This window comes from Talpa occidentalis, unplaced genomic scaffold (genome assembly GCF_014898055.3).
Source record: "Talpa occidentalis isolate TD23 unplaced genomic scaffold, MPIMG_talOcc4v2.1 talOcc4.14, whole genome shotgun sequence".
Taxonomy (NCBI): domain Eukaryota; kingdom Metazoa; phylum Chordata; class Mammalia; order Eulipotyphla; family Talpidae; genus Talpa; species Talpa occidentalis.
This window is the reverse complement of record NW_023601433.1, coordinates 15539240-15611328: the sequence shown is the minus strand read 5'-3', so window position 1 is coordinate 15611328 and position 72089 is coordinate 15539240. Positions and strand designations below refer to the sequence as shown.

The 72089-nt window shown below is 39.7% G+C and overlaps 2 long non-coding RNA genes across 3 annotated transcripts in view; one reads left to right on the top strand and one right to left on the bottom strand.

The window, feature by feature from the left end:
* LOC119245199 (uncharacterized) overlaps positions 1-4565 on the bottom strand; it is an 18505-nt gene extending 13940 nt beyond the window's left edge. Inside the window, exon 1 of one of the 2 annotated variants that reach the window (XR_005125204.2) lies at positions 4407-4565. This is a non-coding gene — a long non-coding RNA (uncharacterized LOC119245199). Of the gene's footprint in view, positions 1-1092; positions 1171-4406 lie in introns of those variants that run through there. The other variant, XR_005125205.2, reaches the window with a different exon arrangement.
* An 18342-nt stretch (positions 4566-22907) lies between these two features.
* On the top strand, positions 22908-54586 carry LOC119245198 (uncharacterized). Its single transcript, XR_005125203.2, has 4 exons — positions 22908-22993; positions 37183-37239; positions 42980-43068; positions 54276-54586. It is a non-coding gene; the product is annotated as an uncharacterized LOC119245198 (long non-coding RNA).
* The last annotated feature ends 17503 nt before the right edge of the window (positions 54587-72089 follow it).

Sequence of the window (72089 nt, the reverse complement as noted above, 5' to 3'; positions counted from 1 at the left end):
CTGCTCATACTAATGACCCTCCTGATAGTCCTGTGGGGGAAAAAGTACCCCAAGCGTTTGGGTGCAGCTTACAGACTCTGTGTCTGCATCACTGCTCTGTACATCTGATATTTTATAAGCACCGTATTCGTGTTAGTTTTTAATTCCAGTTGCATACTATGAAATTGTTGTTTGATATTTACTGCAAAATGATTTCACTTTATTTTTGTTTGGGTCTAACAGTTATATTTTTTGTTGTCATTTGCGTATGTGGTTGATGTGCCAGAATATTGAGTAATTCATCTAGTTAAAAGGTCTAAACCTCATCCCAGGTAACTGGCTGAAGACAGAAAATGGAAGAGAGATGTGATATAAATAGTAATGATTCTTGAAGCCCTTGTTTCTCTTTTAGTTGATATCAGCACTTAACTATAAAGTTCTAATCTGTCAACACTGCATGACAGTGAACACTTCCTTTGTATGCATGTGTGTGTGTGTGTGTGTGTGCACATGTGGGTCACACATCACAATATCTACCAAAACAGTGAGTTTCTCCAATTGCAGTTGGATTAAGAAAGTTTTATGCCAACCATGTCAGATTCAGTTATTGCATTTCCTGTAAAAGCAAGGAGAAACAGCTAGCCAGACCTGAGATTTAGGGGTTAATAAGTCATTTTTTTCCCACAAGCTTTATAACTGTTTAAAAATAATAATAAAGAACCAGAAATAAAAAGAACCAGAAATAAATAAAAAGAACCAGAAATCTGTGTTCTGTTCTAAAAAACTCTTGATCAACTTGAAGTCAACAGATGAAATGTATTTTTTTTCATGCATTATACTGAAATTCAGTCACTTTTTATTTCATCTGTTTTCAAAAAAATGAAATATTCAACAAATATGAATATGTTTTATATGCCAATCAAAGCTTTGCTTCCTGGGAGGCCTTAACACAGTCCAAGAGATGGACAACTAGCGTGCAAGTACAGCTACAGAGAAATAGCTTGGATCCCAGAGGGAGACGGTTTTCACTCCTTTGGAGATTTGATTTCCCATGCAAGGCACTTTGGCACAGCAATTCTTGTCTACCTGAACCCAATTTCTGCAGCCACCCACCTGGATCATGGAATGGATCATGGAATTTAAACTTGTTCTTCGACAACCAGTTCAAATTTTACATTTTCTCTGCAACCTTCATTCATCTGCTTCCTTTAGCTGTGATAGTGAAGGCAAAGATAAACAGCTGGGACTACATTAAACTAAAGAGCTTCTGCACAGCAAAAGAGACAATAACCAAAACAAAGAGAAACCCCACCAACTGGGAGAACATTTTTGCACACAACACTAATGATAAAGGACTGATCACAAAAATCTACAAAGAGCTGACGAGACTCAACAAAAACAAAGAAAATAATCCAGTCAAAAAATGGGCAGAAGAGCTAAAAAGAAACCTCTCCAAAGAGGAAATGCAAATGGCCAACAGGCATATGAAAAAATGTTCAACATCACTTGTCATCAGGGAAATGCAAATCAAAACTACAAAGAGATACCATCTCACACCAGTGAGAATGGCACATATTAAAAAAACTAGCAACAACAAATGTTGGCAAGGGTGTGGAGAAAAAGGAACTCTTCTGCACTGTTGGTGGGAGTGCAAACTGGTCCAACCACTATGGAGAGCTGTGTGGAGATTCCTCAACCTACTAAAGATAGAGCTTCCATATGATCCAGCAATTCCACTCCTAGGTATTTACCCAAAGGACACAGAAACAGTAATTCCAAAGGGCACCTGCACCCCTATGTTTATCACAGCACTACTTACAATAGCTAAGCTTTGGAAACAGCCCAAATGCCCAAAAATAGATGACTGGATCAAGATGATGTGGTACATATACACCATGGAATATTACTCAACAATCAAAAAAGATAAACATATGCAGTTTTGCAGCAACATGAATGGAGCTGGAAGGGATTATGCTCAGCGAAATAAGCCAGAAAGAAAAAGAAAAATACCGGATGGTCTCACTCATAGCAGGAATCTAGAAAACCTAAATAAAGGACCAGGAAAAGGAATAGCTATAAGAAAGAAAAAATCAAAATGAACAATCAACTATGAACCAGAGACACACTATGGGGGGGCAGGGCGGGGAAAGAAGGGATTGGGGTCAAAATAAGGGGGTTGCAATTGTATGGGGAATAAAAAAAAATTAAAAAGAAAAAGAAAAAAATAACCGTTCCCTTCTCTGAGCTTCCAAACATTCAGAACATGCCTCTGTAGAGCAGCCCTCCCCCTACTTATTACACGTGTAGCTTAATGTTTGCTTCTCTGGTTAGATGAATGGAAGGAAGAGGTTGGCACGCTGTAGAGACATGGTCTGTCGCGGATGCTCAGAAGCCCATGCTGGATTACACTGATTCCAGCAGAGCAAGGCTGTGGTCCACAGTTGCTCGACCCCCTCTTTATCAGATCCAAACTACCTGCCTCCTTGTCTTTCTGAAGTGCCGCAGAAAGATCTTGAACAAGGAATAATAACAGGTAGCCCTCTTGTGGATGAGCATGAGATGAACCAGTTCTTGTTTTCATGAAAAATGCGTAAGGTTTCTGTGCAGACATGCATGGAGATGGGTTTGCCAAGATCGCTGGGACTGTCCCATCTCTATGTTTCAGTGCTGACCCCTCAGGGGAGCACTGGGGTGTCCCCTCAGGAGATCTGCTACACCAGTGTCTGAAATTCAGATAAATGGAATTTTTTGGCCACGGGATATATTACTGTGGTTTGGACAGGAAGCTCTCCCTGGCGATGACACTGGGAAAGCAGCGACTTTGGTGACAATAAAAGATTTTACTTTTTTATATTAATTTTTTAATTTTTTACATCATTGTTCATTTTTAAACAATATTTGCTTCCCCCCACCCCCTCAGGTGTAGTCCCCATAGAATTTCCTTCCCCAAGGCACCCGTGCACCATCACCTCAGTCCCCTGTGCTCCTCCCTCCCTCTGATCCCTCTCCTGCCTCCTCCCCTGCAGGATGTCTCTGATTTATAATTGTTTTTGCTTTGTTATGTTTTGTACTGTTATATTTTTACACTGATGTCTTATTTGGTTCCCCTGTATTCCTGCTATAAGTGAAACCATCTGATATTTTTTCTTTTTCCTTCTGGCTTATTTCACTGAGTGTAATTCCTGCTAACTCCATCCACGTTGCTGCGAATGGCATGAGTTTATCTTTTTTTTTGATTGCTGAATAATATTCCATTGTGTATATGTGCCACCTCTTCTTGATCCAGTCATCGATCTTGGGCATTTGGGTTGTTTTCAGGTTTTACCTATTGTAAATAGCACTGCAATAAACATAGGTGTACAGGTGTTCTTTTGAATCAATGTTTTTGTGTCCTTTGGGTAGATCCCTAGGAGTGGAATTGCTGGGTGGTATGGTAGTTCCATTTTTAGTAGACTGAGCAACCTCCAGACAGCTTTCCATAGTGATTGGACCAGTTTGCACTCCCACCAACAGTGCAGAAGAGTTCCTTTTTCTCCACATCCTCGCCAACATTTGTTGTTACTAGTTTTTTTTTAATATGTGCCATTCTCACTGGTGTAAGATGGTATCTCATGGTAGTTTTGATTTGCATTTCCCTGATTACAAGTGATGTTGAACATTTTTTCATATGCCTGTTGGCTATTTACATTTCCTCTTTGGAGAAATGTCTTTTAAGTTCTTCTGCCCATTTCTTGACTGGATTGTTTATTTTGTTTTTGTTGAGCTGTGTGCGTTCTTTGTATATCTTTGTGATCAGTCCCTTATCAGTTGACTGAAGTGCAAAGATTTTTTTCCCAATCAGTGGGGTGTCTCTCTGTTTTGGTTAATGTCTCTTTGGGTGTACAGAAGCTTTTCAGTTTAATGTAATCCCAGGTGTTTATCTTTTCCTTGACTTTCTTTGCCCTGGGTGATGAGTCTTTAAAGATGTTACTGTGATGTATGTCTTGTAGTGTTTTATCTATATTTTCTTCTAAGCATTTTATGGTTTCAGGTCTTATGTCCAGTTCTTTTATCCCTTTTGAGTTGATTTTTGTGCGTGGTGAAAGGTAGTGGTCTAGTTTCTTTTTTTTGCATGTTGTGGTCCAGTTTGCCCAGCACCCTTTATTGAACAAATTATCCATGTTCCAGACAATGAAAGATTTTAGTCTGCTCCTCTGTGCACCGTGTGAAGTCCCACATGATCTTAAACCCATTCCAACCAGAGCTGTGTTATAAATCATCTGAGATGAAATGGAAGCAAATACCAGATTTAAACAGAGAACTCAACTCACTGAACCAGACTCACCCTAAAACACAACACGAAGGCCTTCTATTACCTCACTTCAGGCTCATCATTTTCTGATTATTTATAATACAATTAAGAAAGAGCATGTTTTTTTTTTTCTTACCTTTTAAGCATTTCTTTCCCCTTTAGAATAGCTCATCATTTCACACCATGGGGGGAGAAATTATTAGAAAATATTAAATTTTATCTTACAAATTCTGGGCATGGCTCAGTGTGAAAAGAAAAATCATTTCCCATTGTGGGAAATAAAAGGAATCTGAAGTCTGCCACACGTGTAATCGTCTCCTAGGAGACCCAAGCGTAAATCATCACCATGGAGACCACTTTGGCCCTGCTGCTGGAAATCATTAGCATGGATAATCCACTGGGGTTTGTTCTGGGGTAAGAAAGACTATAAATACATGACCAAGCCTTACAAACTATGGCAGAAGTTGTGTCCTGAGGATGGCATGCAGGGACCCCAAACCCTGCTCTGGCATTGCAGGTGGACAGCTCCCAGGCTCTGCTCCCATCACCCTCTAGCACCTGAGGACATATGGAAATGTACCAGAAATGCACCAACACTGAGAAGAAATAGCACAAAGCAGCCATCTCAGGACGGACTTCTCGCTCCCAAAGGCAAGTCTAGGGAAGATACCTACCCAGAAACAGTCCCACCTATTAGCCTTGTCCTGCCTGGCTCTGCTCTGAGTGCTCCCAAAAAGGGTGGGGGTGCTGGAGGGAGGGGAGGGGCTCCCCACCTTGCAGCAACTGTGAACTTGGGCAACAAGAAGAAAAGAACACGTCATGTTCTGTTTCTCATTTAGTTTCCCTATAACTCATTTCTTAACACAGGTACTACAAAAATCACCATCCACACAATTCTAGTTAATTGCAATTGCCATTACTGACCCCACCCAGAGTATTGGTGCTCTAGATGTTCTGTCACCAGCCTGGGAGACTAGGAATGGGACCATGCTCCTTCACACCCTTTCACAGTCGGGTTGGTTTTAGAGATCTCAGGGTTTACACCCATACAGTTGCATGGAGAGAATGGCAACCACATCAAGGAAACAGTTTGTAGATTTCCTAGTGGGAGTAGGGAGGTATGCAGTGACAGTATTGTCTTCCAGCCACTCCCGGAACCCTTGGATCAAGGCTGGAGATGAAGAGGAAAGGGGAGAGGGGCTTGAAAAGATAAACATCAGAGTATTCATCATACTGCTGCAGGCAGGAACCTAAGTCCTCCTTAGATCTGGGGCATTCATACTGCAGTTTTACATATCAATGAGGAAACATGTTTTCTGATTGTCTGTTTGCACTAATGTGATTTGGGATGCTAGTGGTATTTAAATATCCTGTTTCTAACCTTTTATTGCTAACTCATTTAAGGAAGAGGTGATGGGTCCGCTGAGCACCCCAGATGTGAAAGGTAAGATTCCTGGAGCATGCAAATGCCACTTCTTCATCTGTGATCCCTTACGCATTTCAAAGCCAGCTGTGCCCACTGCGAGACAGGTGCTTTTATGGTGGGGGCTTACACCGATGGATCTGACTTGTCGTGGGTAACTGTGCCATAGCTATTCACCTTTGGATACCAACAATGTGTTCACATGCTAAGACATGCAGCACTCAGTGAAGGGTCTTTTCCTAATGTCCTTTCTCTCAGAATTTCTCAGACCATTTGGCCATAGAGTCAACTTATTTTAACATGTATTTCCATAGTATGCACATCAAGAAATGCCAGTGTAGATTTTCCCTGAGCATTTGAAATGGGCGGAGTGTATTTTAAGGAGCAGGACAGAGAAAGCTGGAGAGCAGAAACAGAATCACTGAAGAGAATGAAACAGCCAGAGTGATGCATCTATAAAACATGCAGAGTTGCAACAAGTGTGCCTTTCAAAGTGTGTTCATTCCTGATGCCTTTTGTTCTCACAATTTGGAGAGGTAGGCTGGGCTGGAATTACCACACACTACAGCCCAGCTAGGGAGGGGCTTGTACAATCCAGAAAAGGGTTTCTAGTAAGTAAAAATGGGCCTTGCATCTTGCTCCAAATTCAAAATTCTTCCACTACATCAGGCAACTTCCATAGGCTACTGAAATAGCAAGTTCTTAGGAAATTGCTGAACAGGTTCCTTGAAGGACCAGAAAAACAGATTCATCAATTAAGTGGTACCCTCCTGAGCACAGATCTGGAGTGCTGTCTGCTTAAAGAATGGTTCATCTGGGGTGGTGCTCACGCAAGGAGCCAAAGCATACATATTATTTGATTTAAACAATTAGAAATAATCATTATTGTCCATAAAGGTAACTAGAATGGGGATTTTCATCAGTAGCTTCTCAGCTTTTAGGAAGACCTGTCTCAACATTGAAGCTATCTGATCTGGTTCTCACACACACAAATATCACACATTTAACATGATCTTTGTGGTATCCCTGGCCACAAATGACTACTAAAGAATCGGTTAAGAGAACAGCTGGCAACCAGAAGTCATTTGCTATCTGTTTTTGGAACTGGACATCTACTTGTGAAATTTCACTGAGTTTTTGGCCAATGATGAAATCATCCAAAATCCACTATCTGGGCCTCTCCTGGTGGCGCAGCAGTTGAGCTCTGGGCTGCAAAGCTGCCCACAGCTTCTGCAGAGCCGGTTCAATCCCAGGCTGCCAGCGAGGGTCCCACATGGTGCGACAGACCTCTCCTGCTGAGCCCGCTGCTCCCCTCAGCAGTATATTTCGTCAGTCTGCCTGTTCTGTTCCTCTCTGTGGCTCTGGTGAATTCTCTCACCCTCCCGCGGGTTTCTGACTGTACCCAGTGCTTGCGTTAGGGGGAAAAGGATGTTCCAAAGCTAATTCCATACAGGCTTTGTGGACTCCACCCCCACCCCAGGCCAAAGCCAAAGACACTGGGAACTACAAATTTCATCACCACCAAAGGGAAGGTGGCTGGGACCTGAGGGTGGGGTTAAGCAGCCAGGTGGAGATAAAAGGCAGACACGTGGGTTTTGGGGATCCCCCATTTTTGGCTCTCGGCCAGCTCGCAGCGTCCGGCCAGCTCTGAGAGTGACTTTGGGTTTCCAGGTCATCAGATCGGGTAGGACGCATTAAAGACTTTATTTCCCTATTTTCTCCCTGAGTTGTACATTTTCCTTATTTCCTTTTCTCTTGTAAATAAACCTTTTATTTACAAAAAAAAAAATACAACTCAAGAAAAAAATAGGAAAATAAAGTCTTTAATGCGTCCTACCCAATCCTACGACCTAAAAACCCAAAGTCACTCTCAGAGCTGGCCGGACGCTGCGAGCTGGCCGAGAGCCAAAAATGGGGAATCCACAAAACCCAGGTGTCTGCCTTTTATCTCCACCTGGCTGCTTAACCCCACCCTCAGGTCCCAGCCACCTTCCCTTTGGTGGTGATGGGATTTGAAATTCCCAGTGTCTTTGGCTTTGGCCTGGGGTGGGGGTGGAGTCCACAAAGCCTGTATGAAATTAGCTTTGGGACATCCTTTTCCCCCTAACACTTGTAAATAAATAAATAAATAAATAAATAAATAAATAAATAAATAAATAAATAAATAAATCTTTAAAAACTAATCCACTATCTTTGAAATTCTTAGAGAGCTCAAGTTTGACAAAGAACTCACTAAACATTTAAATAAGTGGACTCAAGCTTTTTTGATGTTTGTGTTCTCAGATCTAAATGGAAATGCGTAAACAGAAAAAAAGATAACTTAATAAATGCAATAAAATCAATGTTCCCTTTAGCTCAAAGGATGAATATCATGTTTTTGAAGCCTAGGGCAAAAGATCTATATTTCAGGAGAAGCATTATGAGTATAGAAAATTATTTCCCAGGCAGAAATGACATGACCTTGATTTCAACCAACCGTATCCCACCTGCCTTGTTGAATGTTAAACTTTGCTCCTCTAAACATACTACTAATAAACATAGTTCACATTATCCTCTAAACTATTAATTTAATATTTCTCATCTCTTTTAATGTCTCATCAATATTAGAGACGTTTTAATGTGGAAGTCTCTTTATCAATTTACTGTTAATGACATTTTTTTTTACCTGCTTTGGAATAACATGTCTCATCCAGTTCTTATGCCCTGAACTCTTTCTGGTCATTCACATAATCCCTGCTGAAAATATCTTTATTCTAATTAGAATTTGATAGCTTGCATCTACAAAGCATCCTTCTTCCATAACATTTTTCCTCCAGCATTCGTAAGTAATCAAAACAACCCTACAGACATGTGTGACTTATCACATGTTTCCTAACCCTGACACTGGCCATTGGCAACAAAAGATGTCACTGTGTTAGAAATACATTAAGATGGGAAAATCCATTCATAAGACAAGGAAAGTCGTAGGGACATAAGCAGAGGATAAGAATGAAGTCCAGCTGGAAACAGTGGAATGCAATTTAAAAATGCAACAATTCCAAGCTTCCAGCTGCCCACCAAGGTACATAGACTCACTCAGTGTGCCGATGGGAAGCAGTGTGGTCTTGCTGTGCAAAAAATAAACGACCTTTGTCACATCCAGCCCCATCCTCAGTGATGGTGATAGAGGACAAGAATAGAAAAAAAACTGAAAAGGAGGTGCACCACTAGACCAGAAATCTGGCTCACAAGGAGGTGGGGGGAGAAAAAATTAGCATAGCCATTGATACAGCTATGGAAACTAGTATCCTTAGGCACAGATGCCTAGATTACAAAGCATAAGATCCAAGCAGGGATCAAACTGCTGTTGGGAGTGTTTGGAGCACAGGCCCAAGGGTAAAGATATGGAGATTGAGCCCAACTGACACCAAAGGTAAAGATATGGAGATTGAGCCCATTGTGGAATCTCTGGTCCCTTTCAGATTCTGCAGTTACCCAAAATTAGCAGCCAACTGACAGCTCACAAGGAGTGAGTCCCTCTCAAACAGAAGAGTAGGTCAGTGCAGTGTCTGCAGTGGCTGGGGGCAGCACTCCAACTGCCCCACCTGTGCCTAGGCAGGTGCCTCTTTTCACCAACTCTCTCCTGCAGGGCAGCAGCTCCCTGACTGCCCATGACCTGTTAAGGCCGCCCGCCTGCAACCATGCAGACCTCTCTCAGCAAACCTGTCCCTTCTGGGGCAGCTCTTCCTGCCTGCTTGAGTCTATGCAAGTGTCCTTCATTCTTCCATCCCTTTCCCTAATAAACCTGCCCTTTAAATATAACTAATGCCTCTGTATCATGGAGAAACTCGCCTGGAAATTTGCCGCGTGTCGCTGAAACAGGAGCTCTGGTGACACCTTTCCCAAAGTGAACCCAAGGGCCCAACACTCCGAACCCACAGACTCCAAAAACCACAACAATGGTAACTGGTTGCTGTGTGTTTACACATCCTGGCAGACATGGAAGAATAAACAGGGGAAGAACATGTGGTTGGAGACAGCACCTAGTACCCTCCCTCTGGGTGGCAGTGTAGGTGGCAAGTGACAGCATGGCAGCCAAGCTTTCCTTGTGGAGAAAAATCTCACACTCATTTAGTTTTTCCTGCTTCACCATTCCCTATAGTAGATTGTTTCTGCTGAATTTATCACTTATACACCAACCACAATTACCACAGAGACAATGAGCTAAAATTTCCTGCACTATAAAACCCACATAAAGGTCTTTGGACACCATGCATTTAGCAACTGCTTGAGAAATGACATAAATTGCCATTCAAAGGACAATCTCTCAGAATGTCATCAGAAAAGATAATGGTGGGCCTCCCTGGTAGCGCAAGGGGTTGAGCATCATACTTTGAACCAATCCTCAGCCTCTGCAGCATGAGTTTGATCCCCGACTGGCCCAGGAAGCTACCCACATGGTGCTGCAGACCTCTCCTGCCTCGCCTGCTGCTCCCCTCAGCAGTGCTTTTAGTCAATCTGCCTCTTCTGTTCCCCACTCTGTCTCTGGTGAATCCTCTTACTTCCCACACCTCTCTGGCCTGTACCCCAGCTTTTGTATGCATAAATAAATAAATCTTAAAAGAAAAGAAAGAAAAGATAATGGGTAGGGTCACAATAAAATTCTTGCATCAAATAGGGATCTCAAATAAAATAGAAAACATTCAGAGATACTCCTTTGTGCAACAAGAGTGCTAATAAGGGGTTAATTTAAATTTATTTATCAGATAATCAAATGGGATACCCACATCATTTACAAAAAGAATTTATACAAGTCACTTCCTTAATTATTTCAGCTCCCAGCTCTAGTGTTCATCTGGTGTATAAATCGTATCTCATTTATAGCTGTGGGTACCCCCGTGTGCCTTCCACACACATCTCCTACACGGCCATCACCATAGTAACTAATGTACTTTAATGATAGCAAAGCACAGGGAGACCAAAATGAAGTAATAAAAGTAAAAGGGATAAAGTATTATTAGGGTGAATGAATACCAAACTAAAAATATGCTTACGTGAAGTGCTATCGATTTTATTAATATAGATTTACAAAGATGCTCTGAACTCATGTTTTAGCTGCCTGTGAATAATGTCCATATTTAATTATCAAGCCGTCACTTGTATTTCTTCTTTAGGATTCAACCTTTCAAATTAATAACCATTTTTATTCATTGTTTTGAATGAAGCAGATACAAAGGAGGACCATTTCCTTCATTTGTTCCTCTTTGTTTTCCACACACAGGTTTAAAATGAAGTCAAACATAATTCTAACATCGTCATGTAATCAGATTTACCTACCTGACAGTGCTAGAGTTTGGGGGCAATTTTTAAATGAGGTCATAAAAATGGAAATAAAAATTATATTTAGCAGAGTAAAGAGTGGAAAAATGTAAAGGGAATCAGTATAAGACTCCCCTGAAAGGGAACCAAATAAGGACAAATAAAACAGAAGGAGAGGAAGACGTGAGAGGAGAGAGCAATGCAGAGAGTTCTCAAAATGCTTTCACTATGTTAAGAGCTTCAGCCGGCTCAGACGTCTGCCCACTGCGGGTTTGCTCCACGACCACCAGTTTCCAAATGCTCCCAAGAAGATGGCAAAGGCAGCTGACAGGTGCCCTGCATCCCACGAATACAAGGCCATGATGGAAAGATCAGGCAGGTGTGCAAGTTTCCTTGACATTATTAAACACTGTATTCAGTCTCGTGATGAGATTGTCAGTGTTTTTATTTCCAGAGTTGATGACAAAAGTCTCAGTTTTGAAATGATGAAGAAAGAACAAAGGAATAGCTTACTTCATTCTCCATGCCTCCTACTATCACCCCAGTGTTTCCAACTACAAAACATCCATAGCTATTACATAGTGAACGTTGAAAATGTGCCAGGAGCAAATACCAAGGTTTCATAAGCAATGTCTTATTTTATGTTCACAATGACTGTGTGAAGGAGACAAGACATGTTCCGTGTTGACGTGAGACGATCCAAGCCCCCCAGTCCATCTGGATTCTAACAGTGCCTCTCAAACACAGCCTGTCTCATCTCAGACTCCAGTGACCTCTATTCTGGAATAACATGGCACAGTGGGAAACATTCATGAGTGGAAAACCGATTGCTTTTTTTAACCCTGAAGATATCATTGAATGCCTCTGAGCTTATTTTTGCCTACAAGTGGGAGAAATCAATAACAGCTACCTAGTTTGAGTACATTCCAATAAAATTTCAATGAAATATTGTTCACAAAAGCACTGAAGGGGCCCTCAACATTGTCCCTTCCTTCTGTGTAGGGATGGGCTCCATTCTGCCACAGCAACTGCCCTGTGGTCACTGACTCCTGCCTTAAGTCCAATTACATACTCTGAAAATCCCTTTGCTAGTCACAGTCAACACTCACTAAACAGGTTTCCAAATCGACTCACTGCTTCTCATCTCAAGAGACTCCCCACAAACAGTGTGTGCCATGAGCTCTGCCCCCCTCTCTGGCTCAGAATGATCCCCAGATGCTTCTTTAGGTTTTGCTTCTATGTCATGGGCTTCCTCTCAAACTAAAATGTTCTCAGGTGTCCAGAATCGCCTGGAGTGTTAGTTCAAAAATGCATAGCTGGGAGACTGATCAATCCAGCTCTTTGGATGTAGGATCAGAATTTTAGTAAGATTCCCCAAATAATGTTATCCACACAAAATTGGATTTTTTGGGCCTCCCTGGTGGTGCAGGCAGTGAGCGCCACACTGTGAAGCTGTCCGCAGCCTCTGCAGCGTGGGTTCGATCCTGGCTGGCCGGTGAGAATCCCACAGGGCATGTCAGACCTCTCCTGTTGCGCCCACTGCTCCCCTCAGCAGTGTATTTCATCAGTTTGCCTGTTCTGTTCCCCGCTCTGTCTCTGTTCCCCGCAACTCTCACCCTCCTGTGCATCTGGCCTGTACCCCGGTTCTTGTATAAATAAATGAATCTTTAAAAAAAATTGGATTTTCAACATTCCTGTCTTTAGTTATTTCTTTTAACTCTGGATTATCAAAAAGTCAAACATATAAAAGAGTTAGAAGCAAATTACGATGAGTACCAATATACTCTTCATCTAGATTCAAGTCTTGTGAACCTTTTCCCTTAATTGCTTTATCACTAAACACATGTATATTTGTGTGTCCCAAAGCATTTCTATGTTGTGTGACAATGTTTAAGCTCCAAATATGACTTAGCGGGTAAGAGTAAAATAATTCTCTAAAATCATTTAATGTACATTTATATTCAAATTTCCCAAATTATATCAGAAATTTATTTTATAGGTTTTTTCCCCCTAATTTCCAGAAAATGTCCAGTCAAAGGTGATGCAATACATCAGACTGGTAAGTGTCAGCAGTTTTTTATCACCAAACATAAGCAGAAAACAAATACTGTATGATTCTACTTGCATGACAAACCTTGAGTCATCAGATTTATAGGGAAAGAAAACAGAAGGTGGGCCTCCCGGGTGGCGCAGCGGTTGAGCGCTGGGTTGCGAAGCTGCCCCCGGCCTCTGCAGCGCCGGTTCGATCCCCGGATGCTCCCGGCCACCAGAGGAGGATCCCACATGGCGCGCAGACCTCTCCTACCACCCACTGCTCCCCTCAGCAGTGTACTTCGGTCCTTCTGCCTGTTCTGTTCCCTGCTGTGGCTCTGGTGAATTCTTTCACCCTCCTGCACTTCTGACTGTACCCAGTGCTTGTATAAATAAATAAAAATAAATCTTTTAAAAAAAAAAGAAAACAGAATGGTGATTGTCAGGAGCTGGTGAGAGTGAGAAGTGGGGAGTTAGTGTTTAATGGATGCTGAGTTTTATAACTTGGTAAGGTGATGAGTTCAGTGATGGTTATGCAACATGATAAATGTATTTAATGCCAGTGAACTGTACACTTAAAAATGGCTATGATGACAAGTTTCACGTTATGGTTATTTTGCCATAATTTTTTAAAATGCTAATAAATAGAGGATCTAAAAGTAGAATGGCACGGGACAACATTTTGTTGTGCTTACGATTCTGTGGCTCAGGACTGTGAACAGAGCACCGCAGGAGTAATTTGTGTCTGCATGTCTCAGCTGGGACATGGGGGGAATGGGAGCTGGGATAGTGTAAAGGCTGCCTTACATCCTGCTTGCTGGTCCTGGCTAAGGGCTGGGGGCCTCAGTTCCTCCCCACATGGTCCCCTCCAGGTGCTTGTTTTGACTTCCTCACAGTAGAGTATCAAGTGCTAGTATTCTGAGGGAGACAGCGTTACATTTGTCATTCTCTCTGTGTTGGAGTTATCACAGACACCAATCTGGATTAAAGAGGGAGAAGCATAGACCTTGTGTCTCAGTAAAAGGACATTTAGTAAAAGCAAACAGCACATAGGAACACACTCACACAGACACAGGTGCACCATGTACACCCACAGCCATCGTGGAAAGTGCTCTTTGCCAACCACACAATGCTACTATCAATTGCAATCTCTTTGATGCTCAAATGGTGCCCAGTCCGGCAGGATGCCCACATCCTTTCGACGTCACTCTGAGTCTTTGTGTAGTACCTTGCTTTCTGGCTCAGGGTGATGATCTCAGACTCCTCCTGCCCCAACCTGGACTTAGCAGTTCTCAAAGGAGGGCTAGTTCATTTAATGTGAGAAATCTAGATAACATGCATGTTCATGATTGAGTTATCAATGCCTCTAAGTCCTTTCTGTGGACAGAGCTAGAAAATACTACTTTTATTAAAAAAACAAAAACAAAAAGCATGAAAAAGCATGAGTTTATGTTGGTGCTCCAAATAAAATTTAGTATTGTAAAGTTTTTTTCTCATCATCTTTATTCTTTTATAAAACATTTTCCATTAAAAGCTTGGTTCCTCATAATGCTGACATATTAATTAATTTGCTTTTTCTCTCACTACCTTTCTGAATCTTCAGGTCTTGTGCCAACAGATACTCCTCCGTTAGGTTTAATTTTCCCATCTTTGACCCTTTATAGCCTGTCTTGTCTCCCTGAAAGACTCCCTGTACCCTACCTTCTTACCTTTGTATGGATCAAAAGGCACTCGTGAGCAGATTTATCTCACAAATTCCTGTGTTTCGTAGAATAGATGATCAAATAAGACACAAAGTGAATGCTGAAGGTTGTCTCTAAAATGGCCTAAAAGGCAAGAAAACTCCTTTTCTGAACATCAAAGAACATAAAATGTATGAAAAAAGACACAAGATTCCTTATACCCTCCTAAAACTAGTCTAATCTGTGTGATAAACTGGAAGATACCAACGTGAAGAGAAAGCTCTACTCTTACTTCTGAAATCTATTTCACCATTTTATAATTGAAGAAACTTTAATGGAATGCCAAGACTTTTTCACTGAGAGAAAGTTGCTCTAATAGCCAAAGAAACAGAAAAGATAAATCCTGCTATATTTGTGTTTATCAGAAAGAAATCAGTTGGAATTAATGAATCATCAAAATACAGATTAGTTTAATGCAAAAACATCGGCCAGCAATCTCTGCTGCTGACTTACCATGGCCCTATCGAGGGCTTGAAGTTGGTTCTTCACAGTTCTCAGAGCATAGATGGGTGTGATTATCACATTACAGGTAATGTAACCGAGGGTCAAAGAGACTAAGTAACTTGTCTAAAATTACACAGTAAGTTGAGGAATCCGGATTCCAACCCAGGTCTGTCTCATTCTTTACCATTCCACTGTACTTTAAGAATAGACCTGTAATTAGTACAGAGTTAAAAGGATGCGGGAATTCCTTGGGGGAGTTACTCTAATGAGTAGGTGAGAGTGATTCGTAATTAGCATATCAAGGATCTCTAAGTAAATTAGTGCTTCCCTATACAGAGGGGGCTTAAAAATGAGTTAGGAAGGTAAGACTCTGCACTCAGCCTTCCCATAAGGAGATCTGAGCATCCTATAATTGTGCACCTTGCCATCTGAGTCATCACTCCACTGTTGTGGAGGTGAAATTAATTAGATTTGACTATGTGCATTTCATCAAACCAGAGGAATAAAAAGCATTAATCACCACCCTTTTTTCTATATTATCAATTTAATTAATTGGGGCTGGTTTCTTGATGAGTGGCGAAGCTTCGTGATGTTAGCCTCCCAGCCTCCACTCAGCTTGGAGGGGGCAGGGAGCCCGTCCTGACCTGTTTACAGCAGCAGGTGTCTCTCTTGCCTCCAGACGTAGAAGAAGTTCACTGGGGAGGCCACAGAGCACCTGCATTGGAAGCCAGATCCCACAACTCAGAAAGATGACTCATGCTGTGTCCATGGAAATTTTCCTGTCTGAAAAGCTAGAGTGATGAGTCCCTACTCCTTGGGGCTGCTAGCGAGGGGGAGGAAGTTAATATTTGCATTTTGCAGAGTCTCCGTAAATACTATCATCATTACTGCTGTTCATCATCACTGCTGAACAACCTGTGCAGATTGTTCAATAGATGTTTTGAAATTGGGGATTGCTGTAGAATGAATGTTTCTGTTCCCCCCCAATTTAAATGTTAACATCTTGATCCCCAAAGGGACCGTATTTAGAAACAGAGCCTTTGGGAGGTAATTAGGTCATGAAGGTGGAACTCTCCTGATGGAATTCATATTCTTAGAAGCTCAGAAAGAAAGAGCTTTACTGCTCTCTCTCTCTGCTCACTGCCATTTGAGGTAACAAAGGAAGATGACTGTCTGCCAACTGGGCAAGGGTCTTCACCAGACACTGGATCTGTGGGACCTTGGCCTTGGCCTTTCCAAACTCCAGAATTTTGAGAAATAGATGTTTGTTGTTTCAGCCATCTAGTCTATAGTATACTTGCTCTAGAGGCCCTGACTGACTGATACAGGGATTATATGTAGGAAGAGGAGAGAAGCAGGAAGGGAAATAGGGTAGAGGAGAGAAATAAAATAACAAGGCATCTAGAAATCATTTCTTTCTGGAAAGATTTTCATTTCACTCTGAAAACTATTCTGGAAAACTCAAATAGCTTATTCTGTTGGGTGTCCTAAGAGAATTCTTTTTTCCAGGACATGATCAGGATGGCATTACGTTTCCTAGGGCCGTGTTAAAGGGGAGATCTCTACAATGAGGTCAGCCCAGAAGCCACCAGAGAGATCTTGAAAACAGGCTCACACTGACCTCTAACCAGCTCTAAGACCGCCAGCACCACCCATGGATCATTAACAGGCTTCATGCTGGCACCAAAGCTGTGTAATCTGGGTAACAATAACATTAAGAAAAAAACCAACATCCTGGGGACAATGCCAGTGATCAGGGCACTGTAATTGCTATAATTAAAAGCAAATCAAACACTGCAGCAAAAATAGGTCAGTCATTGGCTTGGTGCAATCTTGAGAGTGAAAAGCAAATTAAAAAAAAAATTAAAGGTAAACAAGTTTCTATAATACTCGAACAAGACATCAGTTGGGACTCTGCATAGGAATGTCTCCACACACTGCTGGATATTAAAAGGCAACTTTATCAGTGCCATGTGGCTCCGACAATAATTGAGAACACGGAATCCCAGAGCATGGGAGACGTTTCCTTCTAGTTCTTACTGAACACAGACTTTGTTTAAGTAACAAACACATTGATCCAAAGACAAGCTCCCTTTTCCTAGTCTGGAGACAAGTCCCTTTCAATCCAGAGCTGGGAGATGAGGTTATCTTTTTTTCTCATTGTTCCATCTACAGGAAACTGTGTCCTGAGAGTCATATTTCTCTTATTTCTTCTGCGGGATCCGGTGCATGATAGGTGCTCACCAAAATCCTCATTGCGCAAGTAAGGGGTTTGTTTATACACAACTAATAAACCTTGGAACTCGAGTCAGGGCTGCCAGAAGGAACTGAGGAAATAAGCTTTTATTTAGAAACCCCTTCGATGACTTGTCTGTTAGGTGGACCATTTATAATTAAATTGGTTTGTGAATAGACGGAGTTAGATTTCCAACTCCATTGTTCTCCACATACCTGAACTTGGGCAAGTTCTTTAATTCCTGAAGTCCTCATTTCTCCTTCTATAAAATGAATATTATATTACATTACAATGATATACATAAAGCGATGGAAGCTTAGAGTAGAGAAATTTTGGATGGAAGATTCCACAAGGTCAAAACCCAGAGATGGGGGTAGGGATGATTAATGATTCTTAAATCAGCTATAGAAGTTTCCAGGAATCTGGGGCTTGGATCAGGGAGGATCAGTTACAGAAAACCAACCCAATCTGACCCCAAAGCAGTAAATTCTACATTAATTTCATCAAAGAACACTGTGTAAGATACCCCTTAATCTGGCAAAATGCAGATCTTTTCCTAAGACTTCCTGCCTGTGTCTATGCAGGCATCTTTTTTCCTAAATAAACCTGCCCCTTTCAAAACCTGCCCATCTCTCTCTACACAGGCATATCCTTATTTCTTCTCTTTTACTTAATAAACTTGTTGTGTGCTGCTGAATGGGAAAGTCTGCTAAATTCATTTTCAAAGGAACCCAAGAACCCCACTCTGAAACCCAACATAACGTACCTGGCACACTGTTAGCATCTGTAAAATGGTTCCCAGGGATGTTACCTTTCTTTAATTCTAATTTTCTACGATCTGTGCACACCCAGCTGAGCATGGGTTTCAGCAACTGGACAAGCTCACTTTGCTTGAGACAAGAAAAAGAAGAAAAAGCTAACCACAAAAACAAGTTTTAAAAGCAGCACCATTGCCAAGACATGTTGAATAAAAAGAAAGCCAGAACATGTTTTGTGCTCTCAGGGTACAAGAGAAATCATCCACTACCTCTCTGGATTCTTCCTGGATTGGATGAGTAATCAAAACAGCATCTAAAGGATTAGCAAAGGAAAAGCAATCCATTTAATAACATATGTACGTAGAATTTACATGGTTGTGAACTCTAAAGAATAATGAAGTGAATGAGGGATATTTATCCTGCATTTTGGGACTTGGGGCATGAAGGACAGAGAGGAGGAGGTGACCTCATCTTTACTCTGAGCATAAAGATGACATTTTTAGAGAAACATGTTTACTGACAAGTCTAGAACTAGCTGAGACCCCCCAAAATACATTCTTGTAGGTCATAAAAAGTAGAGCAATTAAGAAAAGGACAGAAGCTTAGGATAGGATGATCTCTTCTTCCAGTAGGGGAGGGCAAAGGACTTAGGCAAGAACTGATGCTTTGCCACCTAAGGGCCCTCCCTGCTCTCAACCCAGAACAATCTGCATTTTTTAAGTCATGGTAATAGACCTCTCCAAACTCACATGATTTTAACTGACCTCTAGTTTCATACCAAGATAATAAGAAGTCTCCTCCAGGACTCTTGAGAAAAGTGTTCCTGAATCTTATGGGGAGAGTGTCCCTGTATTTTTATGCCAGCAGATAGCACACATGTCCTTCTTGCACCCATACCCTCCAATGGTTCAGCATAGCCCTGTGTAGGGTAAATGAAGATGCTCAGGCTTTTGTGTCATTGGCCTCTGTGGCTATAATCTGTGACTTTAAATGCAGGTAAGCTCTTGGGAGCATGAGCTCCGGGTACTCATGCCTGATGGTGGACACCTGGAGGATGGTGTGGGCATGGGTGAGTGGGCACACCTGAGCCAAGAGACTGAGTAGCTAAGGGCAGCATCACAGAGGACCCTGCAGCAGAGAGCGGCGTACAGCAGCAGAATGGCGTAGATGACAGGAAGGTTCAATGCAGACATGTATGGAGCCCTTTGAAGCCAGGGGAGGTGTTGTGGGGTGGCTGGCCATGAGCAGATGGTACTCAGTGGCCAGCCTACTCTCTCAGTGGGCACCTCTCCATGAATGGCCAGAGGTAGATGGATCCCTGTTGCAGTTGGAACAGGGATGATGCCAAGGCTCCAAGGTTCCTTTAAGCTGCCTGAACTGACCACGAACCTACCTGCGTGGGGTGGTTGCAGAACACCATGGTAATGCTAAATTACTTGGCCTTCACCTGCTTGTTTGGCTTCAAGGCAAATCCTCCTGGAGGAGCGAGTTGACTTTCAGTGACTGTCAAATACCCATCTTTCCTCATAGGTCCAGTACAGCTTCTTTGCTTTGCTTTTGTAACTCATCCTCATCTTTTACAATGAAGGGAATTTTCCTAGTGGTGGCGGGGAGGTGGTACAGTTGTGAGAGACAGATTGTTGAGAGTTTCCTGGAGCCCATTCAATAATGAGAAGGGAGAACACAAACAAAAAAAATGTTAAAATATTCCACAAGGAGCTGACTTTACAAAGGTATTACTAGACGGGGATCTTTGGTATTTCACTGAGTCTTCATCTGCCAAGTTCTGGTTACATACTCCAAGTTTTGAGATGCACATATTTAGGGGTCCTGCAAGAAGAGGCCAGGTTCCCCCAATAATAGCCTCCATTGTCTCTGTCTGGACAATCTGTGAATAAGATCTTGTTAAGGACAAAAGTTAAGCTCTGCTTCTCAACCAACTATGTGTTTAAGACTCCTTTGTGACTCTTCTGTTGAATATAATACTTGCACAATTGACAAGACCCATTTATAGACAACACCATTGGATTCTCAGACTGTCTACTCTAAGCCTTGTCTACTAATATCAAACAATAACTTGAGGAAAGAATTTCCAGAGTTTGCATCTATTTAAGTAACATTTCTTACCATAGGAACCAATTCCTCAGGACTAAATAATCGCTCATTTTTTTTATTGCAAGATTATCTCTGGCAGGGTTCAGCCATGATAGTCATGATAGTAATGATAGCCATGTTCCAACCATTTATTTGAAAATTTTCCCACAGGAAACCTGTAAGGAAGTGGGGGAGGCACAAAGGACAGATGCAAAGATGCAACCAACAAAGATGCAAATTCAGACAGAGTCTCAGACTGAGCCTGACCCTAGAAATCTCTGGGGCATGAGTTCCACACCAAACTTGTCTCCATGTGAGGCAAGAGAATTGAGTCAGTGTGTTCCCTGAATCAGTGAGTAATTGCTAAATTCCCAAGCACTGTAACTGTCTACACTTGAGGGCAAAGGGCCTTCAGCAATCCTCTAGCCTTTTTCTGAGGAGCTACAGGTGCTAGTTCTAGAAGCAAAAGAGCAATGAGCCTGGAAGAGGGATGGATTGAAACCACGGTTACCAGATTGAGGAAGTACAATTATAGAACAAATATTCATGGGAGATGAATGACAGATGGAAGTTTGGATGGAAGACTGGATGGAAGGTTGGATGGAAGGTTGGATGGAAGGTTGGATGGATGCATAAAAGACAAAAAATTATTTCTATTGATCAAAGTGTCAAATATAACTGCCTCCTTTATTAAGCCTAATGGAAAGAGTCCAGGGGGTCTGACTCTGTGAGAGCCCTGACAATGAGTTCAATGCCAAGCTGAACATCTAGAACTATGCCACTAAGGGGGTTGTGCTGCAACTTTGGTCAGGCTCTCCCCCAGGGCACATCCTTCTGACCATTGTCTTAACAAAACACCCCTCTCTTGCTCAAGCCTGCCTCGTGAAAGGGCACTGAACACTTCAGGCAACCTGTTAATGAATAATTACTTCCCACTTTTCTTGGTTCTGTTTGGAAAGACAATTGTAACCCACTGTCAATACAGCCTTCTTGATTATTTGTGGCTGCTATCTTTTTTTCTGCTTTGGGCTAGAAACCCTGAATTCCAGCCAACATGGTTGCATTATCTTCTCAAAGGTTCTAGGCAGCAACCCTGGTGTGAGCATTGCAATGGTCCATTAGGACAGGAATCTGACCTCCTTTAGTCACCCATGCATCCCATTTGAGATTAGTGAGTAGGTGCTAAGCAAATATTTTCTGGAGGGTGAAAGCAGAGTCCCCCTTCATTAATGCTCCCGCAACAGTCCTTGTTTGGAAACAAAATTTGTATTGAATTACATTGAATGAATAATTAAAGAAAGGGAAAGCATGATCACTTTTTATTGAATTGAGTAGAGTTTTGTTATAAAAGTGTTCCCCTAGGCTTCCTGTCTTTGTTCCTGATCTCTTTCCCATTTCAATGTTTTCACTCATAAACATAGAACAGTTCCTTTGGATCTTCTATTTAAAAAGGAACTTACCTAGTTCTAAATGACAGACCTTCCAAATGTACAATTCAAGGATACTGCAGCAGAAGCAAAAAATCAGCAACTGTTTGTTCTAATCGCCTTTCCGCTAACATGGAATCCAGTCAATGCACAGCAAAGTGACAGCAACACACTCAGATGAAAAGGGGAAAATATCCTATAGTGGCCTTCTTCATTTAACTTTTCATTTTAAAATAATGAGTCACAGGAAGTTGCCAAAATAACAAAGAGATATCTTTCTCCATCCCTCTTCCTCCTATTTTACATAACAATCGAACAGTGTCAGCACTGGAGGTCAGAGTATCTCTTTGCTCCTGGCGATGCCTTAGAGGCGGGGAGCTTACACTAGTGTTTGGCTGGAGCTTTTGATTTAAACTCTCAATCTATAACAGTTGCCCCTTCCCTGCCCAGTAACTACAGTGAGAAGGCTTTATGGGGCTTTTCTTATCTCCACTCACTGGTGTTACTGGGTTACTGGCTTCTCCAGAAGGCAGTTCAGTGTCAATGAGAGAAAAAAAAAAAAACAGAGGAACTCAAAGATCTGACCATCCACAGTCCTCCCATCCCTGGTAGGCTGTCAGTGCCCCCCCCCAACCTTCTGAGTTTTGGTTTGTTATATCTATAATGTCTGGGCTGGGATTTCAGCTGTCTTTAGCAGGACACAAAGGGAAAAGGCAGTCAATTCCATCCTGTGGTTAAAACAGAAGTCTCTTAGACAGACATTATCTACAGTTGATGTTTCCTTTCTCCAGGAAGTTACATCTTTTCTCTCCTTTCATATATGTCCTCCAATAACAGAGAATAATAACAAATGAAGTTGTTAGAATAACACTTTTAAAATATGAAGGCATTAGCTATTATAGCAAACAATAACCTTAGTATATTTAAATAAAAAAGAGAAAAGGTGATGAGGCTAACCCTAGAGAAACACAAGGTTCACAGACTACATCTTGATACCCCACCCCTCTTGTGGCTCCCCTGACATTTATATTTAATTTGATTATAATAAACATCAAGGATATTTCTCTCAATGGAGCTGGGAGTGTAAGCATAGGAAGACTTAATGAAGTGGGAAGGTTCTAGCCAGACTCGCTTATGTTGTCATGGTGACAGCAGAAGGAAGATGGAGAGAGTTTATGAATGCTTTGGTATTTTTATAAGCCCAATCTATGGGGCTGGCTTCTCATCCTCCTGCTTTCTACCCCTTCAAGTCCCTGCACAGATAACCACAGTAAGTAAGACCCATATAGCTTATATTAGAAATAGTTTCTACCAAGCGGTGATGATTCCTGTAAAAATCTTTGAGATTAATTATTCCTTTTTAGTGTATACTTGTGTGTACTCTTGTTGGGGATGTAAATTGGTGCAGCCATTATGGAAAGCAGTGTGGAGATTTCTCAAAAGATTAAAACTATAAATTTCATACAATTGACTTGTGATTATTTACCCAAAGAATACAAAAACACTACTTTAAAGAGCTGTATGAATCCCCATGTCCATTGCAAAATTATTTACAATAGCCAAGAGATGGTACAACCAACATGCCCTATAGTAAATGATTGGCTAAAGAAGATATGGTAAACATACACAATAGAATACTACTCAGCTATAAAAAAGATAAAACCCTGCCATTTGCAACAAAATGGATGAACCTATAAGAGATTACATTATGTTTAGTTAGATGGGGAAAGACAAACACTGTATGATTTCACTCTTGTGGTACACAGACAAACCAACAAATGAATGAACTAAATAAAAAACAAAAATAAACACTTAGACTCTAAGTGGTTACCAGAAGAGAAAGAGGAAGGGGGTGAGCAAATCAAGTAAAAGGGGTCAACTGTGTGGTGAATGATAGAATGATATTTTTAGTGGTGAACTTAATGTATTATTTATAGATGTTAATTTATAATGAGGCACACCTAAAATTTATATAATGTTCTAATGCAGTGTTCAATAAAAAAAATTAAGAGAAAAAGCTCTGTAAGTTATAGAGCAATTTGAAAATAAATAATTCTTTAAAGTATTGATTCAGATGAGTTTCAATGAATCCTGAAGCCATTAGAAGAAAAGTGAGTGGGAAATAAGGTATTTGCAAGGTGTCAAACAGCCCTTGTGGAAAATACTTGCTAATTGTAAAAGGACAATGTATCTTCCTGATGGAGAATCTGCTGTCACCTGCCTGGGACAACCAGGTGTTATGTTCTTCCTGATTAGATGAAATGTGAAGTTCCCAGCATCACCTATGAAGCATTTTTTTAAAGATTTGTTTATTTATGCATGTAAGAACTGGGGTACAGGCCAGAGGTGTTGGGGGTGAGAGGATTCACCAGAGAGAGAGTAGGAAATAGAACAGGTAGATTAACTGAAATACACACCTATGAAGCATTTTTATTAAAAGTTTATTCTGAATCTAAAATCATCATCTAGATCTAACTTTTTGTACACAGAAAATGTGAGGAATGGGAGAGAGCATTAAATGTTTCAAAGAGAAAAATAATCTACAAATGTTGGACAATATGCAAGGCAACTAGCCCAGACTTTTCAAATGTAAAGATGGGAAGAAAAGTCCAGACTGTTCTAGGTTAAAAGAAACTAGAAGTTCATAAAAATTGATGTAATGAGTAAACTTTGAATGGATGCTAATTGTATGCTAAAAAGCATTTTGGAGACAATGAACATATTTGCCTATGATTAAGAAATCAGATAATATTCAAGAATTACTATTAATTTCCTCAGGAATGATAATGGTTAGGTGGATGACTATTATTCTTAAGAGATGTGTGTTGAAATATTTAGAGTTGAAGGGCTATCATGTCTTACATTCAAATGACTTACATATAAAACATGTCAAAATTATTAACAATTTTTAAATGGGTTTGGACACGGGGTTCAGCAAACTGTGCCCCATGATGCAAATTTAGTCAACTGCTTATTTTTATCTGTGATCCAGGAATGGATTTTCTCTTTTAATGGTTGAGGAAAATGGAAAGAAGAGTAATATTTTCTGGCCTGTGAAAATTATATGAAATGCAAAATTTCAATTTCCATACATAGTTATGATAGAACACAGGCCATGTTTATTTATTTAGACACTGCTTTTATACTACAATTGCAAATTTGGGTTGTTGAGAAGAGATTGTATGACTCACAAAGCCTGAAAAATTTAATATCTAGCCTTTTACAGAGAAAGTTTGCCAACATCTTACTTGGAAGATATGCTGATGTTTGTAGTGTTTAAAAATTTTATAACAAAAACTGAGCTGCATAAGCAACATGTAAGACTATCAAGGAACCAAAAAAAAAATAAAACTTCTTGAAAAGTTATGTGATTCAGGATGATATTAGTAAAATGATAGATACAAAGAACAAAGAAATAGAACAATAAAATCTAGAAACAGACACATACGTAAATATATGGTGAATATATTCAGTTGTTCTGGAACAACTGAATGTCTAAATTAAAACAAAACACACACACTAATGATTTTCACACAAATTTCACTATTTTGCATTGTATGCTAAAATTATGGACAACTGGCATAAAGGTAATACACCTATGAAGCTTAAAGAAATAACATAAACAATAATTATTGTGACTTTGGATTAGGTGAAATTTCTTAAAATACAAAAAAAAAAAACCAGCAATCCATTCAAAACAAATTGAGAAAGTCACAATTTTAAAATTTCTGCTTGTTCCACAACACACACAGAAAATGACAATAGAAACCATAGTCTGGAAGACACTATTGGCAAAACACATGACATAGGACTTGTACCCAGAACTGCCAGAACGCAATAAGAAAACCAACAACCCAATAACAAAGAGCCAAGGATCTGAACAGCCACTTCACCAAGAAGCCATATGGATGGTATATAAATACATGAAAAGATGCACAACACATTAGTCATTAGGGACATGCAAATTAAATCACAGTGAAGTCCCACCACTGCATAGCTAATAAAATGGCATGAATAAATAAAGTAGCTTGTGGCTAGGAGGAGAATTCATACAACATATTTGGAGAAAAATTTTGTGAAAACTATTAAGAATGCAAGAACAAAATCTTAGATACAATAATTCTACTTCTGAGAATTAGTTCATTTCCATACATCTAAGCACAGATGTATAAGGATGTCCACTTAACTTATATCTATATGAATGTTTTGGAGCTGTGAAAATGTGAAAAGAATGCATAAGAGATTGTTAAGTGTAGTTATAGCTAAAGAATAGAAGGGGAAGTAGGTTGGGAAAAGGAAACATTTACTTTTTAATTTATACTCTTCACTAATGTGTGATTTCTTTCAAATTTTTTGACCATATATTTGTATTTCTTCTATAATTAAAACACTAAACAACTGAAGTGGATACAAATTAATATGCAGTGGAATAGGCAAGATGAGTTGTTGGCATTTGGCAAATTGAAGGATTCCAAGTTAAGACACACTTTTGGAAAACTGTAGTCCAGTAAATTGCATTGCACCATCTGTTTTTGGCTCCCTGTCAAGTGGAATGTGGTGCCTAAAATAGTGTCTCTGTTTAATAAGTGTAATTTCATCACCTAAAGCTATGTTCTTTCTGTCATTGTGTCAGCATAACATAGTCCCTCCCCCGTGTTCTGAAACCGGTTCTCCACAATGGGTATTATAATGTCATACTTTATTATCCACCCCTATTTCAGCTGTTTATAACTTTTTAAAGGGGAAAAAAACCTGCTGTGTATTCTCTGTTCTGCATTTGTTTGGATACAGTGTCTACTGGAGTGAGCTCAAGCTAGATAACAGCATCACCCTTCCACCCCAGGCTCCTGGTCGCTACACATTTCCCCAGTTCAGGGCCTCATCAACTGTGGCCTGGATTATGGCAACAGACTTAAAAACTGTTCTCTGAATTCCAGTTATTAAATATATCCCTCAAACCCATCATTTATATAATACCCAGAGGTCTTTCTAAAGTAAAATAGCCACAGTACAGTACTCCTGCCTAATGTCCTTCAGTTCCATTCTGTTCCTACTAGATGAGACCTTACCTCCCCAGGCCATCTTCTTCAGTCTCACATGCCCCATAATGTAGCACCAGTCTTGTTGAACTTCCCCAAGGCAAGGGGCAGAAATCTCTCTCCCACCTTCACTCCAGTGCCTGCTGTTCATCACCATTTGGCTTTCTTGACCTGACCTATCAAGGATAAGAAACCCTCCTGGAGGTTTATTCTCATCTACCTTGCATTAACCAAGCTATACCTGCAACATTCAATTATAAGCCCTACCTTGCATGTATTATGTAAGTTCACAGGCAGGAACCCTTCCTGTTCACCTTTCTATCTACTGAATATTGCACAGCATCTAGAACAGAGCAAACAGTCTAAAAATATTCTTTTACTAAATATAGAAACCGCATCTGAGGGTAGAGAAAGCCCCTTTATTTTGTTGTTCTGTTGCCTAGAAGTCATTTAGTTATACAAATCACTATATTTCAATCAGTAGAAACATGATAGTCATTGATTAGGTGAATTTGTTTTTCACATACATTTCACTCTTTAGAGCAAGAAGCAAGTGTAAACAAATTGGACATTGGACCAAAGTTTTGACTTCGATGGGTGTTTCCAGTCAATACACAATCCATCTGCTTTTGGAGTTGTCATAAAAAAAAAAAAATATCCTGGACTCCACTCACTCTTCAGTTACGCGTCCCATTTTTTTATTTTTGTGTCTTTTATACTGACTGGGATTTTGAGATGTTTCAGGTGAAATATGAAGTGGTTGGAGCTAGTGGGCTCTCAGCCAGCTACTGCAGAGTGCAGGACAAGGATGGAGAGGACAGCAGGCCAGTTGCTGAATCTGCCAATAGGGGGAGCAGACAGGAGCAAGGACCCAAAGTCTCTATTGCTGATGGGATACCTTTATTATTGTTGTTGTTTAAAGAGATGATAATAAAAAAAATCCAAAAGATCAGAGGTTTGAGAAAGTTGCCAGATTAAGATTGCTCCGCTTTGATGTCTGACTGGACAGATCCAGCATATATTCACCTCAATGAGTGCCAGAGTGGAGAGTGCTGGGGTGGACACTGCCTGGGCACTGTTGTTTTTGCTACAAAGAGGAATGCATTGGAAGTACAGGGAGGATAGGCATTCTCTTAAGGAATTCAGCCTCAAACTCAGCCCTGGGTGGCTTGAGTTAATGCTGTGTCTTCTGCCTGTGGGTTAGGTGGTGCAGGTTAGAGGGGACTGGCACACTACAGCATCATAAGTATGAACTAACTTAATTTTGGTCCTTTTCTTTTAGATGAGGATTTGTCCACTTTCTGGAAGGCATGGTAGCTCCTTGTCCTGCCAAGGAATGGGGTGGGCCCAATGGATGGGATCCATCATCCAAGGCCCCACACACTTTCCTGCTCCTGTTGTGAATGATGTCTGTGTGCAGATGGGGCCCCAGAATCTATCCTATTCGGGTCCAGCCCCAAATCTGATATGCAAACTCTCTCCCTTGTTCATCCAAAAGTTCTATGCTGGCTCCTGCTTGGAGAGGAACAGAAAGTGCCTCTTTCATTCTTAACATAGCAATGTCGATGAGCCAAAATTCTCCTCACAGCCCTCACCTGGGGTGGCATGTGCAACAGGCTCACCACTCACCAAGAGAATAGAGTAGCCAGTGCTTCCACGAGGAAATCTCTATTTCCACTTTGTGAAGACTGCCCCTCTGTTTATCTCTTTTACAGTGGAATGTTCTCCATAGCAGAGAGGTAACGGGGAGGCAGAGGTCAGGAGTGGTTGAATGTTGTGAAATTCATGTATCTCACTTATCTGAAGTATTTCTGGTTTGTTTTTTTTTTTTAAGATTTGTGAATACAAGAAGTGGGGGGAGGGGATGAGAGGATTCACCAGAGACAGAGTGGGGAGCAGAACAGGTGGATGTACTGAAATACAATGTTGAGGGGAGCAGTGGACAAGACAGGAGAGGTCTGCTATACCCTGTGGGTAGCTCCCTGGCTGGACCAGGATTGAACTCATGCTGCAGAGGCTACAGATAGCTTCACAGTGATGTGCTTAACCCCCTGTGCCACCAAAGAGGCCCATTTCTGTTTGTTTTTTTTTTAATATAAAGATGTGCCATTTTAAAGAATCCCTCTATATCAATGGATTTTTAATCCTAAGCAATTTATAAAAGTTTGCCTTTAGAATCATGTCCCATACCAGGTGCTGGTAGTACTACAGGTCTGTTACTTGCATATAAGAGCAACATCTCCAGTGGTGCCAAGTCTTTCATATGCACACATGATAGTACATCTGGATCCTGCTCAGGATGAATGGTATCAAAGGGGCTTGATGTTTTCATATTGCATAAGGAGAGAGAAAACTATTGATTAACATTAGTGATAGTCAAATATTTCTGTCAAATAAATTCTAGACTTATACCAAAAAGAAGGATAAAACAACCTAAGTTTCTGAGAAAATAAACAAATGGAATGATAAAAAATACTCTAAAGGAAGGCAAAAAAAATGAATTTATAATAGGCATAGATAACAAACTGGTAATAAAACGGCAGATTTAAGTTGTGCATGTATTTTTAAAGTGACGAAATGGTTCTAACAAACAAAAGTCTGTTTGTTATTTTCCAGATGAAGGAAAATAAAAATCTGTGTGCTAATTGCAAGAGACCTTACCTAAAATGTCAAAATACAGAAAGATTAAAACTAAACACATAGCATCTGAGGACCAATTTTGTATCAGAAAGATATATCAATTCTACATGTAAGGATACCTTATAATTTTTAAATGAATAAAAAAAATATTAACATAATTGGAAAAAAATCAAATCCTCAATATTGGGGGATTCTGAAATGCTGCTCAGTAAAGTAAGACATCATTATACCAAACAACAGCAACAAGGCTATAAAAGATTTGAATAACAGTATTAGTAAAAATGATTTAATAACCATGGGATTTACATGCAGTCATAGAATACTTAATAAAATTTGACTTTACACTGTACATTAAGCAGAACTCTGCTAATTTCATAAAGTTGAATCACAGAATAAGTTTTCTGACCACAATGTAATTGAGCTAAAAATCAATGACATGAGTAACTATAAAATTCACATATGGGAGTTTAAAATATCCTTCTAAAAATATATATTTCACAGAAGAAAAAAAGCCCAGGGAATCTAGAAAATGATTTGAAATGAATTTTTAAGGATAGAATTATATGTCAAATAATGTAAGATACAGAGGAAATTTTGTAGAAAAGTAGAAAGGCTGAGAATTAATGAGCCCATCTCAAGAATTTTAAAAAGCCAATTTAACCCAAAAGAAAGGATGATGGAAAGAATAAAGATATGTGCAGAAATCAATGAATTAAAGCACAAGTATAGAATTGAGAAGATAAAACAACATAAGATTTCTTGGAAAGATTAAGAAATTAATGAATACCAGGTGAAATGGAGCAAGATAAACATGTAGCAGGAGGGAGAAAAAGATCAGCACAAAAATCACTGATTTTAAAAACTAGAACAACACATGGATATTACAAATATCATAGGAGGAAAAGATAATAACACTAATACCAATATATTTGAAAATTTATATGAAATGGACAAACAATAAAAAAATACAACCAGCAATAGAAAATGTAGAATCCTATAATTATTAGAAAAATTGAAACTGTAATTATAAATCTTCCCACAAAGAAAACTCCAAACCCAGCTGGTTTTACCAGTTAATTCTGTCACAAATTTAAGGAATAAGAACCACCAATCTTGCTTAATTCTTTCATGAACTAGAAAAAAAATAGATTAAATGTTCTGCAACCTGTTTTACATGAAGCGAACATAACTTAGATTCCAAAATCTGACAAGAAACAAAAATGAGTAGAAAGGAAAATTACAGGCCCAACTTTCTCATAAATGTAGCTGTAAAAATTATAAATAAAAGAATAGCAAAAAAATCTGGCACCATATAAAAAGGATAATTGCCCTCAACCAAATTTATTTATTCCAAGACTGAGAGATTGGTTTAAAAAAAGTGAATGATTTGCAAATTGACCATTCTGAATTATCACATTAACAGAAACACAGAAAAATTTTATAGTTATTTCAATAGATACAGAAAATGAAAAAAATCTAACACAAAAAAATATTATCAAGTTTCTATGCCAACCAGGAATAGAAGAGAACTCCCTTAATCTGATGAAGAACATTGCTCAATTTCATTTCATTTGAGATTGGCATGAGACAAGAGATGGCATTCTCCCCACTTCATTCATATGTGGGTATTGCTACCAATTCAAGTAAAGAACAAGAAATAAAAATTAAAAGGATTAGTAAAGAAGATATATAACAGTCATTTCATATGCAGACTGATTATATTTGTAGAAAATCCAAAGAAATGTAAATATAAGTTGTTGATTAATAAGTGCGTGCAATAAATTTGCTAAAATAAGTTCAGAAGAAAAGAAAACAAAATTACATCTATATTCACCAACAAATACGAAAAATAGTATTTTGTAAGATTATAAATTTGCAAAATAAAAATTCTAAGACCTAGAATAAATATAATGAAGGATTATAAGTCCTCTTATAAGTCCTCTACACAGTAACTATGAAATATTGTTCAAATAAGTTAGACAAATAATAGACACTTATGCCAAGCAACTGTATTGGAAGACTGAATAGTGTAAAGTAAATTATTCTCAAATTGAGAATAATTGTGAATTGATATAGAAAGTCAATTCCATTCTAATCAAATACCATGAAGTTTTCTGATGCAAGGGGATCTAACAAATTCATGTGAAAATTAACAGTCAAGATTAGCCAAGACATTGTGAAGAAGTAAAGTTAAAAGACTTTGTTCTATGATTATCAAGATATAATAAACTTACAGTACTTAAAACAGTATTGCCCACAGCCTCTGCAGCACCGGTTGGATTCCCAGCGGCCGGGTGAGGGTCCCACATGGCCCGCAGACCTCTCCTGCCGCCCGCTGCTCCCCTCAACAATGTACTTCATCAGTCTGCCTGTTCTGCTGCCTGCTCTGGCTCTGGTGAATTCTCTCACCCTTCGTGCTTCTGACTGTACCCAGTGCTTGTATAAATAAATAAATAAATCTTAAAAAAAAAAAGAATTAGGAAGAAACTAACAGAAAAGGTAATGGGGAAACATTCACGTGTATATAATACTTAATTTCTGATTATATAATACTATTATGTATATATAATGCTTATTATGAGGTATATAATATGAAATTTCTGACAAATTTGATGCCAAAGTAATAAAGAAAAACATTTCTCAATGAAGATATAAGATCAATGGGACATCCATATGACAAAGATTTCATTCTAAGTTATGGGGTAAATTGAGTCCCCCCACAAAATCCTATATTGGATCCTAACCAACCCTCACCCCAATATCTCAGCATATGACTGCCTTTGGAAATAGAGTCTTTAAAGAGGTAATTGAGTTTAAAATTATCAGTAGGGTGGGGGTGGCTTTAATCCAGTTTGACTGGCACCCTTATAAGACATATACTAAGCAGGACCACGTGAAGATCATAGGAGAAGATAACCATGTGCAAGCCGAGGAGAGAGACCTCAGAAGAAACAAACCCTGTGCATACCTTGACCTTAAACTTCTCCCCATCTGTAGTATTTTGTTATGACCATCTTAAGTAGACTCATTAGACCTTAATTCATATCATTCACAGAAATCAGTGCCAGGTGGACCATATATATGAAACCTAAACAATAACGCTTCTAAAAGATACCATGAATCACATCTTTATGACAATGGGGTATTAAATGTTGTTTTGAATCACAAAAAGCACTAACCACAAAGGCAAACAGTGATAAGTTGGACTTCATTAAAATATGAACTTCAGTTCAACATAGGTGTCTTTAAGAGAGTTAAAAGACAAGTCACAGAATGAGATCATATATCAACAAAACATATAAGCAAACAGACAAAGGCTTGTAACCAATACACATAAAGGATAATTCATAAATCCTTAAGAAAACACAACTGTGACCTCCCTGGTGGTGCAAGGGGTTGGGACACAACCTATGAAGCTATCTGCAGCCACTTCATCATGAGTTCGATCCCCGGCCAGGGAGCTGCCCATATGGTGCAGCAGACCTCTCCTGATTCGCCCACTGCCCCCCTCAGCAGTGTATTTCAGTCAATCTGCCTGCTCTGTTCCCCACTCTGTCTCTGGTGAATCCTCTCACCCCCCCCCAACACCTCTGGCCTGTACCCCAGTTCTTGTATGCATAAATAAATAAATCTTAAAAAAAAAAAAAGAAAACACAGCTGAATAAGAAAATGAACAAAAAATTCTCCAACAAGCACATTGCAAGAGGATATCCAAGTGTGTTAGTTTGTGTACCAAAATACCATAGACTGGGTGGTGTCAAAAATAGACATTTACTTCTCACAGTTCCAGAGGCTGCAAAGTCCAAGATCCAGGTGCTAGTCAATTTCGTTTCTGGTGACAGCTCTCTTCCTGGCTTGCAGACAACCGCCTTCTCACTGTGTCCTCACATGACAGAGAGAGCAAGCTCTGATTTCTTCCTTTTCTTATAAGGACACTCATGCTGGGATGAGTCTCCCTATCAGGATCTCATTTAAACTTAATCATCTCCCAAAGTTACCTCCCAAATTCAAATACCATCACAATGGGGATTAGGGTTCCAATATATACATTTTAGGGGGACAAAAACACTCAGATCATATTGATCAACATGTGAAAGGATGCTCTCCTTCCTTAGTTTTCAGGAAATGCAAATTGAAACCACCATGTGAGAACAGCACAAACCTAGCAGCAAGACTCAAGTTTAAAAGATCTATGCATTGGAGCAAAGAAAGTTTGTTCAATAAATGGTGCTGGGAAAACTGGGTCGCTACATGCAAAAGAATGAAGCTTGACCACCACCTCACACCATACACAAAAATCAACTCAAAATGGATTAAAGAACTAGACATAAGACCTGAAACCATAAAATATATAGAAGGAAATATAGGCGAAACACTACGTGATTTGCACATCAAAGACATCTTTACAGACACATCACCCAAAGCAGTGATAGTGAAGGCAAAGATAAACAGCTGGGACTATATCAAATTAAAGAGCTTTTGCACAGCAAAAGAGACAATAACAAAAACAAAGAGAAACCCCACCAACTGGGAGAACATTTTTGCACCCAACACTAATGATAAAGGACTGATCACAAAAATCTGCAAAGAGCTGATGAGACTCAACAACAACAAAGAAAATAATCCAGTCAAAAAATGGGCAGAAGAGCTTAAAAGAAACTTCTCTGAAGAGGAAATGCAAATGGCCAACAGGCATATGAAAAAATGTTCAACATCACTTGTCATCAGGGAAATGCAAATCAAAACTACCATGAGATACCATCTTACACCAGTGAGAATGGCACATATTAAAAAAACTAGCAACAACAAATGTTGGCGAGGGTGTGGAGAAAAAGGAACTCTTCTGCACTGTTGGTGGGAGTGCAAACTGGTCCAACCACTGTGGAAAGCTGTGTGGAGATTTCTGGACCTACTAAACATAGAGCTTCCATATGACCCAGCAATTCCACTCCTAGGTATTTACCCAAAGGACACAGAAACATCAATTCCAAAGAACACCTGCACCCCTATGTTTATAGCAGCACTGTTTACAATAGCTAAGCTTTGGAAACAACCCAAATGCCCAAAAATAGATGACTGGATCAAGAAGATGTGGTACATATATACCATGGAATATTACTCAGCATTCAAAAAAGATAAACACATGCAATTTGCTGCAACATGGATGGCGCTGGAAGGGATCATGCTCAGCGAAATAAGCCAAAAAGAAAAAGAAAAATACCGGATGGTCTCACTCATAGCAGGAATCTAGAAAACTTAAATAAGGGACCAGGAAAATGAAAAACTATAAGAAAGTGAAAATCAAAATCAACAAAAAACTATGAACCAGAGACACTTTTAGGGGGGCGGGGGCGGGAGGGGAGGGATTGGGGTCAGAATGGGGGGCGGCAATTGTATGGGGAATATAACAATAAAATTTATAAAAAAAAAAAAAAAATAAAAGATCTACAGTAGCAAGTGTTGGTTAGGAAGTAGAACAATGAATTCTTGTAAGCTGCTGGGAGAGGGTATCTTATTAACTACTTGGGAAAACAGTTTCATTTATTATCTGCCATGGTTGATGAGGTGTAGCTAGTTGACCAACAGTGCTAGGCCTACATAGGCAGGCATACCTTGGCGAGAATGTGTTTGCTTCCAGACCACAAGCAATAGAGTGGACATCACAATGGAGTCAGTCATGTGGATATATGGTTTCCCAGTGCAAATAACAGTTATGTTTATACTGTAATCTACTAAGCATGCAATAGCTTTAAGTCTAAAAAACACAGCACTCATGTTTTAATTAAAAACATTTTATTTCTTTTGCTGGTGGAAGGTCTTGTCTTGATGTTGGTGGCTGCTGACTGGTTGGCGTGGTAGTTGCTGAAGTTTGGTGTAAGACAACAATTAAATTAAATTCAGGAAAAAATTCTCTATAGCCTGTGATGCTGTTTGGTAGCATTTTACCCACAGTATAACTTCTTTCAAAAGCAGAGTCATGCCTCTCAAGCCCTGTCGCTGCTTTATCAAATAAGTTTATGTAATATTCCAACACCTCTGTTTCAACAACATTCACAGCATCTTCACTCTCTGGAGATACCATAGGAAGAAACGACTTTCGTTGCTCATCAGTAAGAAGCACCCCCCCATCCACTCATGTTTTATCATGTCATTGTATAATTTGTGTGTCATCTTCAGCCGCCACTTCTAAATCTAGTTCATTTATTATTCCTACGACATCTGCAGTGACTCCCTCCACTAAGTCACCCATGTAGGTGGGAGGAATCAACTTCTTCCAAAGTCCTGTTAATGCTGAAATGTTCTCCCATGGAGCCCAAATGTCCTAATGTCATCTAGAATGGCAAATCCTTCCCAGGGGGCATTCAACTGACTTCGCTTAGATCCATGAGCCACCATCATGCTCAAGGGAAGCTATAGCTTTACAAAATGTATTCCTTAAAAAACACTTAGAAGTCAAAATTGCTCCTTGATCTGTGTGCTGCAGAATAGATTTTGGGTCAGCAGGAATGAAAATAACTTAAATCTCCTTAACTATATCCTCAGTGTTCTTAGGTGACCGGGTGCCTTGTGAATGAGAGTAATCTTTTGTAAGGACTTTTTTTTTGTCCAGCCTTTCTCAATAGTGGGATTAGACTATTCACTAAACATGTTGTAAACAGATAAGCTGTCACTGGGCTTTGTGGTTCCGTTTACAGAGCATAGTAAATATAGCATAATTCTTAAGGGCCCCAGGCTTTTCTGAATGGTAACTGAGCACTGACTGGGCTTCAAGTCACCAGTTGCATTAGTATCTAAAAAGAGAATGAGCCTGTTCTTCAAAGAGTTAGAGAGAAGCAATGGCTTCTCTTTAGCTACCAAGGTCCTAGGTGGCATCTCCTAATAGAGGGCTGTTTTGTCTACATTGGCAATGTGTCATTTCATGTAGTCACCACCAATCATCTTATCAGGACCTTCTGGACAACTGTTATAGCTTCTCAGTCAGCACATACTGTTTCACCTGGCCCCTTCATGTTACAGAGACAGCTCCTTTTCTTAAACCTCAATAACCAACCTTTTCTAGTTTCAAACTTTTCTTCTGCAGTTTTTTCATCTCTCTCAATTTTCATTAAATTTAGAGTTGGGGGGGGCTCCCTCATGGTGCAAGGGGTTAAGCACCGTACTATGAGGCAATACGCCGCTGCTGTAAAACAAGTTCCATCCCTGGCTGGTCAGGGAGCAACCCACATGGCGAAGCAGCCTCTCCTGACTCACCTGCTGCTCCCCTCAGCAGTGTACTTCTGTTGATCTGCCTGTTCTGTTCCCCACTCTGTCTCTGGTGAATCCTCTCACCCTCCGCGTCTCTGGCCTGTATCCCAGCTCTTGTATGCATAAATAGATAAATCTTTAAAAAAAATTGAGTTAGGGACTCTCTGGATTAGGCTTTGGCTTAAGGGAATGTGATGATTGGTGTGACCTTCTATTTAGACCACTAGAACTTTCTTCATGTCAGAAATCTATTTAGACCACTGGAATATTCTCCTTGTTTTACTTGTGTGTTCACTGAAAAAACATTTTTAATTTGCTTCAAGAATTTTTCCTTTGTATTCACAGCATGACTAACTAGGGTAAGAGCCCTAGCTTTTGACCTATCTCAGCTTTTGACAGGCTCTTCCTCGCTAAACATAATCATTTCTAGCTTTTGATTTAAAGTGAAAAAAGTCTGACTCATCCTTTCACTTGAACACTTAGAGGCCATTGTAGGGTTAGTCATTGACATAACTTCAATATTGTTGTGTTTCAGGAATAGGGGAACCCAGGAGAAAGAGAAAGCTGGGGAAAACAGCTGGCTGATGTAGCGGTAAGAACACACACAACATTTATAAATCAAATTTGCCTTCTTAAATAGGCTTGGTCTGTGACTCTCCAGAAACTTATAATATCAAAAAGTTTTCAATATCAATATCAAGTGAAAAACTTTGAACGATTGCTAGGATTACGAAAATGTGACAGAGAGCCTAAAATGAGCACATGCTGTTGGAAAATTGTGTTGATAAACTTGCTTGATGCAGGGTTGCCACTAACTTCCAATTTATTAAAAACATAGTATCTGCCAAGCATTATGTAATAAAGTAATAAAACATGCTATGCCAATAGGCACAACCAGAGAGTACTTACATGCAGGAACAGTCAGGTATCTGGGAAGGGTTATAGCAGCATGCTCATGATAACCTTAAACCATAAACAACTGTAAGTCCTTCAACATGAGATTAGATGAATGAATGGTAGGTGATGTGTACAGGAGGAGAATACTATGCAGCAATGAAAATGAATGAAATGTAGCAACACAAAACATGGATAGCCCCTGTTTACTCTTACTGAGTGAAAGAAGCAAGACACAAAATAACATGTACTGTATGATTATAATCTATAAAGTTCAAAATCAGAGAAATTTATTCAAGTATTAGAATTCAGGATAAAGGTCACTGCAGAAGAGAAGGGAAAACTGATACCTCAGAGATGATGTAACAAAGGTTTCTGGTGTGTTGCAGCATTCTGTTTCTTAACATTAGTGGCTCATTCAGTAATAATTTATCACACTTTTCATTTTCATTCTTCATTTTTTACTCTGTGCCATGCTTCCTCATTTAAAAAGTTTAAATTAGGGCCTCCCTGGTGACACAGGCAGTTGAGCACAGTGCTGTGAAGTTGTCCACAGTCTCTGTAGCACTGGTTCAATCCTGGCCAGCCAGTGAGGGTCCCACATGGCACAGCAGACCTCTCCTGTCTCACCCGCTGCTCTCTTCAGCAGTGTCTTCGGTCTTTCTGCCTGTTCTGCAACCTACTGTCTCTGGTGAATTCTCTCACCCTCACGCACCTCTGACTGTGCCCCAGTTTTTGTATAAATAAATAAATCTTTAAAAAATGTTTAAATTAATATGGGAAAGACTAGCATTTGGTCTACCACCTACTGTATGCTCACATTTTGTTAGACACTGTGCACATACCTCCCTGAGTCCTGTCAGTGTTGTCCCAATTTTTTAAGTGAGAAAAGTGAGTTTCAGAAAAGTTAAGGACAGTATATATTACCTATAAAAAGTAAAAGCATAAAAAGGTGGTTTTTTTTCCAGTGTACACTTATGCACCTTAGTAATGAATCTAACTCTATTTTTTCCCTCTACCTGAGCTTTGTTATTTTTGAAAAGGGCCATATGAACAATTAAGTATGAACATACATTCTGTAGCTCATATCAATCCAGACCTAGATATACATATGCATTTATATTTACACACAAATATATTTACATATTTGTGTATGTAAAACAAGGTTCAGTTATTTGAAAAGACCATCTAATATTAAATTTTGGATGATGATATTGAGATTATATTGAATTTTTTTTCCATTTCATCTAGTGATATAGTTCATAAGGACACTGGACGACACATATTTTTTTTTAATTTGTCTGTAATTCATCATATGAGTTTAGAAAAACTTTTTTATTTTTTTAATAACTTTTTTTAATAACATTGACTTTTTTTAGTTTTTTAATTTTTTTTTATTTTAACATTTATCAATTTTTTTACATTTTTCTAGACAATATTTTCTTCCCCCCACCCCCTCAGGTGTAGTCCCCATAGAATTTCCTTCCCCAAGGCACCCGTGCACCATCACCTCAGTCCCCTGTGCTCCTCCCTCCCTCCCTCTGATCCCTCTCCCTCCTACAATTTCTCTCACCTCATAGCAGTGTTGTGAGAAGGACATTGGAGCATGAATGTAATAAGAGGTTATTAAAGGAGTTAAGGCCAGTAAGAGTGGAAACAACCACTTGAAATCTTTGCCAGGACCACCTAGCTCTCAGATTCTGTCCAGGAGCAGTCCCCAACAGGTAGAACTTTGTAACAATTTGAAAGATAAAGGAATTCTCAGAAAGGAAAGGGAAATGAAACTTTCTCCATTCCATCTTTCAAAAAGAAAATATATATCTGTGTCTTCATTTAAAAGCAAGTAAATCAACAGTTAGAAAATGCCATGTAGTTCTTACAGAAGAGAAAGGGAATAATATTCTAAAGCTATTTGTTTCTCTCCGAGTTCAAATTCTAAGTGGAAATCGGTTACAGAATATTGCAGCTGAGAGGGGTCTACTAGTGTCTAAGACATTTATACTAAATGCCAAGCATCTTATGGAAACACTTTGGTGTCATGTGGCTCATTTAGTTCTCACAGCAAAGGGAAGGAAGCACTGCTGACCAGAATTTAGCATATATTAAAGAAGTCCTTCAAGAGCATATAGCAGGTAAATCACACATCCATCCAGGGTTTCAATTCAGATCTTCTGATTCCTATTTCTGATTTAATTTCAAGTTTAAAAGTGTCTTGGGGGCCTCCCTGGTGGCGCAAGGTGTTGCACTATGAGTCAATCCGCAGCCTCTGCAGCACGAGTTCGACCCCTGGCCGGCCAGGGAGCAAACCACATGGCGCAGCAGACCTCTCCTTCCTTGCCAGCTGCTCCCCTCAGCAGTGCGTTTCAGTCAGTCCATCTGTTCTGCTCCCCACTCTGTCTCTGGTGGATCCTCTCACCGCCCGCATCTCTGGCCTGTACCCCAGCTGTTGTATGCATAAATAAATAAATCTTTAAAAAAAAAATACTGGCAATGTCTTCTGCCATGTTATAAAAATGTCTTGTATCAGGGCCTCCTTAGTGGTGCAGAGGCTAAGTCTCAGCACTATCAAGCTATCACCAGCCACTGTAGCAGGAGTTCGATACCTGACACACATGGCACAACAGACCTCTCTTGTCTTGACCACTGCTCCCCTCAGCAGTATCTTACAGTAGTCCACCTGTTCTGCTCCCCACTCTGTCTCTGGTGAATCCTCTCACCCCCTGCATCTCTGGCCTACACTCCAGTTCTTGTATGCATAAATAAATAAATAAATAAAATAATTTAAGAAGTGTCTTATATCATGTGCAAAAATAAATCCAGAGAAGGCAAGCTATTTTTACAAAGTCATTCAGGTAATTCATTCAAATCAATCAACTCAAAAACACTTCCTGAGTAACACATGTGCAAAGTGCTGTGCCGGATAATTACAGGCTCCAGGTAAAATAATTAATAATAATAATATCCTCTGAAGTATCTGTACCTCTCCCCTCAACCTACAAGTCCAGCTCTTCTCCTATTGATATTTTAAACATTGAGACCTGACATATGTTTGTTGATTTATACTCAGGAATTCTTGCTCATAGCAAAGATATGATTTAAATTCTGGGTCTGGTTAAATTATATAGTGATGGATGATTGCATGGGATTTAGAGGAATTGGAAAAATTAATTATTGCCTAAAGTCCCAGAAATATTCATTAAATCGTCAACCCTCTTAGATTGAATTTTGTTCTATAAGAGACTGAGGCGACAGTTCATCACTGACCTCTGGAATGTCCCACAGATAAGTCAGCTAATTAACATCCTTCCCACCACCAGGCCAAGCTTCCACTTGAAAATTATTCTGTGAGTTAAGATCTTACTTAGCTCTAAAACGTTCCCTAAAAATAGCTTCACACATTTATTATAGATTTCCTTTTCAAGAAAATGTTAAAAATTCATTTTAAGAGAATCTCTAAAAATCACTTGACAGCTGTTAACATTTTTCTATATTGATCTGTCGAAAAAATTAGATAAAATTAACAAATATGATATAAATAATATTTTATTTAAGAGAACTATAATCACATTTCTCTATTGCAGTGAACTATTTTTGTCCTCTAGTTAATAGTTAATGTGGATTTCCTCAGTAAAGCTGTCTTCATTTTTTTTAGTTCAACATTAGCAACTATATTTGACACACATATAATTCTTCAAGTACACTGGAAATTGCAGTCCCACATTAGGTCAAATTAATTATATGTTTGCATTGACATTTGTTAAATGGCATTGGCTAATGCAGAACACATGGATGTTTGAGTTGGAGTAATGGGCATTCATTGCAGAGTCTCCTGTGTGCTTGGGACGCAGGAATCATTGACTCCACTAAGCATTCATGAAATTATGAATATAGTAGCTTCTGATTAAACTCTGAGATGTGTCTGGTAGACCAAACACCATAATCTTAAATAACTAATTAGTATCCTAAGGGCCAGCCATAAGCGCAATTAAAAAGTGAACTAAATTCTTACATTAAAGTCAATGAGGTTCCTAAGAGACTGGAGAAAAGGCCTTCCCTTAAGGGAAAAGAGCAAATGGTTTATTTGTTGATAACTGGAAGAGAATTTTATTAGCCTTCACTGGTTGATCTGGTGGGAATTTACTAGCATTTGCATCCACGGGTGTACCTGCTACTCTAGTTTATGCTGGAAAATTCCACCATCTTGTCAGCAAACATCTCCAAGGATACTTTATCGGCCAAGATCAGTCTCCAAACACCTTTACTTTCTCACTGCATAATTTAACTTGCTTTTTTTTTTCTGCATCTCATAATACCCACTCTATTCCCAAGCATGGGTCTTTCTTCAAAAATTAGAGCCCAACTGCAATATAATCTTCCCATTCCTGCTCTCCTTCTGTTCTAAAAACAAGTACATTTTTTTAAAAAGATTTATTTATTTATTTATATGAGCACTGGGTACAGTCAGATGTGTGGGAGGGTGAGAGAATTCACCAGAGCCAGAGCAGGGAGAAGAACAGGCAGACTGACAAAATACACTGTTGAGGGGAGCAGCGGGTGTGACAGGAGAGGTCTGCGCGCCATGTGGGACCCTTGCCGGCGGCTGGGGATCGAACCAGCGCTGCAGAGGCTGCTGGCAGCTTTGCAGCCCAGCGCTCAACCACTGCACCACCAGGGGAGGCCCTAAAAACAAGTACATTTTTGCTGGAACCATATAATGCTAAGCCTTAAAGTGAATCATGGAGAAGATGGAATAACAAAATAAATTAATGGAAAGTGAGAAAGGATATCCAAATCTACAGCATCGATCCCACCACAAGGGATAGTCTCCACCCCTTTCTTACATGGAAACTGGATTTCCTTTCTCCTTTCTCTCACTCTCCTTTATCCTTCCTTCTCTAATTCCTCTTCCTGCCAACAGTGGGTTGGAGGGTTATATTGATGCTAATTCTGTTTGTATCAATATAGACCTCATATATTTATGAGTCAGCTTCAAAAGGCTCCATTGTCCTCTAAACAAAACACTTTCAAAAATAGAAACATTTCTATCAACAATTCTGATGCAAGTGCAGTCCAGCTGGCTTACTAGGAAAACCCATGTGCTATGATTTGGGAATAACTCTCAGAGACTGTGCCCCCAAACTATTACGCAGCAAATCTTTATTTCTTGGGTTCTTAAAGGCATTTCTGAACCTAGCTTCTGTCATTGATGGTTTATGCCTTGTGTGTTTAGAGGGAAGTTGGAGGTGGAGGGAGTTGCATGGGGAAACCTAAATTGTTATCTATATTCCATGCCTCATCCCAAAATGTTCTTTCCGAAACTCAAATTTTATATCAGAATGTCTTTCTGTCAGCATTCTGATTATTTTGACCAGCAGATGAGAAGACCAGGACCATTTGATTTGTCTGCTACAGATTTTAATGAAGGTTACTCTTGACAGGCCCCAAGCAGCAAGATGGACCCTCTGACAGATGAGCCTTGTGACCAGAGACACCATTATCAGATAAGAAAACTTGAAACATAATACAGGTTAGTTTCAAGGGCCATAATGAGCTAGTGGGAGTTGGCGAATCAGACAGGACCAGCACTGTTAGCCAGTTTCTTGATCTCATTTGGGGCCAGATAGTGATTTTCTGGGGGAAAGGGACAGACCTTGTGCACTATAGGATGCTTATCAGCAGCCCTCGCCTTCATCCTCTACATGCCTGGTGCAGCTCTCCCCCACCTGAAACTGCAAAATTACTGTAGACGAAGCCAAATGCTCCCCAAGAGACAAAATTGCCCCAGATGAGAACAACTGCCATGATCTGAAAGCCTGTTGGCAGTGGAGAAGCACCACCGAGGGCCCCAAGGAAGGTCATAGATGCAGTGATGTCAGTCTTCTGGGAGCAGAAGAAGCCTGGTCAAGTGGCCACCTCAGCCAAAGACCAAATGCCAAGCATGGTGTGTTGTAGCAGCCCCTGCATCAGAAACTGCCCTTCACTGGGTGCCCAAGCTTTGAAAGTGGCCACCTGGATGGGTGATTGGTTGCAGCTTGGTTTCAACTGGACACAGCCTGCAGCTTTCCAAGTTCGAATCATTCACAAACGGTTAGGCCATTCATAGCAGCCCGGGGTCGGTTAGAACATAAAAAGCCTCATCAAGGGGGTGCTGGCCACAGTTGTGAGAACAATCTGAATCTGCTGCTGGACAGAGGGACCAGGTTCATTTCTATGCTTCAGAGATGGTGCTGGCTCTAAACAGCACCAGGTTGCAGCTGAGCCAATGCATCCATGCCCCAGCCCATGCGTTTGGGGGGCTCTGTGCTGGGAGGGCCCTGAGAAGCCAGTAACTTTGCTTCAGGCAGCAGCGTTGGGTGTCGTTCCCTCCAGGGGGCCAAGTGCTACCCCTTCATGCAAACTGAAGTGATGCCAGGGCCAGGCCAGCTGCTCCTGCACACACCGTGCCCGTCCGCCACCTATGAGGGCTGTGGGCCACCTGCAGGGCAGAGGGGTTCAGTAAATTGTGGGACTTTGTTGGGTGGTCAGGGCTGAAGCAACAATGGCTTTTCCCAACTGTCAGAGAAATAGAATTTTGTGAATCTGCTCATATTTCTGTCCTAAGAAACATCACTTGGCAACCAGACTCCTGACTCTGGTTGAGGTTTGTCAGCCCTCCCTGCTGGTGGAGCTGTGACTATATTGGGATCAGGCCTGTGAAGCTTGTCACCCTACACTGGGGCAGGGCTTTGAGTGGTCAAAGCAGGACATCACCTATGGCCTGAGCACTTCACACCAGTGGAGAAAGCCCTCAAGCTAAACCCTTGCCAACCCACTGAAGGTTTGACTGGGGTGAGGGTTTGTTCGGGGTTTGTCCCCCACTGCCTGCAGCTGTGTCCTGGCTGGGAGTACAGAGGGAGCCTCCTACACTCGGTGCAAATGTCGCTTAACACTCCCTTCCTCCGAGTTTGTTATTTAGAAAAAGTTCTCTGTAAACAACCACCAAGTTTCAGCACTTTCTATATCGAGTCCTGTCTTGCTGTTTGTATTATAGGTCAGGACAGGCCAGACTTTGCTCTATTTTTCACCTGAGACTTGTCCACCTTTGCTCCCCCTCAAAGTGGGGGAGCATCTTGTCCATCTTGTCTTGTGACATTGGGGCTGGACATATGTTTGCATCTCAGTCTTTTTTATTTGGCTGATCTTCATAAACTACACTGGGGATAAGGCAGATTTGACCACACACACCCTTAGGAGCAGAGAGAAGAGCCTGCGCAGGGAGAGCTTCTTTGCTCTCCCCAATCCATTGTTTCCCCTTTGGTGAAGGAAATCGCTTCCTTTTAAGCTACAATGTTACAATGCCCCTTCCCCAAACATAAATTATTAGCAGTTAACCACACTGCCCAATTTTATCCTTTTCTTTAAAAAAAAAAATTATTAATTTATGCATACAAGAATTAGGGTACAGGCCAGAGGTGTGGGGGTGAGAGGACTCACCAGAGACAGAGTGGGGAGCAGAACAGGCAGATTGACTGAAATACACTGCTGAGGGGAGCAGCGGGCAAGTCAGGAGAGGTCAGCTGCACCATATGGGTAGCTCCCTGGCTGGAGATCAAACTCATGCTGCGGTGGCTGTGGATAGCTTCATAGGCTGCGTCTTAACCCCTTGTTGCCACCAGGGAGGCCCTTTTCTCTGAAATGGCCTGTAGCAAACAGAAGACTCAGTTAAAACATATTTTATTAAAATATTCCAGTAATGTATTCCAAAAGGAGCTTGTACTATTAAAAGGACAAAATATTCTGAACTTGAATTTAGAGCTTGAATTTAAAGACTTCCAAACAAAGAACTGTAGGATTACATCCTTCCTTTCTTTAGTTTCTAAGAGCCCGTTGATATATCTCATCCACTTTTTTGAAATCCAGCATCGTTAAGGGATTTGTTATAGTATCAGTATGTGGAAAAACAACATGATACAAAGACCTTTGATTATAGGTTTGTATTGCCAATAGAGAAAAGCTGAGATATTTTACAAAAATTGGGGGATCTTGGAAACATCTGGAACTGATTCCCAGGACTGTTTTATACCATCCCACAGAGAAGACAAGCCTCAGTTCCTGGGATTCATGTCAGGTGGGGAGAGTATGTAGTTTTGAATGCTATTTTGATATCTCAAAAATTGTAGTGGGGAATTGTTCATAGTTTACTAAAAAGAACTTCAATTTCAGGTAAGATTCCTTATCTGAATCAAGTGTGAAATTTGGATTCGTGTGGGGTTAGATGTTCCACCTTGGTGGTTATAGTGAAACATTCACTCTTCTATTCATTGCACAGACACTGGTTGATACTCTGACTTGGAACAGAGCTAATCACACCTTCTCTTACTTCTACCCCCAAGAAAACCAAACATTAGAGGAAGCAAATCACTAATGATTTACTGGGATTTCTTGTCTATGACTAAGCTCCAAAAGCAGGAGCTAACAGCATCACCAGGACACGCCCAAGCCCTTTGGGGTCACACAGTGAATGAACCAACAACATCCAGGCCTTAGCAGGGTGAGCACCATGCTGAGGGGTGCCCCCACTTCACTGTAATGCACCCCCACTTCACTATTTTGAGCTCTAAAAAATTCTAAATCATTCATTAAAATCTGAGTCAAATGACAAAATGGAGATATTATAAATAGATCAAATGGATGTTTCTTAATAAATGCCCGGAATGTAGTTGGATAAAAATCTTTCAAAACAGGTTTCCCAATGGGTGGGGGAGGAGATATTTTGAAAGAATTCTTGCTTAGCTATGCCAATACTGCAGGCATTGCTTTCTTCAGTACTATGTTTTCTTAGGAATGCATACATAATATGTTTGATGCTAAGTCTGGAGATTGTTGCCGATGGTTGAAAAATTCAATCTGATGGTACCCCCAAAAGATAGCAAACACACATGCATGTTTGTTAGCTGGGTTCTCCCAGGATGGAAAACTGGGCTAGTTTCATCACTTATTGTCCCTGCCCTGGTGCCTGGCCTGTATTGGCATCCCAGAGGACTTGTGACTCCATTGTCTGTGTCTGTCTACCCCCGAGAAGATGTTTCTGAGTATGCTTTCTCTGTCAGGATTGTCACCAGCACTGAGAAAGACAAAAGGTGCAAAAGGACCTGTCCCAAGCACGGGTCACTTGAGCATGCTCAGGTATGTGCAGGTTAAGGGGCAGACAGATGGCAGGGAGCAGAAGGACCCTCTGGACTGAATGGGGTAAGGCAACTGCTGAGAGGGGAGAGGAAAGAGTTCTTGGAAAAGGCACAGAGATGACACAAATCTTTTAAGGAAACTGCTGGAAATGACAGTGTGGGCAAGGGAGAAGCTCGCAGCTGTGGAATCCAATCCCTGGGTTAGGATTCTTCTTCTACCACAGCAAGGCAATGAAGAGAGAGAAGGTATTAGGCCTTGGGGGAAGCACTTGCCAGGAGAAACACATACTTAATGTAGATATTAAGACAAATCCAAGGGTAGAGAGAGAATGTAAAGGAGGCCGTGGGAAGAGGAAGAAAAAAGATCAGTAAGATAAAACCTGAGAACTACCCATTAGATTTAGAAGTAAGGGATCAGTGAGTGAATGTGGACAAAGCAATTTCATGTATTTGTGAGGTTACCATGACTTCTGTCAAATAGCATATATACATATGTACATATGAGGCTGGCTATATTTCACCTCTCTCTCCAGTTAACTCAGAGAAGGTAGTGTCAATCTTCAAGTAAATTCAAACCCTCTGCTTCCCACAAATATGCCCTAAATGCCTATATGGTTCACCTTCATTATTTATGGAATACATTGTCAATATGTAAAATGAATATTTAATTTTTAATTGCTCACCCTATTTAGTTGCCCATGATATATGATTATGGAAATGAAATATTTCAAATTTATCAGTTCAACCAACCAACACTCATGGACCAATTTTACTGGTTGCTTTCTCACTAAGTTACACTCATGATGAGTAAGCTAACAACAGGTTACCCAAAATAAGGCACCCTGGCATAGAGAATTTTTTATGCTAAAGATATTTAAGAGATGGTAGATCCAAGAGGGACCCTCTGATCTCCAGAAAGCCCACCATGTAGGAGGTGTCCTCCTTTTGCAAGGGGACACCATGTAGGAGGTGTCCTCCTTTTGCTGAGGGACATCCTAACCAACAGACCCTCACCAGTTTCCCCACCTCATTACCATTAACTGCCATCCTGTTGATTTACCACATTTTCCCATGACTTTCCCTTCTTCATCAAACCCAGTGTAAATATGCTCAATCTTGACTGTTTCTTGGAGGCTTCATTTCCTTATGAAGCCTCCCATGTCATGTAAAATGTCCTTTAGATAAATTTGTATGCTCTTTTCCCATTTTTCTGTCTTTGTCAGTTTAATTTTCAGACTCTAGAGGGCCAGGAAAAAGTTTTTTTCTCTCCTAGAATGGTAAAGATCAGACTTTTTAAAATGGAACATTTTCTTGCTTAATAATTCATCAATCATAAGATATGGTACAATCTAGAACAATGGCAAAAGTGGTAAGTTATTAATAGAGATTTAAGGTCTTTAAAAAATATTTTCAACCTAGGACTTGGTCATGCTTAATATTGTTGGGGCAAGATAAGAGGGACATTAAAAGATGCTTGCTGTGATCACATATTAAAAATGGGATTAAATTAATACTATGATAGAAACAAGAAATTTCACAGTTCCTTCTCTGTCAGTTATGTGGAAATAATCAATTGTTACCATAGCGACTTGTTATTTCTAAAGAATGAGATTAATATATCTTGAACAAAATTTAAAGAACTTTAAAGATTGCTTTCAAGTTTCTTTGTTTGACTTGAGATAATGTTTATACACAAAATTTATTTAATCAGCATATTCGAAAGTAATTTATTCCTTTTACTTTCTTGTTGGAATGTCATTAAAATATGCATGCCAGCAGTTTATATGTTTACTTTGCAATGTAATTTTTTGCCATGTTTAATGTCTAAAAAGATTGCTACTAGAACAGAGAAAAGAAGTATGAATTATTACCTTTAGAGAAACAAGTGACAAATATTAATGCAATATCTGAGAAGAAAGTAACATCTTGTTAAGTCTAATAGAGATTAGTATCATGTGCTAATAATGTGCTACTTACTAATTATATACTGTTAGCAATTAAGTATTTTCTGATTTGCAGATGCAAAGCAGTGATATATTTATTTTGTTATTTGATGTGCCAATGTATTTATAAAGAGATATTAAGAACCATAAAGTGAATACATTATTCAATGTTTTGAATAAGAAACAGTGTAACATAGGTTAAGATGATCTACAATATTAATCTATTGAGAGCAGTCACCTCTCAATTCCTCTGTACTCTGTACCATCTGTGGCCTGGCCAGTGGTGTCTACTGAATTCTGGTCTCATTTTCTTGCACTAACATCCACCCAACCCAAAACTCCCGTTTCTGAGTTAATGTATATACCCAAGAACTGGCAGGAGACACATGTGCTGTGCAGACATTTCTCCCAGCTGGCATCCCCTGGATCTTCTGCGTGCTTGCCATAATTATGACTTCTTCCTTCGACAGATTATACTGATCTTGCAATAAATACTTTTCTGTGCTTGTTCTTATAATTTTACCAATTGTGTATGCATCATCATGCAGTTCTGTATGTTAGGGAGGCTTTAGGTGAATTGCAAGGAGGGAGTCATAATTATGGAGAGCACACAAAAGACTCCTGGGGTGCCAGCAGGGGGATATCCTTGTGTCTGCTTTGGGGGTATTTCAAGAGTATTTCTCTGAAGGTTATCATCCATGCTTGCTGGTGTGCATGGGCAGAAGTTTCTCTGCGGTACACCCCATGGAGGATGGCTCATCCTCGGGTTGACAGAGACACATCCTTCAATTTGGCAGATGAAGTTGCCTCCTGGCATTGGCTTCTCAGTGGCACTGTAGGAGTTCCCATTGATGGGCCTGGTGGCACAAGGGGTTAAGTACAGTACTGTGAAGCTATCTGCAGCCTCTGTAGCATGAGTTTGATCCCTAGCCAGGGAGCTACCCACATGGGGCAGTAAACCTCTCCTGTCTTGCCCACTGCTCCTCTCAGCAGTGTATTTCAGTCAGTCCACCTGTTCTGTTCCCCACTCTGTCTCTGGGGAATGCTTTCACCACTACCCCATTTCTGGCCTGTACCCCAGTTTTTGTATGCATAAATAAATAAATCTTTAAATAAAAAAAAAGAGCTCCATTGCTCCACTTTCCCACCAAAACTGGGCATTTTCAGACCATTACATTTTCACCAGTGGACTTATATATGTAGTGATGACTTCCTGAGGTTTTAATGTGCATTCTTTTTGTACTAAAAATATCAAAGTCCCTTTTCTTACGTTTATAGAGCATTTGGATTTCCCCATTTGTGGAATAACTCTTCAAGTCTCAACCATTTCTCCCCAACTGGCCTTTTTCTTATTGATATATGAGTTCTTTAGATTGTCACAAAGATCTTTTCCTGAATGTTTTGTCTTTTTTCACCCTTTTGATAGTGATATTTTAAAAACAGAAATTCTTCATTTCAATTTAGTTAAACTTGTCAATTTTTATTTTAATGTCTGTGTTCTTTTAAGATGTGTTTCTTTGTAATAAAAGGGAAAAGTGAAGCACCCCTATATTATCTTCTAAAGCCTTTATTGATTTGCTTTTCATATTTCAGCATGCATTTTTAGATTGATTTTCTTCCATAACGTGAGATAAGAGATAGTTCTATTCTTTCTACATGAATGTTAAATATTCCAACACCACTGATTTGTTAGTGCCACCTTGTCATCTATTAAGCACTAAAACACATGCATATCATTAATATTTGCATATCAGGTAGCAAGGTAAATGGCTTCCTATTCTGTGTTCTTGGTCTATTTGTCTATCTTCAACCTTTACCCAAGCTATCACATTTATTCTAGCTTTATGATCACTGCTAATAGTGAAGAGAGCAAGTTCTCTCTCCTTATTTGTCTTTGACTATTCTAGGACTTTTACATTTTCACATGAATTTCAAACACAATTGTGAGAAGAGGGTGGCAGCACAATGGCCTCTGGTGGAGGACATGGGTGATTTGGTGGTAGAGAGCTACGACAACTACATTTGAGGGGAGAAATCCTATACTCAAAAAATTAACAAGGATATAAACTAACAGTACTTCACAAATAAATAAATGAATAAATAATAAAATATCAAACATGAAAAAAAAATATGATCTCCCAAACAAATAATAAATGAAAACAATTGCTCAAATTCCACAAGCTCTCTGCTCAGATTCTGACTGGTCTTCTCATTGGTCTTGTAACCATATGAAGTCATGGCGGCTATTGCACCACATTTACATCTCCAATAATATAGCAAACCAAAGTAATTTTTTCCTCTCTAGAAGTTTTGCATATTTTTCCTTAGATAGGTCACTCAGTTTTGGCATTTTTTTATTTTATTTTATAGATTTTTTTTTACATCATTTTTCATTTTTGCATAATGTGTGCATTTTCATCTTGGTTATAGTCCCCGTACAATTCCCTCCCCGCCTTGTTTTGATCCTGCTCCCTCCTCCACCACCACCTCCCCATAGTGTGTCTCTGGTTTATAGTTGCTTGCTGCTTATTGATTTTGATTTTTACCTTATTATAATTAGTCTTTTTCTTAAGCCAGAAAGAAAAAGAAGAATAAATGAATTCATAGCAGGAATTTAGAAAACTTAAATAAGCTGTTTGGTATTTTTAATGCATAGAGGAGTGGAGTGTTGCCACCTCAAAAAAGGCCACTGTTTTGGGCTAAAGGCACTTGAGAATGAACACATGCCAGAGGGGTGTTCTGGCCTCTCTTTTCCTTCCTAGTGCAGAGATGCACGCCCATGGGTGGATGCCCTCCTTGTACCTGGTACAGAATAGTGGATCCTTCTATCACCAGAGGGGAGGAGTCAGTGCTGAGAAAATACTTCAGGAACAGACCTTGTTAAAATAACTTTTATCTTCCTTTTGTTTGCCCATATGTTTTGCTTACTTTTCCACAATTGCCTCTTTGTTTAAGCTAATATATAAATATTTAGATTTTGCCACTTTTTGTGTTTCATTGCCTTTATGAGGTCTCCCAGGATACAAAAATCTCTTATATAAATTGGTGTACTTTCTCTCTGTCTTTTGTTACAAAGCCCCAGCTGAAAGTCTAAAATGGGTAGAGGAAAATTTTTCTTCCTTTGTCATATGTTAAACAGTAAAATGTTCCTTTTCCTTTCTAATAGTGTTTTATGATAGATGAGATTATAATTGTTGTTTTTCTTTTGACTGACTTTACACATAGCAGTCTTGTTAAACTCTCATTAGTTCTGATTCCCCATCTGGAGATCCTGGCTCTCTGCACACCAAGCGTCCGCTCTTCAGTGTGGCCATGACCTGGCCAAGGAGGAAGTTATTTTGAAGCTTCTCATCCAAACATAGCACTCTTGAGAGAGCCAAGCCCAGCATCCCCCCTGCTCTTGTCCATGCTCTAGTGACTGCACCTTGCTGGGGGCACCTATGAGGAGCACATCTGGCTGGTCCCCAGTGTGAGTGACAGATGGATCTTAGGCAGTCACACGCAGGCAGGGCTGAGCTTCATGGCTTTTACAAAACCTGGGTCACGTGATGAATTTAGCTCTCTTGACATCCAGGGACTTTTCAGGAACTTGATAAACATGCTCTCTGAAATGCTTTTCCCCTTTCCTATTTTTACTTACAAAATGAACTTGAATGCCTCTTTCACAATGAAAATAACTCTACCCTGCCAGACTTGCTCTGTCCCCCAAGCACACTAACTAACGTTCTTCTCCGACAGCGCACAGCACAGACCCCCATATATAGGATGGTGAATGTGTCTGTACGTTTTTCTTTCTTTTTTAAAATATATTTTTATTTTATATAATTCTTACATCATTTTTCATTTTTGTACAATGTATGCATTTTCATTTTGGTTGTATTCCCCATACAATTCCCAACCCCCCCTTATTTTGACCCTAATCCCTTCTACCCCAACCCCACCGTGTGTCTCTGGTTTATAGTTGCTTGTTGATTTTGATTTTTTCTTTATTATAATTAGTCCTTTTTCCTGATACCTTGCCCAAATGCCCAAAAATAGATGACTGGCTCAAGAAGAATTGACACATATACACCATGGAATATTACTCAGCAATCAAAAAAAGATAAACTCATGCAATTTGCAGCAACATGGGTAGAGCTGGAAGGAATCATACTCAGTGAAATAAGCCAAAAAAAAAAAAAGAAAAATGCTGAATGGTCTCACTCATAGCAGGAATTTAGGAAACCTAAATAAGGGACCAGGAAAATGTCTGTACCTTTTTCATCCCCACACCGTCAAACTTTCAAGGGCAGTGATTCCTGACAGATGCTGTACCAGACAGGAAATAAGTTCACATAAACCTTGAACATGTTGAATACAAAGCTTCATGCTTTATTTTCATTTTGACATCATTCACTGACATCAAATCTTGGAGGGTAAACTGGGAAACGGGAGAATTTAGAATTCTATTCATTACATGAATTCTATGAATATGGAAGAATCACAAGTAGAAAATTCTCTCTCACTCTCTCATGCTCTCTCACTGTCTCTGTCTCTCATGCACACACAAAAGTAGAAATAGTTTCCTAAAATATATTTTGAAGCAGAGAACATACCAAGTGTGAACTGAAAAAAGGAGGCTATTTTATGATTAATTCAGGGTCTAGTGTGACTATGAAAATAAAATGTTTGACGGCCAATGCTGTTAAAACCCCGTGCTTGGAGAAAGAGAAATGTTATCATCTTGACAAAGTTCTGAAGATTGTTTCAAACCACCAAGTCATTTTGGGGTCTTGTTTTTAATAAGAGCAGATATAGGCTAGGGAGTGAAAGAAAAAGAACAAGGCTGTCATTTCACAACAGTCTTGATTGTTGAGGACTTTCTTCTTTGAAATAATATTCTTTTATATAACATGAAGGTTGGGTTGGGATTAAACCATCTGATCCTAAAATCTCTTCCCATCATAACCTTGTGTAAAGTATTTGAGCACCATGCGGGAAGGAGAGAGGACAGGGGAGAGAGGAGGGAGAGTAAGAGAGAGAGGAGACAGGCAGAACCCAGGGTTACATTTTTTAAATCACATTGAAGCTTAAAAATGAAGATCCAAGATTATTTTACCTGAAAGTTAAGACCTGATCTTCTGCATAACTTAAATAGACAAAGTTGCAAGGCAAAATTTCCTTCACCACACATTTGATATAAGATGATGATTTGGAGTTATTTATATGGAGGTTTGGGATCTGACTAAAAAAACTACAAGTCTCACAATTACATTCACTTGGACAGTGTGAACTAGACTATGCTGCAAGGCAATTAAAAATAACGCTGTGTAAATTCACTCTCTGGAAAGACTCCAGTGTAAAAAGTCCACTTGACATTTGTTGGGTTTCTGAAAAGGTCTAGTTCTAATTTTAGAGCAATGTAAAGAACTCTGTATCTGAAATTATATCAACAACATGATCTTGATCTTAGAACATTTCCTATCATCATCTTCCGAAAGGATTAATAAAGCCCTTCATTGAATTGACCAGTCAAGGCAAATAGATAATTCCATGAATACAAAATCCACTCTTATTTGTGTAGAACCAAATAATTATTTTGTCTGAAATATGATTCAAATACGTTGGTCCACTTCTTCATTTTTCAGATCAATAGACTGGGGTTCAGAATATTTTAGTGATTTTGAAGAGGAACAGCACCCAGCTTTCTGAGGGTGAGCAGAACAGCGTGTGAGCGGAGTGCAAAAAGGAAAAGAAACTGAGGAAAAGAAACCAGCCCCAGAAACCAGCCCTCATATTTCTCAACCAACACTGAATGGTTGACCTGAAGCAGCCTTTTCTGAAGGAAGTTTTCACAGAACACTGATTTCACTGGATCTGAACAGTATTTGTGTAATTGCCAAATACAGTTGGAGAATACTGTGATCACCAAAGGTATTGTTAGCACAGTTACTCAAGAGCAGCTACTTGTATCCTCTGCATGATTGTACAAGCTGTTGTACATTTTTCTCTGGAACATTCCTTTCCAGAACCTGATATACAATCTTTCCCCAACCTTTTACATAAGATAGATTTATTTATTTATTTGTTTGTTTGTTTGTTTATTTATTTATTTATACAAGCACTGGGTACAGTCAGAAGCATGGGAGGGTGAGAGAATTCACCAGAGCTACAGTGGAGAGCAGAACAGGCAGACCGACAAAGTATACTGCTAAGGGGAGCAGCGGGCGGCCGGGGATCGAACCGGTGCTGCAGAGGCTGCGGGCAGCCTCGCAACCCAGCGCTCAACCGTTGCACCACTGGGGAGGCCCTACATAATATTATTTTTAAAGCCCCTCCTGACACTGGCATTTTGTAGGATCATTCTTTAAACCTTCCTGTGATACAGAAACCCATGGCTAGCCCTCAGCTAGACAATTTCCAGACCCTATCTTCACATTCACATGGACTCTTGAGGTTCTCTCATGCCTTTGTTTCACAGATGGGGAAGCTCCAGGAAGCCTCTTTTAGTCAAAATGTCTTTGAAAACAGTTCCTGATCAAATGCAGCCTGACACAAAAAGGAGGATTCAGATTAGTACAAGCCTGCTGTAAAGTGAGCCTGGGTCTGTAAGGTTTTGAAGAATTAGTAAGCCATCCACCTGTCCTGCAGGGAAGCCCCCAGAGAGATGAAAACTTTGCTTTGTTTTTTTCCTCTAGTCTATCATCATGCATCTCTTCGCTGCCTCCAGGAGAGCCAGTGATGACTCTGTGCATCATTCAGACCCAGACACGTGGAAACAGTGGTATCTAATTTTGAAGATTAGGAGCTCTGGAGAAAAGTTCAAAAACGAATATAATACATGCTATAAGACAATATAGGAATGAGTATGCCACAGAGAAATCCCGGACTCGGTGCACTCTGTCATATAAGGCAATAGCTGGTACTCTATGGTCCTTTCTCTGTCCAGTTTTCAAGGTCTCCTGGACTTTACCTGAACTTCTTTCTTGTTTTCTGTTTTCTAAAGAAACTGGTTCTTAATCCTGACTAGACTTCAGAAACACTGGAGAGCTTTTAAAATTGATCCTGGAGATTCTGACTTAATTGGTAGAGGAGAAAAGTGTGAATCAGGCATCGGTATTTTTAAAAAGCTTGGCCCCTCCCCAGGGATGATTCTAATGTGCAGTCAGGGGTGAGACTCATGTCCCAAAGTCACTGTCTCTCCAAAGAAACCATCTTGTAAAGATGATTGAGAGTAGTCATTCTTCCTTGAGAGAAAAAATATTAACTGGCAGAATTGTTGGCCTAGCAATCCTTTATAAAGGCCACTGTATTCATCAGGATTCTTCAGAGAAACAGAACCAATTGTATATATATATATATATATATATATATATCCCTCAAATATATAATATATTACATATATTTGAGATATTTACTTATATATATTGATATCACACATTCACATTTTATATATTAATATATTTTAATATATTTAATAGAGTCAGATCTATATATAAATTGAGGAACTTTTTCATGTAATTATGGAGGCCGAGAAGCCCCACAATCAGTCCTCCTTGAGCTGGAAAACCAGGCAAACTGCGATTCTTTCTGTAATTTATTCCAGACGGTGTGATTCAATCTGCATCTGAAAGTCTTAGAACTGGGGAAGTAGCTGGTGAAAGGAGATGAGAAAAAAATGGGGGTGGTGAATTCCATTTGGATGAAGCCCACCCATAGGGGATAGGACGACCTACTTTCTTAGGTCTGATAATCTTGTCTGAAAACCCACTCACAGACATACAAAAAAATGAAGTTAATTTGGTCACCGTACAATCATGCAATTAACCATCACAAACAACCTACTTTGAAATAAAACCTACATAAGGAAAAATAAAACTAAGCTCTGTGCCTCATAATTAACAGCAGTTTTATTATTAAATATATTTCCTGTTTAGATAATATTGGCCTAAGTATACAGATTCACAAATGCTTACATATGTGTAAGTGGTTTCTATTCCCATTAGCTCTAGTCCCAGCCAGTTTGCTTAAAGGCTGTGGATGGTGAAAGAAGTCTGGATTGGGACCATTCCTCAGATGCAGATGTGACTCCTGATCTGTCTATGCCCCTCTTAGTGATATAATATTGAGGCTTTTTCCCTAGTTCTAGAAAATGTGTTTCTAATATAGCTGAGGTTACAAAGACACACACTTTCTTGCCTCAGAATACCTGAAACTCCAAAACATGCTACCTTTTCTCTTGAACTGTGTCCTCTGCTGCATTGGTGTCTTCAGGCCAGAGGTTCTCAACATTTGGTATACAACAAAATCATTCAACAAAGGCCTTGTTGAAACAGATGTCTGGGTTGCAACCCAGAGTTTCCTATCCAGCAGATATAGGATGAGACTGAACAACTTACACTTCTAACAAGTTCCCCAGGTTATACTCAAGGAACTGGTCTAGACACCAAGCTGTGATAACCACTACTTCTGGCAAATCACCATGAAAATACATTTGTTAAAATAAAAGGTTAGATATTTGCAACCATCCAGACATTTGCATCAAATAGATACCTGCTTGTCCCACTCTCAACTGAAGAAACTGAGTTTTAAATTTTTGGATTTGAGGACTAATATAATACTAATCATTGCTTTTGCTTATCAAAAGGGAAACTAATTTGATCCTCCAAACAAAGTAAAAACAAATCAAGTGAAACATTGGCTCTTGAACTGATAATAAATAACTTATTTAAGAGTTCTGTAATTTCCAGCACTTTTTCAAAGCTAAAAGATATGATTAGGACATATTTGCATGATGTTACCTATTTAATATGTACTCAGTTTTAAAGTCCATCCTAGAGTGTGTAAAATAAGCTCCAAGGATACATTTGACATATTTCCTGGTGCCATATTTTACGTTAATTTTAATGTGAAAAAAAAAAAAGGCCATATCTTTTTTCAGAACAATGTGCATAAAAAGGCATGGGCATAAAAAGTACATATAGCATTCTGTACATAAATAGGTGAATTTAGGAGAGCTTTACAAACTTGAAGTTATTCAATGAAAGTAGAAAAGTTTGCACATTCTGAAAGAAGGGATTCTGGTTTTCAATATCACTTGTTAAATAATGATTGACATTTTCTATGAAAAAATGTAATTAAGCTTTTTCAAAATGCAGGTGTTGGCCCATGTTGACTGCACAATTAAGGTTGTCGATGTGGCATTTGGGGACAAGCCACAGTGATCAGCTGTCATTCTTGGCTTTTGGCTCTTTGCATGATAGCCTTAAAATCAGCTTCAGCTGTACTTTCTGAGGCACTTTATTTCAGTCCTCTTGGTTGTCTCTGTAATTTAATACTCTGAGGTTGGGTCCCTTAATTTTGGTGACACCCTTCTCCACTTACCTCTTCCCCAATGAGGGGCAAAGTGGAAGACATGCATCAGAATCCAAACATGGAGGGACTGGAAGCAACAATATCTTTAATCAGTTCTGGAAGAATTGCAACTATGGTATATCACCTCATGCTTTCTGCCTTTCCCTCCTGGAACTCATATTAAACACATATTAAAATTGCTCTCCTAACCCACATGTCACTAATGCCCTGTTTCACTTTCTATGCTGGTATTCTCTGTGCTGTATATTCTTGAGGTGTTTCTTTTACTCAGTAATTCTCCTTTAAGCTGTATTTAACATGCTGTTTTGTACACTGAGTATTAACTTTTAAAAACTACATGTTTCTATTTCCAGAAGTTTCTTTTAAAAAAATCTGCCTTTCTTTTTTCAAAATATTTCATCCTTTCAGATATTTTGTTTTCCATTTCATCTTGCATATTTTTAATCATTTCAAGAGTATTTTATATGGTTGGATAGTTTTATTGCCTGCCTTTTGAGGGTCTAGTGTTACAATTTATTGCTTCTATTGACTTCTGTTGATGGTACATTATTTCTTCCAGTGCTCTATGGCTGTCGATTTTAAGTTCAGCAGTGACAGCACTTCATCTATGGGAATCATGTGAGAATGCATCCCTCCAAATAAAACTTGCATTTATTTCTACCAGAAATCCCATGAAAATGTGCCTTAGAACTATTTGTATGTTAATTTGTCAGCTTGGGAATTCCTGTACTATTCTGGAAATATAAATTGGAACCACGTGAGGTTCATCTAGAATACTGTGAATTCTAAAATAGGTATTTTCTCCATTCAGAGCTCAGACTAAGACAGACAGGGTTTCACTGAGGGCATGGGCCGCTAGTATTTTGACTTGATGTGTGAATCTCAGTTTCAAATCTGCAACTTTCTTGGACCAAAAACACACCTTATGTCCTTATGTGGTATCACTATTAAAGCCCAAGGCCTTGAGTTACAAATAGTAGAGCAACTTCATATGTTTGCTTTGTTTTTTTTTTTTTTTTTTGTCCTAAAAGAAAAACATGCAATTGAAAGGATGTTGATTACACTTTGCCAGCACCCTACCTGCTGGGAGAAGACTGGGTTTCAAATTATATATTCTGAATTTTTGTCAGAAAGGGAATTGGTGCGTCTTTAATATTTATTAGTTTGGATTTGCTTTGGAAGCAATGTAAAGGTACTGTGTAAATGTGTTATCTTTATAGATAACAGGGCTAGATTTAAGTTCAGTCTCTGACATCCATTGTTCTTAACCTGAATTTATGAGCCCAAATAATAATTCCTATCTTTATCAGTCAGTTCAGTTGCAAGGAAAAAAGTTTAGCTAAACAAGTCAGGTGTTCCACACAGATAACTGGATGCTTACAATAAGCTTGGCTGAGCTGTGTGGCTGGCTCTGGACTTGGCTGGTTCTGGGATTGATGCCCAGTGCTGGGGAGCTGGCCCAGCGATGGGGCTTCTACCTTCAGGAAGCACAGGTTTCACTATGATGCAGGGTCAGGAAGCCACTGCACTATGATGCAGCATTCTGTGTCTGCTGGTTAACATAAAACGCAGCCCAACTAGACACCCGAAGCCCTACCTTCAGCACCCTCTGGTGACCAGGCCCTGGGTGTGGCCAACGACAAAGCCAACAAGTCAGCCAAGAGGGCAGCACCCATAGTACTTCTGCCCTCCAGATCTGCTTATGGACATGTGATTGCAATAACAAATCACTGCCAGAAGTCCACTGCAGTGCAGTTCAGAGAAGGTAGGTTCTCACTTTCCCTTCCCAGCATACAGGAGGCCTCCAGAACCAGTTCTTGGTACACAAGGTAACAAGGTATCCAGTTCATGGTAACAAAGATGGGTGGGGAATCAATGTAGCAATATAAAATTGCTGGGCACAAAGCCTGGCATGTAACAAATGTCCTTTAGTTTCCAGTATCCCTGAGTGCTTTAAGGTCACTACCCAATGAGGCAGAATTTATAGCATCTCAGAAGTTCCTTGGGCCTGAATGCATACAACTCAATTTTGCAGACATTCATTTCAATGAAGCCTGATTGCTTTATGAAAACAAACAGGTGATTTGGAAATAGGGCTCTCCCTCCACAGAGTCACATTTCTTGGCCAGTCAGACAGGGATGAACATCACAACTAGAGTTGACCCTTGAATAAGGGGATGAGAGATTAGGGATACAGATGACCCTTTGCCCAGACAAAAATCCATGTATAGCTTGTTACTCCCCCAAAACTTAACCACTCATAAATGGCTTAACAATAACATAAAAAGCCAATTAATACATATTTTGTATGTTACATGTATTATATATTATATAAAATTGACTATTACCTAAATGTACTTTTTATATTCATGCATACCTTTATTTATTTATTTTATTTCTAGGCCATGCCATTGACTGGCATGAGTGTGGACCACACTGTTACTATTAGAGGTTCTAAGATTGGCTGGTTCAAGCAGAGTTCTCCCAAGTCAAAAGAGTCCCATTGAACAGGTAGTAGATTAGACTGAGGGATTAAAAATGTGTCTAAAATCTGAGCATGTGGCTTTCTGTACTTGAATTTAATTGTGCTTTGCCACAGAGTCTTCTTATTTTTGCCTCACTGAGAAAACTTTCTAATATTGAAATCATGTATTTGTTGAACATAAAATATACCAGGTGTGAAGAGTCATTTCTCCAAAGGAAATATCCCAATGGCCAACAAGCATATGAAAAAAGATGCTCAGCAGCTAATCATTAGGAAAATGCAAATGAAAACTATAATGAGATACCATTTCATGTCTTTAGAATGATAATTATTAAAAAGAAAAACAGAAAATAAGTGTTGTTGACTATGTGGAGGAATTAGAATGCTGTGCACTGCTAGTGGGAATGTAAAATTCTGTGGAAGGCAATATAGCAGTTCCTCAAAAAAAAAAAATTAAACATAGAATTACCATGTCACCTGGCAGTGCCAGTTCTGATACAGACCCAATAGAAGTGTAAACCCACCTGCATACCCATTTTCATAGAAGCATTATTGACAAGAATCAAAAGCTGGGAAAAACAACTCAAATTGCCTGAATGGCTGAATGGATACATAAAATGTGGTCTATCCTCACCATGGAATATAATTCAGGCTTTGTTTTGTTTTTTCAAGGAAGGAATTTAGACACCTGTATCTCCAGCCCAATGACCTCATGAGCTCTCTCACCTAGATCAGAAATGGGGACAACAAAACCAGTTATCAACTAGAAACTATATAGTGAATTTGTTGAAGCTTCAGTTGATTTCAATTGTGCCAGAAAACATCTATGCTAGAAGATGAGTCTGCAAAGTAAATGCTTGATTAAGAAAGCTAGTTTTTTGGCATATAGTTTCCAACTCAGTTGAAATGATATTCAATAGTTACCTCTTTCCCCTTTTCCCCTTGAAAGGCATTGTCCTTCAAGTCCTAACACACTTAAATTATGCAATTTTATTCACTAAAGAGATACTAATGAACAACTACATTACAACCTGAAAAGTCAAAACTTTTATATTCTAGTCTCCAAAAATCCATATTCCTCCAGATTTAATTCCCACCTTCTCTCCTCACTCTCTACTCAACAGGCCAGAAAGAAGAGATGCCAGTAAAGATGGCGTCTTATAGCCAAACCCAAACACCATGTTGCCCCCGCCAACCATCTGCTGCCAAGGCTGAGAGTTTTAAAGGTGAAATTATTCTCTATTGTTTGAATTTATTTCCAGCCACTCTAGAGTTTCTTAATGAAAAGTTTCGCTATTGAAGTCAATCATAACAATAGCAATAATACACCTGACCATTCCCAGCCATCGAGGTTTTTGTTAACATCAACACATTAAGACCATTTCCTATGTGGTTCTGTCAAAACTAAAGAACTTAGAAATAGATACTGCAAGAACTAGAATGTCAAAAGCGTTGGAGTGGCTGCCTAGATGTGCGAATCTCACGGCTGTGAGGAAGCTTCTCTGGAAAACCTTGCCTTCGGCAAGTAGAATAAGTGGGGGTACGATGTGAAATTGGTGAGAAAGTAGGCAATTTGCAACCTTTTGGAAGTCTTTAATTGCAGGCAGGATTCTGAGTAATGATAGCCTGTTGCCCTACCATTCCTTGGATATTTTTAACCATGAATTTATTTTTACCACTTTTGTTTTAGCCACTTCAATAGGAGGAAGTCATCTTTTGCGGCCTCTTGTGATTTTCTGAGATATGTTTCAGAGAAAATAGCTCAAATGTCTGTCACACCTATAATTTTACTGCTTGAAAAGGACTCCAGGACTTGGCAGGCTTAGTGGTGAGATCCTTTAGTGATGAGGCTCTGGTCTCCCAGGAGCCTAATTCCACAGCTCTGCTGAAGTGGGAACTTCGCTGCATACACATGTCTCCCTCATAGAGATACTTGAATCCTTACCCTATTTTGGAGTCATGGAAACTTCTGAAGTGGTTGATATTATGCAGCCTGCACCTGCAGATCTTGAGTCCTTTGTCTGCTTTCTTCTGCTCTATCATCCTGTCTATTCTTAGGTCCATTCCATGACTTGTTCTTACTAATCAAAATTCTATCAGTCTTATCTTTTCTAATGTGCCTTTCCTTTCAATTCCAGTTACCACTTTCACTACCTCTGTCACCTTCTGATGCAAAATTGATTTGTGTATGTTCAAGTTCACTCAGAAACCTGTGGTATAATAAACAGAGTTGGTCTTAGTACCTGGTTCCTGGCGCAGAGCTCCTACAACCCTTGGAATTTCCTGAGACAGAAGTGTCTCTTATTATTCATAAGGAATCCTTTTTGAGCCCATGTGAATTCATACTTATGAGTGTGGGGTCCTAGGGTGGGATTCTAGATGGCCCCCAGAATAGGGCTGGTTGCCAGAATGACCAAGTAATAAGAAAGGGGGAATTTCAGTCTCACTTGCTGAGATCTGGGTTGGGAAAGGGATGGGGCTGTAGATTACATACATAAAAACTCTTGAGTAAGGAGATTTGATGAGCCTCTTCTGGTGAACTCATCCATGGGCCAGAAGGGTGGTATACCCCAGTACCATGAGGATGACAGCTCCTTCACTCCGGACACTTCCAGACTGTCCTCTATATACCTGTTCATCTTGTTCTTCACCTGTATCCTTTGCAATATTTTGATAATAAACAGGAAAATATTTCCCTGATTTCCTTGAGCCACTCCAACAAATGAATTGAAAACCAGTTGGTGGGTTCATAGGAACCTCCAACTTCTAGCCACTCAATTGGCAGCACAGGTGACAAGCTGAATTTGGGATTGGTATCTGAAGTGGTGACAGGCTTTGTGGGAACCAAGCCCTTAGCTTGTGGGATCTGACACAAGTTCACAAGGTAGCTGGTGTCAAGGTTGAATTCATTGTAAGACCCGCAGTTAGTGTTCACTAAAGACAGGAGAACATACATTGCACCTTATCTCATTGATCTTCCTATGGGCGTCAGCATGAGTTTGTTTTTATTAATAAGGGTGTTTTCATGAATACCTCTATCCTTTATTTGATTTATACATCTAAATTCTTAAACAATCTTTGTTGACCACCTATCAGTTTATGTCATTATGAAGAACATTGAGATTTGAAGACAAAAAATGTGGATTTCTGCCTTTGAGTCACTCATGTTCTGTCATTTCATTCAGCACTCTTTCACTTTCCCAGGAAAAAGAGCAGCTTTGCTTCTGCTATGTTAAAGATCTCCTTGCTCCCAACCACTTACCTGGAAGGGGCATGAAGGTGTCCGAAGCTGATATCCTGGAAACTTCATCCCCATCTGCCCTCAGGCAATCACTCCCTTTAGATACATGAACCATTCTTCTTCACATCACCCTCGACATTGTCACAACCATAATTAGCCCACATTTCATAAGCATTGGCATCCAAATAACTGCAACCTCCCTTCTCCTAGTTCCTACATCCTCCAGATCCCTGCACCCACACCAGACTCTTGCTTTCTAACCCCTGTGTTTTTTTCACCTCCCAACTCATGGGTTTCAATTCCAAATTCATGATTTCAACAACACTATCGCCAACCCTCAACTCTCTCGCTTTTGGTCTTTCTGTCTTACTAGCAGACAAGTCTCTGCTTTGAAGACATGTATCTCCTTTCTCAGAACTCACATAACCTACTATTTCTGAAGAAAACCACAATATAAGTCTGTTGTTCACTATAAATCCACAATGACTAGGGAGCCTTCAATGCTGCCTACACCTTTGATGATTTTCTGTTTACACCACCCGTGGCTATTTAAACCTTGTGTTTCTTATCATCTCCAATATACCTAACTTCCCCTTGCTGCTGCCACACTTCCTACTTGATACAGAAAATAGAAACTACTGGAACTGAAAATCCTCCATTTTTCTTCACCAAAATTTCAAATCTGCCATGTCTGTTTTGTTTTCCTTAGTCTCTAACACAGTGGGGCAGCCTCTCTTCTCTGAGGCAAAGCTTCATCCTCCGTTATAGTTTGCCTTGACCTCCCTGTCTTCTCAGTAAAACCACAGAGTGGATTACCCTTTCTCCTTAGGATAGTCCTATTTCCCCTCTAAACTGTCTCACTCAGTCCACAGTGCAAACATGCATGTATCACCCAGTGGAAGTATCTGCAGCAAACCCCAACCTCAGATCAATCCATCCACTATACTTCAGAATATATCTCTAATAGATGAGTATTTCTGCAAAATATAGCCCAAATACCTACAACACCTAAAGAATTTAATACAAATTCCTTATTAATATCAATTGTTCAGTCATGTTCAAATTTCCCAAGTGTCTCCTAATTCCTCCCTGCCTCTCCCCAGTTGGTTTGTTTGAACAAGATTACTCATGTATTTGGTTAACATGCTTATGATAGGCTGAATGATAGTCTCCCAAGTTGTCCACATCCTAATCCCGGGAACCTGGGAATGTTAGCTTCCATACAAAAGGTCTTGGCAGACGTGAATAAGTTAAGGCTCCTAGGATGAGAAGGTTATTCTGGATTATCCAGCCTGGAAAAGGTTATCCAAGTTAGAGAGGTTGTAGGGATGTAGGGACAAGAGATAAGGAATGAGAGAGTCCTCTAGAAGCTGGAAAGGCAAAGAAAGAGTCTCCACTGGAAACTCCAGAGCTAGTTCCTGTCAGACTCTAACCACCAGAATTGAATAACAGGATGGATTTATGACAGTAGCCACAGGAAACAATTGATGCAATGCCTTTTTGGGGCTGTTTTAGTCTATGGCAGAGCCCAGGCCTTTTTTGTTTTGCTTCTGGTTTTTATTTGTTGAAGAAACAGTGTCATTTATCAATATCTTAGAAAATTTCCCATATTTCAAATTTGTCTGACTGCATTGCAGGGTTGTATTTGAACTGATTCTACATTTTCATTTCCTATAAACCATTTGTTACATATTTACATGGCCAGTCAGAAGGCCAGATCAGATATAAGTTTAAATTTTTGGAAAGCAGACTTCTTAGAATAGCTATAAACTTCCATATGATCTGTTCAGAGCCATAACATTTCTGATTGCTTCTTATTTTGTTAATCAAGATTAATCACTCTGCTAAGGTCACTGAGATCAATCAATCAATCCCCTGTGATAGTCAATTCCTCGTGACTTTTCAGCTAATGGTTTTAATGACATTGGTATGAAGGAAGGCAAATAATCACAATTTAATCCTATCATTGCTTCTGCAGTTATTGGGTTCTATTTATGCCATACAAAGACCTTTCCTAATAAAAGATTCATTTTCTCTGAGGTACAATTTGAACAGAAAAGATAGAGCACTTCTCCTTGTCAATTTTCAGGAGAATGAATTCCTCTTCTGTACTCACCAAAGGTGATAAATGAGTTGGGTTTTTGAGTTTCTTTATAGTTGTGTGAGTTCTCATATATTTGATGCATTTCAACCCACTGCAGTAATGATTCTATTTGCTCTTGTTGCCTACTCTGCCATGAGTGTCCTGGGTATGGATGTCCACAGGGGCAGCTGATTCTCTAGCTGTCTTCTGACAACCCAGCTCTTTTCCAGTGAAAGGTATTTGAAGCTGTTGTTTCTATATGAATTTTCATGCTGAGCTCTCTCTTCCTGGGTGGGTCAAAGTCACAGGTATGTGAGAACTTGGATATGTGGAGTCTGTGTTCAAGTTTCTCAGGTGGGTCTTCATCTGGTCATAAACTAGTGAGGAACAGGACTCAGCTGTACAGTCTCAGAGAGGTGACTATACTCTCCAAACTCTGTATTCAGGGATTTCACATTGTCCTGAAATGGGTTGTGGTAGGGTAATAATCATACCATGGGAATTGGCATACACAACAAATCAAAGCTATTTGTCCCAGAGGTTCACTATGAAATTTTTGCCATACCCCCCTGCAAGTCCCCATAGACCACCTAGCATCAGGATTTTTCATCTGACTGATTCTGTTTTTCTATTTTTGAGTCCTGGGAATTTCCATTTACTTCTTCCATTTACATTTCATGCTATATGTGATTGAAAATATATTTCTGTTTATAGCTGGAAAGGCTGTCCATATACCAAGTTGTCAGAAACTTCTATATGCAACAGTGAAAAAGGATTTGAAAATTGATTAAGCATAGGGTAGGGCTAGGGTAACAGAGGGTGGAGATTACCAGGGCAAATGAGAACCTGCCCACTGCCCCCCCACTACACAGCTTTCCCAGGATGCCCAAACAGTAGGAGCAGATGGAGTTTCTGCTCCTTAATTTGAATACATGGGAAGAAGTCCATCAAATAATTAGGGATAGAAAGACACTGAATTCACAATGACCAAGGTTACATTCAATAATGAAAGAGAATATGCTTTCTTGCCAAACACATGCATAGCTTTCAAAATAAAGCAACCATATCCTGATCCACAAAGGCAATCATCATAAATTTCAAGTTATTATCATTCAAACCACAGTTTTACAAAGCAATAAAATTAGAAAACAATTAAAAAGCCAAACATTTGCATAACTTTAAATTGAAAATCAAAATAAAAGTAGGAACTTCAACCCACTTGTAACTGAATAATAAGTAAGAACACCAGTTCTGTGAAATGAAAGAGGTGAAAGGGACATTTAGAAAAACACATTCTTAAGCACATTGATTAGATTTAAAGATGGATTAAAAATAAATCAAATTAAGCTTTCTACTCGAGAATCTAGGTAAAAGAAAAACACAATAAACCCAGAGAAATTAGAAGAAAAGATTAATAAAGAGAAAAACAACTTAATTCAATAAAATAAACCCACACATGAAAGTTTCAGATGATCTTAACTTTCAGATTCAGCACCCAATGAATATTGTATAAAGCAAACTTTTGACAAATACAGTAAGCAACAAAGACACAAATAAGCAATATAGAAAGAAAAAAAAAGACACAGTAGTACTAATGCAGAGAGGATTAACATGTTTTAGAAGATTTATATGCAACTTCAGTTCAAAAGTAAAGATTGGTTTGAGAGCCTTTACATACATGGGCATCCTATTCTACCCTATAAGAGGGTTTCCTAGTAAATAATCATTAAATGTGTGTCTCCTGCCTCTTGTGATTAACCACATTGAAAAGTAGATATCATAAATGAAGATAGTTTTGAAAATAAGAGAACTTCAAAGAAGACAAAGGGCAAAAACATGAGCTAGTATACTACCTAGGAGAAAAAAATTGCCTTTGGTCAATTACTTCTTCTGATTTGCATGTAATTTAAATAAATGGGTGCATTTGTGCCAATAAGAACATGAATTGTGGTTTGAAAGCCACTCCCCTCTCTTCCCATAACCCTCTTGTCTTCAAGAAGGGGGTTGCTTCCTACAACACCACCATTAATCATTCCTACCTATCAACAATGTGATTTATTACTCTACAACATGTGTCAGCCAAGAGGAAACACATATTCTTGATTTGCAGTGCTCGCTGTAGCTTTTCAGCCTGAGGGAAAAATAACAACCACAAAATGGTCATTTCCATCTCAGTGTTTTCAAAGGATAATACCTGGTTCCAGAAGACAAACATTTCTAAATCTTAGTGAGGGGAGGTGTCTTCCGCACCATCTCTTGGGGACTGGTATTTGGAGGGTCACTGCAAAGTGCAGTGGACACTTCACCTACAGCCTCAGCAATATCCATTTCCCAACCATCCATTTCACCACATACACCACCTCCTTGCCAAACCTCTGCCTTCCTTGTCCAGCACCTGGCAGGACTCTGCATGTAGCTTCTCTGAAAAGGGAAAATGCAGTGCTGAATTACCTCAAAAAAAAGACCACTTACCAAGAGCTTGTTCCAGCAATGAACATCTTCTAGGACATAGACTATGTCCTAGGACCCAGCTTGAGCTTCCTGAGCTAATACAAACCAAATTCCAGGGACTCCCTGGTGCACAAAGGGTTAAGTGTTAGCACTATGAAGCTGATAGCAGCACTGCAAGCACAAATTCAATCCCCAGCCAGGGAACTAACTCACATGGCACAGCAGACCTCTCCTGTCTCACCCGCTGCTCCCCTCAGCAGTGTATTTCAGTCAGTCTGCCTGTTCTTTTCCCCACTCTGTCTCTGGTGAATCCTCTCAACCACCTGCACCTCTGGCCTGTACGCCAGTTCTTGTATGCATAAATAAATAAGTCTTTAAAAAAAAAATCCAAAAGAATTACCAACTAATTTCGTAAGCTGTCTGTTGGAGTTTCTTAGGCATCTAAGAACCATTGTGACCTCTGTCTGATTTATAGGATAGTCTCCTTGTTTGCACTGGGTGAACTTCATGAAGTTAGCAGGGAACACTCCCCTGAATGAACAGCATTTACCCCTCCAACTTACCCTGCCAACACCAGAGGGAGCAATTCCTCCCACGCCCACATGTATGACACCGTCCTTCCATTTAATATTGAACTCTCATGAGTACAAATCCACAAAGACCTGTGAAGAACAGGAAGAAAACAGCAAACACATTTGTAGATCAACACAGAGTATATTATAGAGTTATTTTGCCAAGAAGAAATTTTTGTTGAAAATAATTATTGCTTTGGAGATTTTCACCAGGTGAGTTCCCTATCCATATCCCATATTTTGTTGAGGTATTTTGTTTGTTTGTTTTGAGTTTAGATTTAAATATGTGATCTATCTAATTTATTTTGGTGTCATCACTTCTGAGCCTTTTGAGTAAGATCAAGTATAATATACTTTGGTAAAGATATAAAGAAGGCATATGAACTTACTTGCATATGCAGTTTCCCCAATATCATTTATAAATCTAGTCCCTGACAACATGTATTCCAACTTGTCATATGATTTTAGACATACTGTCTTTTAATATTAAATGTTTATATGGAGAAGGTTAAGGCTTGAAGCCACTGTGTGCTATATTTTTTTTTCCTCAATAAATGTGACTTAATCATCTACATAAATTCAAAGGGAATGTTTCTCTATCCCTGAATTTAGTAATTTTGCTAGGATACATTTGATATGTAAATTTCTGTGTCAGTTTTTCCAGAACAACCAATTTTTAGATTCAAATTTATATTTCTTTATGGAATGTTTTCTTTAAATATATTTTTAAGGGCCTCCCTGGTGGCAGAGCGGTCGAGCGCTGGGTTGCAAAGCTGCCTGCAGCCTCTGCAGCACCAGTTCAATCCCTGGCCACCAGGCAAGGGTCCCACATGGCGCTCAGAGCTCTCCTGCTGCCCGCTGCTCCCGTTAGCAGTGTGTTTCGCCAGTCTGCGTGTTCTGTTCTCCGCTCTGTCTCTGGTGAATTCTCTCACACTTCCGCGCTTGTATAAATAAATAAATAAATCTTTTAAAAAATAAATAAATAAAAGTAAATAAATAAATATATTTTTAAGTATTCCCACAAGTTTTCCCTTAAATCTTATCTCTCCTATTTCAATAATCCTTACTTAACACATACAATTCTGGTTCTCCATCAAACTACCATTATTTTAAAAAACATTACATGTTACAAGATTCAGGTTTCAGCAATCTTCCCACGTCTTTAGATCTCTCTTCTGAGTGAAGTACTCTCTGTCTCAGAAACTTTCATACTTATTTTATTCATCTCTAATTGTCAGGCAATATATTTTAAATCATTGTATATCCAAAAGTACCTTCTTTAACCCTGACAAGTGGTATTTTAGTTGAGAATTTGATCAAAATCCTCTTAATATTTTTTTAATGTTATTTCACTGTCTCTGAAGTTCAGTACCAGAGAAGAAATGTTTAATGTTATTCTTATTTTTGTGGTATATACTTTTATTTCTTTGGAAGCTGAAACAATTTTCTTTTTATACTTGGGATGTCAGAATTTCAAAAAGATAGATTTAAAGATAGCTCTATCTTTCAATTAATACTTTTTTTACCCAGTGAGCTTTTTCAGTCTGCAGGATCAAGATTTATTTTATTTTGTTTTATTTTGTTTTATTTTATTTTAGAAGGAACACAGTACAGAGGTTCTCTAGGTACAATGTTGTACAAGAGATCTCCAGGGCTTATTCATCTTGCTTGATGGACACTAGATGCCTGTGTATTAGTATTTCCCACTTTCCCCTCCAATCCTCTGGCAACCACCATTTCACTCTTTCATTTAATGAATTAGACTATTTTAGGTATCATGTAAGTGAAAGCATTCAGTGTTTATCTTTTATGATTGGCTTATTTCAAATAGCATAACGTCCTCAAGCTTCATCTCAGCTGTTGCATATTACAGAATTTCCATCTCTTTTAAGGTTGACTAATATTACATTGTATAGGTGTACCCCACATTTTCTTTATCCATTTACCTGTCAATGGAGATTTAAGTTGTTTCGGACTTTAGCTATTGTGAATAATGCTGCTATGACATTGAGAATATAAAGGTCTCTTTGAGATCCTGATTTCAATTCAGATAAATACCCAGAAATGGAATTGCTGAATTTTGAGAAAACTCCATACTGTTTTCCATGGTGGCTGCACATTTTCACATCCCACAAACAGTGGGCATGGATTCTGGCTTCTCCAAGTCCTTCCTTAACAATTCCATTTTGTATTTTTGATAATAATCATCCTAATAGTCGTGCAATGATATCTCACTGTGATTTTGATTGGCATTTTCTTTCTTTTTTTTTTAAGATTTATTTATTTATATATACAAGAGCTGGGGTACAGGCCAGAGATGTGGGGGGTGAGAGGATTCACCAGAGACAGAGGTGGGGAACAGAACAGGCAGACTAACTGAAATACACTGCTGAGGGGAGCAGCAGGTGAGGCAGGAGAGGTCTGCTGCGCCATGTGGGATGCTCCCTGGCTGGCCAGGGATCAAACTCCTGCTACAGAGGCTGTGGACAGCTTCATAGTGCGGTGCTTAACCCCTTGCGCCACCAGGGAGGCCCTTGATTGGCATTTTCTGATGAGTAGTTATACTGACCAAATTTTCATATACCAGATGGTCATTTGCATTCTTCTTTGGAGAAATGTCTAGTCAAGTCCTTTGGTGATTTTCAATTGGGTCACTTGTGTTTATGTAGTTACAAGGGTCCTTACGTATTTTGCCTTTTAACCCTTTATCAGGTACATGGCTTAGAAATATTTTTTCTGGGGGGCGGAGCAACATGGCGGCGAGGAGACGCTGCGAGTAAGATCTCCCATTAAAAAAAGTGAATAGGGAGGAAAAGCGGCAGGTCCCAGTGAGAACTGGGACACGGAAGATAAACGGGTGACGCCAGCGAACTGCCCGAAGAAGAAAGTGGCCATAAAAGAGGACTAGAAGGGAGGGAAGCGCAGAACCCTGCTCCCCTCCCCCGGCAGAGAGAGGAAAACAACAAACTAAAACGACCCACAAGAACAAAGGACGCAGCAAGCGGGACTGTGAGTGGAAAGGAACTATTGCAGCCACCACACCCTGTGAACGGGAGCTGTGGAGAACCCCGCAGGATCCACCTCGGCGGTGAGCGAAGGGCTCCGGGCGCCATTGAAGAGAGGCCCCGCCCCCGGGGAGGAGACCAGCACCAGCACACAGCCCCGGGCCGCCAGGTAAGCTTGCACGGAAAGGCGGCGCGCTGGAAAAACAGGCGCGGATCGCGGTCAGGATTGCGTGGAACAGCGGCGCGCTGG